The 72,089-nt window shown below is 36.6% G+C and overlaps 3 protein-coding genes and 3 non-coding genes across 8 annotated transcripts; 3 read left to right on the top strand and 3 right to left on the bottom strand.

Moving 5' to 3' along the window:
* The first annotated feature begins 17,196 nt into the window (after positions 1 to 17,196).
* On the top strand, positions 17,197 to 23,928 carry LOC110877159 (stage V sporulation protein K). Its single transcript, XM_022125326.2, has 7 exons — positions 17,197 to 17,623; positions 19,267 to 19,377; positions 19,513 to 19,611; positions 19,706 to 19,816; positions 20,396 to 20,696; positions 22,289 to 22,428; positions 23,166 to 23,928. Exons 1-7 carry the CDS (start codon positions 17,354 to 17,356, stop codon positions 23,700 to 23,702), a joined length of 1,569 nt encoding a protein of 522 aa, XP_021981018.1. The 5' UTR covers positions 17,197 to 17,353; the 3' UTR covers positions 23,703 to 23,928.
* Positions 23,929 to 24,107: 179 nt separating this feature from the next.
* TRNAS-GCU lies at positions 24,108 to 24,189 on the top strand. Its single transcript has one exon. It is a non-coding gene; the product is annotated as a tRNA-Ser (tRNA).
* A 1,669-nt stretch (positions 24,190 to 25,858) lies between these two features.
* Positions 25,859 to 25,940, bottom strand: TRNAS-GCU. Its single transcript has one exon. It is a non-coding gene; the product is annotated as a tRNA-Ser (tRNA).
* Positions 25,941 to 26,039: 99 nt separating this feature from the next.
* TRNAS-GCU lies at positions 26,040 to 26,121 on the bottom strand. Its single transcript has one exon. It is a non-coding gene; the product is annotated as a tRNA-Ser (tRNA).
* A 12,802-nt stretch (positions 26,122 to 38,923) lies between these two features.
* Positions 38,924 to 41,681, top strand: LOC110877160 (transcription repressor OFP8). The gene is made up of 2 exons (XM_022125327.2): positions 38,924 to 39,359; positions 41,234 to 41,681. Exons 1-2 carry the CDS (start codon positions 38,972 to 38,974, stop codon positions 41,572 to 41,574), a joined length of 729 nt encoding a protein of 242 aa, XP_021981019.1. The 5' UTR covers positions 38,924 to 38,971; the 3' UTR covers positions 41,575 to 41,681.
* Positions 41,682 to 44,177: 2,496 nt separating this feature from the next.
* On the bottom strand, positions 44,178 to 53,463 carry LOC110877161 (disease resistance protein RPV1). 3 transcript variants are annotated; one of them, XM_022125331.2, is made up of 8 exons: positions 53,243 to 53,463; positions 52,481 to 52,958; positions 52,307 to 52,395; positions 51,032 to 52,133; positions 50,649 to 50,939; positions 46,884 to 50,552; positions 46,660 to 46,800; positions 44,178 to 44,641 (listed from the first exon to the last, which is right to left on the bottom strand). In XM_022125331.2, the coding sequence occupies exons 2-6, from the start codon at positions 52,943 to 52,945 to the stop codon at positions 46,965 to 46,967; spliced, it is 5,535 nt and encodes a 1,844-aa protein (XP_021981023.1). In that variant the 5' UTR covers positions 52,946 to 52,958; positions 53,243 to 53,463; the 3' UTR covers positions 44,178 to 44,641; positions 46,660 to 46,800; positions 46,884 to 46,964. The 3 variants fall into 3 exon arrangements, with proteins under 3 accessions (XP_021981023.1, XP_021981020.1, XP_021981022.1); XM_022125328.2 differs by having other exon boundaries at positions 44,178 to 44,632; XM_022125330.2 differs by having other exon boundaries at positions 44,178 to 44,632; positions 53,288 to 53,463.
* Positions 53,464 to 72,089: the final 18,626 nt, after the last annotated feature.

The raw sequence follows: 72,089 nt of genomic DNA, 5'->3' as shown, positions 1-72,089 counted from the left end.
GAGTTCAAAATTTAAAATTTAAAATCTGAAAATCAAATCACTAATATCCAATCCCGTAAATCAAGCAAACTTATTAGGAAAAGTCTAACCTTTCAAATTTAAATTCAATTTACAGATTCGAAGGTTAAAATCAAACACATTAATGGCAAACTTTCATGATGTTCGTTACAATTTGAGACAGTTGACCACGTCCCAATAGTACATCTACATGATGTTTTCATGATGTCTTCTTTAACTCCACTATCGCATTCATCCTCTGACATTATCAATTTCAATCAGGACAACTTAGAAATTAAAGCTCTATTGCTAGATTATTAAAAAGAGTTAATTACTGTTTTCGTCCCTGTGGTTTGTCAAAAATCACTATTTCAGTCTATTAGTTTAAAAATTGCGATTTCAGTCCTTGTGGTTTCACTTTCGTAACCATTTCAGTCCCTGTACATACAGAATAAATGGATTGAAATGGTTACGAAAGTGAAACCACAGGGACTGAAATGGTCACGAAAGTGAAACCACACGGACTAAAATCGCAATTTTTAAACTAATGGACTGAAATAGTGATTTTTAACAAACCACAGGACGAAAACAGTAATTAACTCAAAATAGTTAATTACTGTTTTATATACATGAAATTAATTTGAAAAAAAAAATAGATTCTTACTTAAGTGTAAGAACAACTCAAACGGGTTCTTAGAGATATCAACTGGTTGGCTACCCTCCAACACTTGATTTGCTATAAATCTCTTTTACTGTTATAGAAAAAAATAAGGTTATAACCCGGAAATTTTCCGGGAACGAAAATTTAATTTATAACAAATAAAAGTATAAAAAAACACTTTAACATCTAAAGTATCCTCTTTTCCTTTTCTCCATCATAAATTTTTAATTGGTTTCTTAAACTTTTTCTTGTTGCAAAGAGACATAAAAACATAAAAAAGCAAGAATGTAAAGTAAACGTCTATATTTAGAGCATTTATATTGGAACCTCTATTCTATATTATATAGAGAAAATAATAGAGGAAACAACAAAAATACCATCACATTGGAATTTATATAATAGAAAAAAATTAAAGTAAAGTACACCTCTATATTTATAGGGTCACATACATTCAACCCTCAATATTATTATTCTGAGTGTGTAATATCTAATATGATTTTGAAAAGCTTTATTTATACCATAGCCTCACCAATTTTGAAAAGACCTATTTTAAAAAAAAAGACTCATTTCATCACAACCTGTTTTAATCGAGTTAACCACAGGTTATCCTCTAAATATCTTTTGGCATCTATACATAAAATAAATACAAACACACTAATCATAAGTCCGTCTTTAAACAATTTTTCAAAGTTTACCTACTTGAGCAATTAGAGATAAATATAAAGTAAATCACGCGTTAGGTAAAAACGGTTGAAATTGCGTTTTTTTTTTCAGTAAACCAAACTTTATTAATCAACAAAAGAGGCATACAAACAACAATTAAGCTTCGAAAAAAACACACTAAGATACATCCAAAATACTCTTACCCCATTACACATCCAATCACTTTAAAAAAATTATCTATACACATACACTAAACAAAGTCTAAACCAGAGAAAGTGGACCAGATTGAGAGATTGACGCCTATCGATCTGTTAATCATCCACCAGAAAGTAGCCTCCTTAATGTCTTGCACTATTTTAGTTTGAAAAGCATCGACCCCTTTGAAGATCTTATCATTTACCCTTAACCATAGCCTTCATACTGTCATGAGAAATACAATATATATAGGCATTTTTTTTCGTGGGCGTATCCAAACTAATTCTACATACACAAACCTTCCAATATATTGATTTAGCGAAGATACGTGAAGCGAACAAAAGACAGGAAGAGCAGCTTTTGTATTTTTTTATCATACCTGTAATCATTTTATAAATAATACTATACAAAATTACAGGAAGAGAAACTGTTATAGTTATTTTTTTATAATATCAATCATAATGCTATACACACCTTGTCGTAGCTTAAACACATTTCTTCAGATTATGGCCCAATTTGATCAGATTCTAAAAAACGAAGAAAGATTATCATGAGATACTGTAAAACTGGGGTTTAGGATGTAAACCATAAAAATAACAAATTAATTTAGATGATTAGCCTTGCAGAAAACCCAAATCGGGAAAGTTTACCTGAATCGTTAACGAAAAAAATCAGACTCAGATTGGGTTACTCAAGCGGATATTAATCACTGGAATAAGATCGGGTATCAAACATAAGAGCATACATGAGTTGATTAATAGAACAAAATGGTGATGAGAAGAATATACATCAGTGAATCGAATAGAGATCAATTTCCCATAGGATCCCATTTAAGATATATAGATATAGATAAAGAACGGTGCAAGATATACCTTTCCTTCAACTTCTCATAGGATCCCATTCAAGAGTTCCTTGTAGGAGAAGGAGTCTGAAAGAAGCTCATCACCTAAAATTACAAAACACAATTTGAATTAGATATGCAACTCGAGTACAAAAACAATAGTCGAAGAAGACTCGAAGCATCCCTAAAATTACAAATAATATAGTCAAAGCATCTCATAAAAAAACATCAAGATTTCAAAGCATTCAAAATTTAAAATCAAACACAATAATGGTTTACTTCAAAATTTAAATTTAAAATAATGATTGAGTTCAAAATTTAAAATTTAAAATCTGAAAATCAAATCACTAATATCCAATCCCGTAAATCAAGCAAACTTATTAGGAAAGTCTAACCTTTAAAATTTAAATTCAAATTTACATATTCGAAATTTAAAATCAAACACATTAATAGCAAACTTTCAAATTTAAATTTAAAATAATAATTGACTTCGAAATTTAAAATTTAAAATCAAACACAATAATGGTTTACTTCAAAATTTAAATTTAAAATAATGATTGACTTCAAAATTTAAAATTTAAAATCTGAAAATCAAATCACTAATATCCAATCCCGTAAATCAAGCAAACTTATTAGGAAAGTCTAACCTTGCCAAGCAAAACCAACCGACATAGAAACAAACTCATAAGAGAGGGAAAAAATATAAAACAAACAAAAGGAGGGGTTTCAAAAAACGTAAATGAATTTATTTATAGAAACACTACAAATTTTCCGGAAATTAATACAATACCAACTTTATTAGTAACTAAAAAATACAGCAAAAATTAAATGAGCATAAAGGATGAAACCAAACATTATACCGGATAAAAAATAGGAAAAAAAACAATAAAACTAAATTTTTTTATTAACATGTCCGACGAAGTTTAATAGTCCGGCAATGGCATAAAATTTAGGGTTAACCATGAAAAAATAAAAAAACAAAACAAAAAAATCATTAATACATATTAATACAATACAAAATTTATTAGTAAAAAAACAAAGATTTTCAAATTTCAAAAAATATCATAGTTTGATTTGCCAAAAAAAAAAAACAAAATAACTTAAAAATTATAGAGATTAGCATAAATGATGAAAACTATCATTATACCGGATCAAAAAATACCAAAAAAACGATAACATTAAACTTACCTCTTGTGTTCGAAGAAGATTCAGACTCCTACAATTGCATAAAAATTAGGGTTTATCATGAAAAACAAAAAATAAAATAAAAAAATCAGTAAGAGCATCACTCTTTCAAAGACATCAAGAATAGATCCATTAATAAGATTAGATTCGAAAAATTTAAATCATCATCAGCAACACAAAAATATAGAAAAATGATTAAAAAAAGTGCGATTAAGCATTTAAAATACATAACAATCTAATCTAGTTTACATACCTGCATAATAAGTGGAATGATCTACAAAAAAAGAAGAAGAACAAATTCTAAGAAACTTGAAAATTAATGTGATTGTCGAAAATTATGGAAACTAACACAAAATTTGGAAGTAATTAAAACTTTAATATAAGTTATCTTGATAAATTTGGAAATGCGTTACAATTTAGACAACTTTGATAAGTATCCATAATTGATATAAATTTCAAAAATTCAAATTTTGAAATAATCAGTCAAAACAATTTACCTAAATAATTAAATATTATTCAAACTTAAATTCAAAACCAATGAGGTTAATACATTCATAATATAATCAATATCTAAATGATTGTGAAAAAAAAATCAATCAATCACAAAAAATACAGAAAAATGATTAAAAAAGTGCGATTAAGCATTTGAAATATATAACAATCTAATCTAGTTTACATACCTGCAGAATAAGTGGAATGATCTACAAAAAAAGAAGAAGAACAAATTCTAAGAAACTTGAAAATTAATGTGATTGTCGATAATTATAGAAACTAACACAAAATTTGGAAGCAATTAAAACTTTAATATAAGTTATCTTGATAAATTTGGAAATACGTTACAATTTAGACAACTTTGATAAGTATCCATAATTGATATAAATTTCAAAAATTCAAATTTTGAAATAATCAGTCAAAACAATTTACCTAAATAGTTAAATATTATTCAAACTTAAATTCAAAACCAATGAGGTTAATATATTCATAATATAATCAATATCTAAATGATTGTGAAAAAAAATCAATCACAAAAAATAGAGAAAAATGATTAAAAAAGTGCGATTAAGCACTTAAAATACATAACAATCTAATCTAGTTTACATACCTACAGAATAAGTGGAATGATCTACAAAAAAAGAAGAAGAACAAATTCTGAGAAACTTGAAAATTAATGTGATTGTCGAAAATTATGGAAACTAACACAAAATTTGGAAGCAATTAAAACTTTAATATAAGTTATCTTGATAAATTTGGAAAACGTTACAATTTAGACAACTTTGATAAGTATCCATAATTGATATAAATTTCAAAAATTCAAATTTAGACACCAGATCTATGGAAAACGAACCTGCTTGCAATCGATTGGAAGAATGATCAGCTCTCTAAAGGACCTGTTGTCAACAAAGACATCACAATTTTAAGGATTTAAATAGAGAATGATGAATGAAACATTGCTTAAGCTTAAACAATAATCTGTACTATAACCTTTCTGGTATGCCAAATCATCACTCCCAATTGTTGAACTGTAATAGTGTCAGCAAACAACGTCACCTCTGACAATTGCTCAAAATCTACTTCAATACGTGAATTTAATCGGAAAACGTAAAGAAGAACATATGATAGAGAACATCAAACAGGAAGCGATATTATCAAACATGAATCGATATTTGAAGAATTGTTACCTATTTGTTGAATCGTTTGGAGAAGACAGTGATGGATCCCATCTTTCAAAAAGCACCAAGTCTTGAAAAATATCATAGAAGCACTCAAGAAATGAATATAGGTATTGATAAATGCATAAGTTAGAAATCACTGAAACCCTAAGAAGAGGCGGCGGCGGCTAGGTCTTCCAGACACCAACAACGCCGCAAAAAGAAAATTGAAAACACGGATACATACCTTATACGCCGCATAATAAGGACTGGTTGCTTCCACTCGCGATTGAAGATGAAGAAATCTAGGGTTCAGGAGATTGCAAATAACATATTAAAGATCGATAGATGATATCTAGGGTTTAATGAAGAAATAGATAGTGTTTAACAATGACAATGACAAAGAAAAATCAAAGAGGGAAAAGAAAAATAACAAACCTATGTTTTTTGAAGATCAATCGATGAAGAAGGAAGAAACGAATGCAAGAGATGAGTATTAGGGTTTTGGAGTGAAATGAAGCGTATTAAAGAAGCTAAGGAGGATGGTTTTGGCGGAAAAAGTAAAAAAAAGTGGTCTAATCAAATGCCACGTGGCAAGTAATGGCTTAAGCTAATGCCATGTGGCTTAAGATTGTTTTGCTTTATTAGAAGTAGTAGATGGGTCGATTTGGGTAATTTTACTTTCCCCTATAAAAGTCGGTCAAAGTGTTTTTCGAATGTTTTTTCTAGCAAATATATATTCCTTATGTTTTCTTTTTCTTTTATCCCTTTTCTTTTAAATGGTTATTTTCAAATATTGCCATCAGTTGGTAGTTTTGATAATAAACTATTTAGTTCAGATCCTTTTCTCTGTCTTTTTCTCAAATATTCAAATTCAACATACTTTTAAATATACAAGATTATATGAAGACTTTGAATTGTGTTTAATTTAATTGTTAAGATTTAGATAGGGTTATTAAGATGTTTTTATATTAGTTTTTATCAATTGAATAGTAGTTCTAAAAAGATAAAGAAATCACATCTATCAAATTTGATTGGCTAGCAAATGTTTTGATACTGATTATCTTAATTCTAGTTGAATCTTTGTCTTAACTAGCAATAAGACCCGCACGCATCGTGGCGCGGGTACATTGTAAACATCGAATTAATTAATTCAAATGTTATGCGATGCGTTAATAATATGAAAGTGTGTGTTTCGACGTATCCGATTGAGCTCAGTGTAACCTATATAAGCATTGCGATTAGATCAAAACGTAAAGTAAATCGAGTTTATATCATACAATCATAACTATTATATGTGATCCGACTCATAGATAGAAAACATAATGGGTATAAAGGAAAAACTGACACGTGTAATCAAAAGAGATTAATTAAAGCTTTTGAAAAAAAAAGAAACCATAATTTGACTCCACTCGGTTGGAAGCAAAATTTACGAAACATCCATAAAATAAGAACGACAACATATTATATTTGACCTAACTCGTTTCCCAAAAAAATAACGTCCAATCGTAGACTAACTTGAATTTATACCAAAACGTACATAAAAATATGCACGTAACAATGTTTTTTTAAACGAAAATGTATTATATTTGACCTGACTCGTTTCCAGAAACAGTTTACGTCTAAACGTAGATCTAATCGAATTTATACCGACACATACATAAATATATATGCCGTAAAAAAATAGTATTTTAAGTAAAGGACGTAAAGGGGTAAACTCAAAACAAACTATTAGTAAGAAACTTAATACGTTAAAAACATTTGTAAAACCGTGCTAAGTTGCACCAATGCCACACCACTGCTAGCGACCACAAACACTGCAAAAGCTCGTAAAAATAAAATAAATAAATAAAAAGAAAAGTAAAAACAAACGAAAAAAATATTGAACCCCGCACGCACGTTGTGGTGTGTTAACTCGCAAAATTTAAAACGAAATGTAAAGTGAAAAACTTGCGAAAGATGAAAAGTGTGTGGGACCAAAGTTGAAAATAAAAGTGTTTGCGTTAAATTGAATAAGATGAAAAACTTTGTGTTAAAAGTAAAAAATCAATGGTTTAAAATACAAAAGATGAAACACTTAGGTTAGAAGTGAAAAATCAGAAAAAAAAAAAACTTTTTGAAAATCCTCCAATGCATAGATTACAACACCATATAGCATCAACATGTTACTAAATTATAGTATGGAAATGTTAGTTGAATATATACAAAAAGTTTGCAAATCAAATATACTAACATTGAGACTGGCTTAATGAATATGATCATTTGATCCATTAAACAAAGACATATCTAATTGGTTTAATTTGCATCTGAACATAGTGCACTAAACTTAAACAACATATGTTTGATGGTATAAATTTGAATTACTTATGCCGCCGCAACACGCAAAGGATAAAATACTAGTTTATAATCTAATTAGTGACAATTTAACTTACCCACCATCTCATGATACATGATCTCATGAGACATGACCTCAAGATATATGAGCTGAAAAGCAGAAGTAAATTAAAATCCATATAAATGAAATATCATATCAGAATTACAATAAAAAAAGAGTTGCATGTGGTGGTGGAAAAATCTGCGCATGGATTAGTGTGAGTTGTTCATCCACACGCATGCCAAACTCTTTGTTAACCAAGTCAACCTCATTGTATTTGATATCTAGTAGTAGTAAATAAACATAATCAGGGTCTTCGACAAGGTGATCCAATTGTCATTTATGTTTGTGATCGTTATGGAGGCTTTATCAGGTATTACGAAGAAAACGATCTTGGTGGGTTTGATTCATGGGCTATGTGTAGGTAATCCTGGTCTAGTTTTATCACACTTTATGTATGCGGACGATGTAGTGTTTATTGGGGATTGGTCAATGCTAAATATATTAAATTAATAGAATACTACTAAGGGGTTTCTTTGTAGTGTCGAGCCTAAGAATTAATATGGTGAAATGTAGTCTTTTCGGCATCGGGGTTGAGGACTCGAAATATAATCCACGACTGCTTTTTGAGATGTAAAGTAGGGCTTCTTTTTATTTGTCTTGGTTTGAAGATAGGAGCTAATACGAACTTAAGCAAAATTGGAAGCCGGTTATTGAGACATTTAGAAGTCGGTTGTCGATTTGGAAGGCTAAGCACCTCTCTTGGGGGGGTGGGGGGTTAGCCTTAATTAAATCGGTTCGTAATTTGCTTCCGGCATACTATTTCTCACTATATATGGCGCCAGATCAAACGAGGTAGGTTTTTTCGGGTGGGTCTGACAAGAAGGCAAAAATGCATTGGGTGGGTTGGTAAAAAGTGATAACACCTGTCGAATTGGGGGGCTTGGGATTCCGGTCGTTGAAGGATGCTAACTAGGCCATGTTATCTAAATGGTGGTGGTGATTTAAAGGGGATAAGACAGGGTTATGGAGAAGGGTGGCGTGGGCTATCCATCACAACTCAAGGGATGGACCTATATTCCAACCAAAATATCAATTTTGGGGCCGTGGAAGTAGATTGCAAAGTCCGTTGCTGAAGTCCGGAGGGCAGGTATTGATATTATTAAGGCTAGTAAGGGGATTGTGGGATCAAGGTTAACAGTTTGTTTTGGTTGGATGTATGGCTCATTGATGAGCCATTGGCTTCAAAGTTTCCCGCACTATTTACCCTACAAAAGCACAAAATAGTGACGGTTTCGGTGCGGGTTGATGAGAGAGGAAATCAGTAGAGTTGGCACGGGAAAAGACCTACTCATTATGGAACTACAACTTCTTACGAGCTTGCTTGTGAATGTGAATTTGTCGGATAGAAAGGATCAATTTGAGTGAGTGTTGGATGGATCTGGGAGTTATACGGTCAAAAGTTTCATATGGGGGTTGCATTAGAAAGGCTTTGTTATGGCGTCGTATGTGATGATTGGAATTCATGGGTGCGGAGGAAAGTTGGGATCCTAGTTTAGAGGGCGGATTTGGACAGGTTGTCGATGAGGGTATCGCTGAATGTGAGGAACATAAACATTGGAACAGTTACATGTCCGGTGTGTGGAGACTTACCTGAGTCAGATCATATGTTCATATCATGCAGTTTTGCACAAATGGTTTGGCAGTTAATTTCTCAATGATGTAAGGTAACGCCTATCTCCGCCTTTCAAATTAAATATGCATGTGGGGGATCTACAAAGTTCAGTAAGGCCTTTCACATGGTGTGCCTTACTACACTTTGGTGCTTTTGGAAGTCGAGAAATGAGGTTGTGTTTAATCAAAACTGATGCTCGATACAAAAATCATAAGTGACATCAAGGCGCTTAGCTTCGTATGGGTAAAGTACTTGTCGAGACAAGCTGCATTGGATTGGGAAATATTGAAGGGGTTCAAATTGTATAGATTGGGGTGTCACACCCCAACCAATGGCGGAAACATCAGGATGAGACGAAGTGTGAAGATTGCTAGAGACATCATAACGCTATTTGTGACAATATTTTAATAATCCGATTTCATTTCATAAAGTAAATTGTCAACATTACAAGAAATTCAAATACAACAAGTTCAAAAGAAGTACATAACAACACAAGCAAAATTGATACAACATATTAAACCTAAACGTCTAAATGTGTATCTAGGCATCAACGCTACTTCTTTTCATAGCATCATCATCATCAACCTGTAACATGTTTAAAATATAATTCAATGCAAAAGCAAAGGCGAGTATACAAGTTTAAGCATAAGTATAAGTATAAGTTTAAAAGTTTAAAACGAATCCACATGGCAACTTACTCTATACGAGATCAACCTAGCGTGGCATGCAATATTTTTAGCCAACCTCTGTTTACGCAAGAAAGTTTAATTAATTCAACATGACCCAAGTTTAAGGGGGGCGGTGCGTTACTCCTATAGCGCTATACATGTCGAAGGGAGGCTCGTGAGAGCTAATGACTAAAACATATCACATAAGTATGGTCCACGTAAGCATCAAGTATCATACCATAGTATTCATGTATAAGGATTGTTTTGTGCATTGCATAAAGAATACGTTTAAGTGTAGTTTAATAGTAAAACATGTTACACCCCAAAAAGTGGTAAACATAAAAAAGGGGTTTGCGAGTATACTCACAAAGTTTGCATATGCTTTCCGATTATCCAATGTGACAAAGTTGACGAGGTTGGAAGGTTGAATGCGTAAGGGTTTAAGTTCAAGCATGTTTAGAGTCGAGATTCGGAATGAAAGTGACATGAAAATATTATACCAAAATATTCATCTTCCCACATAACACTTGTATGACACTTGGTAACCACAAGGGTTATAATGATTTTATGAGTTGAACACCCATAAGAATCATAACAAGGTTTAGGTCCTTAGATGATAACCTACTACTTTGACAAATGAATATGATTTCAACATCAAAGATTCGAGTGTACATAGATAGTATTTAGGTCGTATATTATACACATATTATTAAGTCCAAATGTTCAAGTATTCAAGTAAGAGGTAGAAGATTACATCTTCATTTAGGTACCTCAAGTTGGGTCATGGGTGTCATGGATGGGGTAGGAAGACAAGGCTTCCATTTAGGTACCCCTTTGATGTTCACCACTACACTTGATGTAAAAACAACCAAGGAGGGTCATGAACTAAGGTCATTACAAGTATGTAAAGTAAACTAACTAATAGAAATCATCAAATCATGTGAGGATTGTATGTTTGGACAACCCAAGTTGTTCCATAATCACTCATGTATCAAAGACTAAGTTTGACATGACTTGTGGGTTAAAAACCCTAAACAAAACACCAAGTTTATGAGGTTTAATCCTCTGATTTTTAAGTGTCTCAACCTTGTTTTTAAGCCTAATCAACCACTAAAGTGTTGTAAGCATTAGGACATAGGTTTGAGATGAGATAGACTCAAGTTTGGTAAGAAATAACAAGGATTTCATGAAAACAAAAACAATCAGTGGACTTTGGAGCCTTTTTGCTGGAGTTTCAGGGACTTATTTACTGTGAAAAACCCATGGAAACGTAGATAAGGTCAATACAAAGTAGTAGGAAAAAGAATCGAGTGAATCGGATAAGAATTGAGTGAGTTATGCTCATTTTCGTGAAGGGGTGTCAATCTGCTCGAACCTTTGCTTTCAGCTACGGTTTGGAGGATGTTTTGAGAGTTTTTAGTGTTGCAAAAGTGGTAGGGAGGCTGGTTATAAGTAGGGCCGTTCAAATTGCTCGCCGCTCGTCGCTCGCTCGACGCTCGTTCGGAAATTGCTCGAAAAATGCTCGTTCGATTTGACGCTCGATTGTAAACGAGCCGCTCTGCTCGGTTCGGTTTGTAAACGAGCCAAGCACGAGCAAAGGTCCGCTCGGCTCGGTTTGGCTCGAATTATTATTTTTAATTAGTATATATACATATACACTTACATATATAATAAACATGTATATACACACAAATATAAATTATACATATATATACACACACCTAAATATATACACACATTACGCATACATATATACTTAAATATAAATTAAATTTAGAGTTTTATATGTACCACTCTATTAGATTTTGGTCCACTATATACACACACCTAAATATATACACACATTACACATACATATATACATATTTACAACTACATCTATACGTAGTAGCCCAATCACGCCGATAAAAAATTAATATCAAATCTAAAAGTTAAACCATAAACCGTTAAAGGATAGTCTGCTCATCGCCTCAATGCTTCATGTCGTTACCTTAAGTCGATCGTCTTCTGCTCTCAATGTAATCGTTCGTGCAATATAATCATCGGCTCGTCGGTCACAACATTGTTATTAATAAGAAGAATATTATGCCATGAAATGTGCATCTTTTTAAAGACATAAAAACTTGCTACCCAACATTGTCACTATCAATCTCAGAAAATTTAAATTGGGCGACATGGTTGTCCAAATCGCTCGAACTTCGCTCGACGCTCGCTCGGAATTTTTACCGCTCGAAAAATGCTCGCTTGATTTGATGCTCGGTTCTAAATGAGCCGCTCCGCTCGGTTCGGTTTGTAAACGAGCCAAGCACGAGCAAAGGTCCGCTCGGTTCGGCTCGACTCGTGAACAGCCCTAGTTATAAGTGGTATTTATAGGGGGAAGGATTAGGGTTTCAATGGGTTGGGCTTTGGAAGTGTTTAGAAGGGGTTACACCTTGAAACTAGCCCACAAAACCCAACTATATGGGGCTGAATTTTGCTGAATTGGGGCTGCCATATTTCTTTATTTTTTTTTATTTTTTTAAAACATTATAATGAGTAATTTTGTTAATTAAGTTGTGTAATAATATGCAACAATGTTTCCCCTAACTTGTAACAAGGTGAAATATGAAATAAAACATGATTTAACTAGGTAAAAAGTGTAATGTACAAGTATGTAACATGTTTGTAAGTGACAAGTATATGTCACATATTAGATGATTAACCGTTGTATAAATAAGCATATTATTAGGGGTTTTTAGGTATCAACAATTTGAGGACAAGCATGGACATGCATCGTGAATAAGTATCGTATAAGTATGGATTACAAATAAGGATTCGATGTACAATGAATTCCAACGTATGAACATGTATGAATATGTAGATGGTGAATTTAAAGAAATACGAATTTTATTTATGATCCAAGTCTCGGATTTTATAACGAAAAGACGACTACAATAATACGATATTTCCAAAAATAGCATTACAAGGCGAGCTTTCTAATTATGGAAAGTATGAAAAAGCAGGGCGTTACATGTGTTTTGGTGTATCCTTTTGGTGGCTTGTTGTATTTGGGGTATACAACTAGTTCCCCACTAGCTTGTGCAGTTGTGAGTACTAAAAAAAAATACTTTTTGGCCTAAAAAAACAAAATGAAGAAGCAGATTATATTGAGAATAGTAAAAAATTAAAAATTTCATCGACTATGAAAATAGATACCTTCATAGTATTGTTTTCCCTAGGCCTTAGCAATTGGGCATTAGCATATGGCCCTTCTCAATTTTACAGCATATGTAGATTCGATTGGCCTTCAACAATCTTCAAATACTAAAATTCCACAAATTAAATAATTAGTTGCTATATTGCTACTTAAGGATGAGATTGGTACAGTACATGTATCCGTACTCATGCTAGTACCAAAATACTGGTATTGAACCTGAACAAAACTAGGTACGAAATATTATGGTATAGTATGTGTACGACTATCAGTATTGATATTTTGGTACTGTACTTGCTATGGTGCCTACCTTGTGTTTTAGTTATCTTTCAAGCATTCGTACAGGAACCAAATAAGTAAAATCGGTACGAGTACCAATACAATATGAATAACGAATAAGGTAAAATTGGTATACGAGTAGTAATATAATACATGTACCAAATAGGTAAAATTGATACGAATATCATAACACGAAAAATAATATGAATTCCAAAAGAAACTCTTAAAATTCTATATAAAATTCGGTAATAGTACTATTTTAACTTGCACCCGTACCATACTGATACCGAAGTACCGATTACCGAAATCAATAAAACTTTGTAATGATACGTGTATCGATAGTCAAAATCGGTATGGATACGAATACGAGTATTTGGGGAAAAAATCTCAATCCCAATATGCTACTAAAAATGAAAAATTATTCAAGCAAACTAAAAGCCTTTTTCAACCACAATGATTAAAATATTCAAATTTTCATAAAAAAAAATGATAACCAAACCTCCACGGACTGGGTGAGTAATAAAAGGTGAATATTGTATATATGTTGTACTAATCTTTTTTATTGGTATGTTGTATTGTATATACTTTGTATTAGACAAAGTATTATAGTACAAGGACTAGATGTGTAATATGGTGTTCTATATAAACACCCACCTCATGTAACCCCAATTACACAGTTACTATCTAATACAATTCTGAATACAATGTTTATCTTGGTATCAGAGCTTTACTCACAACCACCACCAATCTCCATTAGCGGGGCGGTTGGCCACCGTCGCTGCTCCGCCCAAACCTCTTATCTTTACATTTACAGCCTTTTTTCCTTTTTGATATTGTTTTCTTCCTTTTTCGTTATTGTTTGAAGCCAGATCTAGAGCCAAACAACCCATCCCCATCTCAAACAAAACAAGTAGCCGACACCGTACTTCGCCGTCAGCTACCTCGTTTACAAAAACCAGATCCAAGCCACCAACCATACAAGTTATAACACAACCGCAACCACTGGTTGCCACCACAAAACCCTAAATCTCAGTTGTTATTGTTGCCACCACATGCATCGCTTTCATATACAATCACAACCAGCATCACAACAACCCCTAACCCTAGCTGTCGTTCAACCCCAACTTGCTAGGGGTCATAGAAACAACCTGCAAATGGAACCCTAGCCGTCGTCACAATGCGACTATCATCAAACACCACAGCCACCAGCATACAACACTGGCCGACAATGGGTAACAAATCCCTAATTGTATCTCCAAGAGATTAAGCCTTCTACAAAGCTCCTCCTTGGCTTCAACTTCTTTCCAAGTGCAAATTTTTGAGAGAAAAACTTCAATTCAAGACCCAACTCCCTTCCAAATGAGTTGAAACCTCGTATTTAACATATTTTCTGGTTGGCACGATCATGCCACCTTTTGGCACGATCATGCATGGTCCGTGTAACTCTACGATAAATTGGGAAACGAGTAGTGGTTTATAAAAAGCCTCAGGTGCCATATCTTCAAATGGGAAAAATTCAAAATCAAGAATTGAAAACTTGTATTAATATCCCAAGATGAGTAGTGTTAACTGAGTAGTGTTAAAGTGACACACATACACAAAATTCAGAAGCATATACCAATATTAAGAGATAATCCAATTTGTATTGGTCTTAGGCTTTGAAAGAGCCATTTTCAACATCAGTCAACATGGCCAAATATCAGACTTAACAATGATGGTCCAACGAGTACACGACTTCAATTCATAAGATATGTTTGGAGTCACATTAAAAAGGTATAATTAAAAAAATTGTTGGAACAATCAGATCAAAATGTTAAATGAATAATTAGCTTTTAAAAGAACCGCACTCACTCTTGTCTTTTTTATTAAAATCAAACTACAAAAATTACAAAGCATTAAACCCTATTTATACTAGACATAACTTGATCACCAAGTTATCAAAACATAACCCAACTAGCTAGACCATGACACTATATTAAATAATAATAACTAGAATCTATGACCCTCGCTATGCAGTGGGACCGTTAAACCGAATAAAAAGTAAAGGTAAAAATGATGATCACGCACACACATTAAGACATGTTAACTCGCAAAAATATAGACCGAAAAAGTAAAAAAAAAAAATAGAATGGAAAAGCACACACGTTCGACAGAGTTGTTATACCGTAAAAATATACGTAAAAACGTTGAACCACCTGCGCTCGTTGTAGCGTATTAACTCGCAAAATTTAGAACGAATCATAAAACGATAAATTTGTAAAAGATGTAAAGTATAGGGACCAAAGTTGAAAGTGAAAAGTGTTGGGTTAAAAATAGGAAATACATGTAACAAATATGTAAAAGATGAAAACTATGGGGTTAAAAGTGTAAAAGATGAAAACTATAAGGGTTATGTAAATGATAAAAACCATTGGGGTAAAAAGTGTAAAGATAAAATAATAAAAGGGTAAAACATAAAAAAAATTAAAGAGTAAAAAAGGTCAAAAAAAAGTCAACAAAACTGAATGGCGTTTATGCTTTGAGGATTTTTTTCTTTTTTTTCGCAAATTAATATATAGGTAAAGGTAATATAAGTAAATTACAAAAATGGTCCTTATGGTTTGGTCCAAATTATGGCCTTGGTCCCTGGACTTTTTTTTTGCACTGGCAGTCCAAGTGGTTCGTATTTTGTTACATTGTCAGTTCAAACTACTAACTCAGTTAAAAATTAACGTGAAATCAGGGGTATAATCATTAATTCACATTTCCCACATCTTTTAATAATTACTTAATTGACACTCTTTCTGCTAGCGATGAGCACGGTACCTGTTCGGTACCGATACCAAAAAACGGGAAAAGTGGGTACCAGTACCGGTAGCGAATTCAACAGTTCGGTACCGGTATTTACAGGTGTTTTACCAGTAAATACCGGTACCGAAAAACGGGGAACGTGGGTACCGGTACCGGTACCCAGTACCAAATGCTCATCCCTACTTTCTCCTCCCACCTCATCCCACATTCATTGTTTCTCTATCTTCAAACCAGGGTCAAATCATTGCCGGTCTAACCTAATCTTCTACCGCGAAATCTAACCACCAATCACCACCACCTACCATCACTACACACCATCGCTTCCCCACCACCACCTAGAATCACTCTACCCATCGTTGATGACTTCCCTCCCGTCAATGGATCTGAGGTAACCTCCATCCTTGTGTTAATTTCAACCAACACCACACTACCACCACTTTCCTAAACCATCACCACCACGTTACAAAAAGATAAGTAGAACATTTGTTGGCAACAAATCCTTACTCTAGCTTAGTTTTTCCTAAATCACCACCAAGTCATCAACTGAATTCACATACAAAATCCTTACTCTAGCTTTACTTAAAAACTCAAATGTATTATTGAATCATGGCTTTATAGCCTAGTGCCATCTTGATGGTGAGACGAGGCTTTCAGATCAATAGGTCCTGGTTCGATTTCCACAAGGGTATTTTTTCCCATATTTATTGGGTTTTATCGTGAATTGATGTATAAATAAATATTATGACTAATGAAAATAGATATAATCGGGTGATTCTACATACTATAGTGATCCGTCAGTGATCCAAATCTTCCAGAAAAAAATTATTGAATCTCTCCAAACAAAATCTTGTAATGCACAAATCATGGTATAGGGTTGACATACAAATTTAAGCATTTAGTATATAATCTATTATTCCAAACAATTATTCACACACTAAACCAATCAAAATTCCCAAATAATATTCAATCATATTACACTAAACTCCTAATAATTACACATCCACATGCACCACCGACGCCCGTAATAATCGAGCCAGCTATCTCCCTCACCATTCACGTCACCTTAAATCATTTTATAATTATAATAATAATCCCCAAATCCCCATTACCCATACATGATTTCTTGAGGTTTAATCTCAACAAAATTAGGGTTTCATTTCCATCGGTAGTGTGAACTTATTTCATGAAGAAAAGATCGAATCTTGAAATCACACTACCGGAAGAAACCAAACCCAAGAAATCCACCCATTTAATCTCTTTTTCCCAATTCACATTGACCCCAAATTACCCTATTTCAAAACCAGAAATGCAGAGGGTTGTTGTTAAGGATCAACACAGTTTGAAACCTGTGAAAGCTGTGACGATTCATGCGTGTGCTCAGTCTGGAGATGTTGCCGGTGTGCAGAAGCGGGTTCGTGAGAATCCGGCACTTGTTAATGATCGGAACCCTGTTGTAAGCATTTGATCTTTTGTGATTTGTGATTGTTGTTGTTGTTAACTTGTTTGTGGTGATTTGGGGGTGAATTTTGTGGATTAGATATGATTGGGTACCACCTGTTTGATGAAATGCCTCACTGAGTTGGTAATTGTTGTTATTAACTTGTTTGTGGTGATTTGGGGGTGAATTTTGTGGATTAGATATGATTGGGTACCACCTGTTTGATGAAATGCCTCACTGAGTTAGTAATTAGTGTGATTGAGTTTTGGTGTTGTGACAAGATAATTGGTGTTTTATAAGAGGGATAATTTGATAATTTGTATGGTATGATGTTATAGTTGTCTATGTTTATATCTTACTAGGTTACTCTTTCACTTATTTTGTTTTTTTGGTTGCTCCCTTGCTAGGCGGTAGGGCTGCAAACGAACCGAACGAACACGAACAAGACCTTGTTCGTGTTTGTTCGTGTTCGTTTGTTAAGAAATATATGTGTTCGCGAACCATTCACGAACACTTATCGAACGAGATTTTATGTTCGTGTTCGTTTGTTAAGGAAATGAACTTGTTCGTGTTCGTTTGTGTTTGTTTGTTAATTTTAGGCAACGAACATTGACGAACACAAATGAGCACAAACTAATGTTCATGAACACAAATGGAAACAAACGAACACAAACAATCGTTCATGAACAGAACATATAATACACCGACACTTATTAGATATTTAATTTGTCAGAATTTTGAAGTATTTAATTAAATATAAAAACTAAAAACACTAATGAAGTATCGAACACGTTACCGAACGTTCACGAACATAAACAAACGAACACGACCTCTGTTCATGTTTGTTCATTTAACTAAACGAACGAAATTTCTTGTTCGTGTTCGTTTGTTAGTAAACGAACTTCCCGCCGAACAATTCACAAATTGTTCACCAGACGTTTGGTTTGTTTGCAGGCTTGCAGCCCTACTAGGCAGTTAATGCAGTCCAAAATCAAATGTAGGTCGAGGGCCCGATATTTGAAATATAGGTTATCGCGACATAATATAAGTAATTTTAGTATCATGCAGAATTTGTATATATACATATATAAAAATGTAAAACATATATAATATTGATAGTAATATCAAAAGTCAAAACTCAAAAGTGCCAGTATTTGAAACATGATCTAATCGTAAGCCATGAAATCTTCCTCTGAGTCTACATCAACCAAGGCATCCAAAATAACCGTCAATATCGGTCAATGTCGCCGATAATAGCGGAACCGACCGATATTTGACACCGATATTTTGTAGAGCGCCGATAACCGATATTAACTAGATAGCTCCGTTGTCTATAGCAAGGGCGTAGGATAGTGGGGGCGGGAGGGGGCGGCCGACCCCCCGAACTTTTCGTTCAGTAGTGTTATATATGTAGTTTTCGTATAGAAATTTTTGGGTATATACGTTTTCGACCCCCCGTTTTATAGAAATTTTTGGGCGTGTACGTTTTCGACCCTCCGGTCGGAAATCTCAAGCTTCGCCACTGGTCTATAGTGTCAGGATCCTAATATGTTGGGTCTTTTTTCTGCTTGTCGTTTAGTTTATGGTTTAAAAATTTTATATTGTGTACGTTAACTTGTTTAATTCGGTTTTCTGCCTTGTTAACTTTCTTGATGCAGATGGCAAATACGCCCCTTCATGTTGCCGCCAGTCATAACAGGGTTGAAGTGGTTAAGTTTCTTTTAAACTTCGCAGGGCCTGAAACTGTTGACTTGGAAGCAAAGAATATGGTGCGTAAAATCTTGATTCAGTTTTAATTAATTGTGTATATTATGTTTATCGTTATCATTTAATTGATTGGATCCGTTATATTATGTTTATCGGTTTTTTTTTTTTTTTTTTTTTTTTTACATTTGATTCTGCAGTATGGAGAAACTCCTTTGCACATGGCTGCTAAAAACGGTTGTAATGAAGCTGCAGCGCTTCTTCTCTCTCACGGGGCTTCGACCGAAGCCAAAGCAAATGTACGTGTTGTATCTTTTTATTTATTTTTCATAATGATTAGTTAATTACACCATGAACATGATAAAGATTTAATCTTTCATGTTTTATATGCAGAATGGAATGACTCCATTGCACCTTTCGGTTTGGCACTCGCTTAGAGCCGAAGATAACTCAACTGTGAAAACATTGCTCGAGCATAACGCTGACTGTAGTGCCAAAGATGATGTATTAATGACTGGCTTGACTTTTTCTTATGGGTGCTAAATGGGTCGTCTTCACGGGTTCAACCCGAACCCGAAAATTGTGTCATACATATGAACCCAAGCACGACCCGATTATTCACGGGTTGACCCGGACACGGCCCGTTCAACCCGATATTTTTTAGTTATTTTTTTTTTTGCAAATTATTATATTAAAATTAGAATTTTACTGAAATAACACAAATGTATATGATACAGTTACATTATACTTATAGAATCGCATGTCAATTTCTCTTTTTTAGTTATAATTGTTGCATAAAATACACACCCAATTTAATTCATGAGATAAAACTTATTGTAAAAAATATAATATAGATGGGTTACACGGTCTACGCGCCAACCCAATTGAGTTGACACGAACCCGACCCGTTTAGCTAAATGGGTTCGCGGGTTCAACCTGAAACTGACCCGAACATGTTTAGACTAAACCCAAACCCGCGAATTTCGTGTTAGGTTCGTGTCTTGTTTTAAGGTTTTGTCAGAAAATCCTATAATTAAACCAGTTATAATTTTTTGATCTGATTTTATCGTTTGACTGGTACAGGAAGGTATGACTCCGTTGAATCATCTATCAGAAACCGGAAACGAGAAGTTGCGGGCCCTACTCAACTCTTACTTAGAAGAGCAGAGAAAACGTAAAGCCATTGAAGCATGCAGTGAAACAAAGGCTAAAATGGATGAACTTGAAAAAGAGTTATCGAATTTAGTGGGCCTACATGAGCTTAAGTTGCAGCTTAGAAAATGGGCTAAAGGGATGCTTTTAGATGAAAGACGAAGGGCCCTCGGTTTAAAAGTCGGAACCCGAAGACCTCCTCACATGGCCTTTCTTGGCAATCCGGGAACAGGTGATTAGGGCCTTTTGTATTTCTTTCGGTGGTAATGGCTAAAATGAGTAGTTTTTGTTCAGATCAAAACAGGTCAAGTCAACTTTGTTTATATAAAATGCCATTTTCGTCCCTGAGTTTTGGCTAGTTTTGCGTCTTTCGTCCAAAGGTTTGTTTTACCGCATCTGGATCCAAAAGGTTTGGAATCTTGCTGTTTTCATCCAGCTCGTTAACTCCATCCATTTTTCTCCGTTAAGTCATGGGTATTTCTGTCTTTTTTGCTAACTTAAAGGGCAATTCGGTCTTTTTCACTTTATGTAAAAAGACCCTTGAAAAAGGCCGAATTGCCCTTTAAGTTAACAAAAAAGACAGAAATACCCCTGATTTAGTCCGGATGAAAATGGCAAGATTTCAAACCTTTTGGATCCAGATACACGGAAAAAACAAACCTTTGGGCTTTGGATGAAAGTTGCAAAACTGGCCAAACCTCAAGGACGAAAATGACATTTTACTCTATTATAAATCCATAAAGTACACGTATGGTCCCTGTGGTTTACCCATAGTCACCTAATTCGCGGTTCGCTCCGGTTCGAGTACGCGGTTCGGGTTCGCAATTCGCTAGATGGCACGAATTCGGTACGGAGGGGGGTAGGTTCATTTCGGTACGATCCGATACGCTATTCCGGTACGGTGTACCATTTATAATGTTAAGTTTATATTTTCTGTGTATAAACTTATAGTTTGAAGACCAAATGTAAACTAGTGAATATAGAGGGGGTTAAACGTTAAAATAAACAAACTAGTTTTACACTTTATATGTAAAAGTTTAGAGTTTTAAGGACTAAATTTAAAGTAGTAAAACATAGAGGGGTTAAATGTTAAAAAGTTTCTAAACTTATTAACCTAAAGCTAAAACGCCGCAGCCACTATTCTCCTTCTTCATCGTTTCCAGCCAATATTGCAGCACCAGTTGAAGCTCTGAGACACGAATTGGAACGACGAATCAAACCCTAAATTCGCGAATTGATAAGGAACTGGGTCGTATACGAATTCCGTATGGTACGAAACGTACCAATTCGAAATTCGTGCTATTTTAGGCGAATTCTGTGACTATGGGTTTACCAAAAATTTGAATTTGGTCCCTAGCTTTCCAAAAGTACCAGATGGTCCCTGTAGTTTGCTCTTTGTAACACATTTAGTCCCTAGCTTTTAACAAAAGTACACATATGGTCCCTATTTTTACACTTTGTAATGCATTTAGTCCCTAACTTGGACATGCTAAATCTTTAGATTTGTTGGTTGAGGACTAAATGCGTTACAAATTGCAAACCACAGGGACCATCCTTGTACTTTTGGAAAACTAGGGACCATATCCAAAATTTTGGTAAACACAGGGACCATCCGTGTACTTTACTCATTATATCTACTTGATTGAAGTGCTAAATATGATTATAAAAACTATATTTGTTACGGTAGTGCAAAAGATAAACAAAATTCTTATCCTAGTGGATAGTTTTCGGTTAGGGTAGTCAGTAGTGCATGCTCTCATTACTGGATAATTCTAATTTCATAATGTTTTTACATCATATATGATTTATGTATGTATTCTATAGGTAAAACTATGGTAGCTCGGATTCTTGGGAAGTTACTTTTTATGGTTGGAATTTTACCAACCAATAAAGTAACGGAGGTACAAAGAACGGATTTAGTTGGAGAATTCGTTGGGCATACCGGACCCAAGACTAGGAGAGTGGTATGTATCTCCATCTCTCATTCCTACTCTAATTTATTATGTTGTGCCCCGGGTGAAAAGATCTGTACTTTCCGGCAAGGGCGTTTTGGTCTTTTAACACCAAATATTGTTAAAAACGTAGTTTGACTAGGCTCAAGTCGTGCTCGATTAACTTATTAGAGCTCGAGCTCAGCTCGGTTCGAGCTTTGTTTTCAAAGCTCGACCTCAACTCGTTGGTAGTTTCTCAAGCTCGACTCGGGCTTGGCTCGTTTATTATCAGTTCAATAATATATTAAATAAAATTGATATAAATAATAGACTTGTTTAGGCTCGCAAGCTCGATAAGTGAAGCTCGGGCTCGTTTACCAAACAAACTTATTTTTAGGTTTTAGGTCAGCTCATAAACAAGTTAAAATAAGCTCGGCTTGGCTCGTTTACTAGACAACTTTAAATAAGGGGTAAATGAGCTTTATTTTAGGCTCAAACTCTGCTCGGGCTCGATAAGGCTCGGCTTGTTTCTAGCTTTTTCTCGAGCCGATCTCGAGCAGCTCATGAACCGCTCGGCTCGTTTTGCGCCCCTACTTAAAACGATCCCTTGAACCCCGTATTCTGAAAAACTTACTTTGTAACAATTTCTGGTGTGAAAGACCAAATTACCCCTAGCGGGTAGTATGGATCTTTTCGCACTTTTCCCAACCACTGAAATGATCCGTTGAACCGCGTATTCCACAAGACTAATCTTTAACATTGCAATGCAGCTAAAGGAGGCTGAAGGTGGGATATTATTTGTAGACGAAGCATATCGATTAATACCCATGCAAAAATCAGACGATAAAGATTACGGTTTGGAAGCACTTGAAGAGATTATGTCCGTAATGGACAACGGTAAAGTAGTTGTCATTTTCGCAGGCTATAGCGAACCAATGAAGCGCGTAATTTCTTCCAATGAAGGTTTTTGTAGAAGAGTGACGAAATTTTTCACCTTTGATGACTTTAGTACCGAAGATTTAGCCAATATTCTTCATTTAAAAATGAATAAACAAATAGAGGCCAGTACATTATACGGGTTTAAATTGCACCCTTCGTGTACAGTCAAAACCGTTGCGGATTTGATAGAGCGTGAAACAACGGAGAAACAACGTAAGGAGATGAATGGTGGTTTAGTGGATCCTTTGTTGGTTAACGCTCGAGAGAATTTGGATTTAAGGCTGAGTTTTGATTGTTTGGATACCGATGAATTGTTGACGATTACTTTAGAAGATTTACAAGGCGGGATCAGGTCGTTTTCAAAATGATGAAGATAAAAGGCGGGTTCTTTTGATCCTTTCTTGTTATGCGATGTATGTTGTTATTTTTTCGATATTTATGTGCTTATAGTTTATTGAAATTAATGGAGTGTTAGACTTGGTTAACAATTTGATTGTATTTTTCATGTAAATTTTCATTGAATTATTAAAATGGTGTATCCAACATTACAGTAATGTGACTGTTATTGTTTTGATGAAAGATGATGTTCATGTTTTTATGTTTTTAAGCAGTTTCTTTTGATTTTCTTGTTGTTTAGCGGTGTTTGGATGTGGGTTTGAAGTGATTATGTAATGTCAAAAAATAAAAATCAGTGTGTTTGGATGTTTATGCAAATATAATAATAAAAAAAGATAACATATAAATGAAGAGAATATTCATATCTGTCATCAAAAGACGCTTTGGCCGAGTGGTTAAGGCGTGTGCCTGCTAAGTACATGGGGTTTCCCCGCGAGAGTTCGAATCTCTCAGGCGTCGATCTTTTTTTAATATTTTGAGTAAATTACGATTTTGGTCCCTGTGATTATATCACTTTTACCCTTTTAGCCTAGAAAAAAAAGATGTTGGGGCTCAGATGTTAAAAATTCTTTTTTGGACTAAAAGGGTAAAAGTGATATAACCACATGGCCTAAAATCATAATTTACTCTAATATTTTTCATTTTTACACTTTTGGATATTTTCTTTTATCTTTTTATTAAAATCTGGAATCAACCCATATTTATATATATATAAAAAAAAACAGTGCCCCCCCTTGACAAATTCCTCAATTCCCTTGTAAAAATCAGGAGAGTTCATTTTATTCATATTTATAAGTTATAACGGGTTTAGCATAAAAAAGTTTAGGTCAAGTTCTCGTCAAACCCGCAGACACGTTTAGTGAAACGGGTCGTGTTAGTGTCAGCCAAGTGGGTTGACCCCTTTATCCTATTTTTTAAAACTCTTTTTAGCTTTTTTATAGTGTGTTTTAGAAAATAACTTATCTGGGAATTTTTAATGCCAATTTAAGTTCAAAAAAAATTGCATAGTTTTTTTAAACATAATTACTTATAAAAATAAAAAATCATATGTAAATTTTGGAATTTTAAAGTATTAATAAGTAAACATAGATAAATAAAGTTTTTTTTTTTGGATTAAAAACGGTTTGTGTTCGTGTCGACCCGCGAATAAAAAATTTCATGGTTGGATTCATGTATGTGACATGATTTTCAGGTCCGTGTCGGGTTCAACCCATTTAGCACCCCGGTTGACATTCTTCATTGGCTCTATGTTTTCCCTGCTTTTCAAAGTAAGACTTGAAAAGTTAAATGACGTGTAAATCTAATGCATAAAACCTCCTTAGTAATTTTATTGGATTAATTATATTACTTCTAATTGTCTATAAAATCTAACTACTTGATGGAAAAATAATGTTTTAAGGTCAAACCAACATGACCAAGTGCATCTAAGTTGACCAATATACACTTGATGGAAAAATAGTGTTTTAAGGTCGAACCCAACTCGCCAGCCCCATTTGTCTTGTGTATTTGGCAGTGCATTCAGCGTTCCGTCGAGCAATATTTTCCTTCTTGAGTTGTCCAGTCCTCGGCTCTAAGCAAGTGCTGAATCTTTGGTAATGCAATTAAGAACAGGCTGAAATTCGGTTGTGTTTTCTTCTTGTACGAAAGATAAATGGTAAAAAGATGTTCACCCAAGTACGTCAAATGTGTTGAAAGTGGCCAAATGTTTGTGATTCGGTTTTCTTCTTTTGTTGAAGAGATCATATCAGATCCTTAGAATTAAAGGGCCAAGACCAGGGGCGGATCTAGGCCACTTTTGTGGGTTGAATGAGAAAAATTAGTGAGAAACTCGTATGAGTTGGAAAAAAATAGTGAGAATTAGTGAGAATTTACCAAAAGAAACCAAGTAAAAAAAGTTTTTAAGTCTGCCACTGGCCCAAGACATTTAAAATGCTATAAGAAACATCTACGTAGATTCATTGCATACTAAAACCGTGACTTCTAACTATTGATTTATTTAGAAACCCTCTACCAAAATCATGAGGTCAGATTGCAAAAACCCAGTCACACATGTTAGTTTTTTCATTAAGGCATTTCATCAAACAAGTTGTGTGCAGCTGATAGAGTGCGAAAAAAAATTTAAAAAATACGACGCCTGAGAGATTCGAACTCTCGCGGGGAGACCCCATGTACTTAGCAGGCACACGCCTTAACCACTCGGCCAAAGCGTCATTTGATGTTAATAAATCTCAGTCATATGTATTAAGCCATTTCATCAAACATGTTCTGAGCAGTTTAGTTGAGCTAAAAAATTGTTTTGTTAAAAACCTCGACGCCTGAGAAATTCGAACTCTCGCGGGGAAACCCCATGTACTTAGCAGGCACACGCCTTAACCACTCGGCCAAAGCGTCTTTGTTGAAAACTTTGAATGCTCAAATTACTTAACATATATTTATGTAACTAGTTTTTCTTTTTTATTGTCATCATAATTTATATTATATATTTAACTAGTGATTCAAATATAAAGTTTTGATTCCTGAGCATAATTATTCTCTTTTGCTATATTAATAGTTTAGTATTCATTTCGCATGCCATACATGTGTTTATGTATAGACATGAAGTGATGGATCCAGTATTTTTATTTAGGGGTGTCAAAACAAATCAGGTTAGTACGAGTTATGTAAAAAAAATTAAAGTGCAACAAAACGAGTAATCACGTTAGGACAAATTATAGTCATCATCAGTTGCATTTTGTAATATGTTATTTTGACTTTCCCTTTAATTCATATCATAAACCCATGTTTCAAGTTTCACCTATCTTTTTGTTGATAGATGATGACATGATATACACTTATCATGTCGCAAAATAAGAAGTGTATAAAAACACAATGGATCGCAAAATATTACATAATATCGAATAAAATATAACACAGTGCCGAAAATATAACACAATGTCGAAGCAAAAAGACACAATGAGTTACAAAAAGGACACAATGATAAATAAGAAGACACAATGATGTAAACAAAAAGTCTAAAATCTACAAGCAAAACATCTAAAATATTACAACGTAGAGTTCGATGAGACGGTTCCAATGCCGCTTGAATGAGGTCAATCGGAGTCCATTTGATACTCTTCTTACGATTTTTTTTATTTTTATAAAACTTTGTATTTGATCATAACCTCATAAACTAAGGGGCTGTTTGGCAACTTTTGAATGGTTAAGTTTTGAACCAGTAAGATGTCTAAACCATTAAGGGGCTGTTTGTTGACCTCTTAATGAGGCTCTTAATGGTTCAGACATCTTACTAGTTCTGCACTTAATAGTTCAGACTATTTGTTTCGCGAGCAGATGTCTTAATGGTTCAGGCATTTGTCTCTGAATGGTTAAGCAATATACTGATTCTGAATGGTTAAGACCTCCATCTGAATTGGTCAAACATTTGTCTCTACACGGTTAAACATTATACTGACTCTTAATGGTTTAGACCTCTTACTGGTTCAATAAAGTGTTTGAACCATTAAGAGCCAGTATAATACTTAACCGTTCAGAGGCAAATGTCTAAACCATTCAGACGTCAACTCGCGAAACAAACAGTCTGAACCATTAGGTGTTAAACCAGTAAAATGTCTGAATCATTAAGAACCCCATTAAGAGCTAAACAAACAACCCCTAAATATTTAAAATTTATTAATATATGTGATGGCTATAATAAGGGTTTAATGTACGTTTTGGAAGGTAGTTTAAGGGTGTCCGGGGCGTATTCGGGAAGGTGATTCGGTGAGGGGTTTCCCCGATCAGGAACACCGCCGCCATCACCGCGGGGTCCCGATTCGGGGTGGGTTTTGGGCGTGGGTTCACCGATTGAAGAAGGAGAGATGGTGGGGCCGCTTAACTTTCCAACCAATCAATTGTTTTGTTTTTTTTTTTTTGAATAAAAAAACAAGGGTAGTTAAGAGGGGAGTGGCGCCATCAAATTGGGGTGTTAGGGGAGTTTAAGAGGGGAGTTGACGTGGCACACGGGGATTGGTTTGGCGTAAGAGAGGGGACTCACCTATTAGGTGAGCACCCCCTTCACCCTAAGAGAGGATGTATCACGGGATGTGGAGTGGTGGGTTGTATGTACGACAGTGGACATAAACAGTCTTCTGATACAGCCTCCCTCCATCCTGCTTCCTTTTTTTCCTTCAATTATGTTACCACAACTTTTTCTACATGTATCCAAAATTCTAAGCAATACTTTACTCTATTTTCTTTTGTACATGATACTAAATTGTAAAAAAACCTACGTTTAGAAAAATATTTGTTTTTATTTTGCAGAAGTACTCCTAAATAGCAAATTCGTTTTTTTGAAATTTGAACTTGTTTTGAATTCGGGTAAAAACAAGTGAATTATCTTTTTCTTAACTTATATTTTTTCTTTTAGTTTCTCATTGATTGAACACATAGTTTGATTTTTCTATATTAATTTGTGATGTTTAGTGTTTGGAAAAAAAATCTAAATACATTTTTTTTACATTTAGTTATTAATTTGATTAAAAATTTGTGATGTTTAATGTTCGAAAAAAATCCAAGTACATAGTTTTGTCTAAGTATTTTTTTATTACATTTAGGTGTTATTTTTGTTGAAATTTGAGTTGTATTTAAATGAAAGTATTGTTTGGTGTCTTAAATACCAGAATATAGCTTATTTTGAATACAAATTAGTTTTAATAAAAATTATACCAAAATGTATAAGAAGTTAAACACTATTTAGAATTTTTAAAGAGCTATGTACTAAAACATCAAATTCAGAATATAGTTTATTTTGAATACAAATTAGTATCAATAAAATTAATATCAAAATATATAGAAAAGTTAAAGAAAACTACATATTTAGAATTTCTGAGAAGCTATATATACTAAAATTATTACCAATGGGGTGGTGGTCCATTGACAAAGGTAAAGTCTTTAAACACATTGGAAAGGGAGAGGTCTTGGGTTCAAGTCCCATAGACGTTAGAAATAAAATAAATTTGCCATTCAAAATAATTATACTAAAATTATTAAAGATACGTCAAATTATACTAAAATAAAATAAATTTGCCATTAAAAAAAAATTATACTAAAATTATTAAAGATACGTCAAATTATAGAGTAGGAGTTTGGTGGAAAGTGTGTTTTTCCTAGAAAGTCTAGGAAGCAATAAGAACGCGACATGTGGCATTGAAGGATTTTATCTAAAAGGGCATTTATGTACTTTCACAATCTATTTTTATTTTAGGAAATTATCTTCAATAACTAACTATCCATAAATTTCGGAATTTTTTGTTTTCGATTTCTGATTTCACTTAATATCAATCATTCCTTCGTTTTCTTGCTGGAATCTATCAGCATGTTCTTGGTACTGTGTTTTAACAGCAAGCAGATTCATACAGATGTGTTTTATTATTCAGATTCATACAGTTGTGTTTTAACAGCAAGCAGATTCATACAGTTGTGTTTTAGCATCCAGATTCATACAACTGTGTTTTAACAGCTAGCAGATTCATACAGTTGTGTTTTAGCATTCAGATTCAAACAATTGTGTTTTAACAGCAAGTAGATGCATACCGTTGTGTTTTAACAGCAAGCAGATTCATACAGTTGTGTTTTAGCATTCAGATTCATATAGGTGTGTCTTAACAGCAAGCAGATTCATACCGTTGTGGTTTAACAGCAAGCAAATTCATACAATTGTGTTTTAGCATTCAGATTCATACCGTTGTGTTTTAACAGCAAGCAGATTCATACAATTGTGTTTTAGCATTCAGATTCATACAGCTGTGTTTTAACAGCAAGCAGATTCATACAAATGTGTTTTATCATTCAGATTCATACAACTGTGTTTTAACAGCAATTCAGATTCATACAGCTGTGTTTTAACAGCAAGCAGATTCATACAAATGTGTTTTACAAGCAGATTACGACCGTGTTTTCTCTTCCGGCGTTGCTTCCGGCGACTGTGTTTTCTCTTCCGGCGACTTCAAGTCTGCTCCCATCCATCTTGTTCAAATCCCTCTTTTTTTTTGAATCTCTTCCCTGCAAACATAGAACACTTCAATGTAGAACACAATTGAACCCTAATCGCCAACTAAAACACAGAACACAATGTCCGTTTGATCTTACGTATATAGAAGATGGAAAATCTCTTATCTTCATCCATGATTATAGGTATTTTTGGTATGATTTTTGATTGATTTCGTTGTGGGTTTAGAGAGAGAAAGTGAGAGAGAGGGAAATTCGCATGTAATAAGGAAATGTGACTTGTTGACGGTTATTTTTTATTGATTTTAAACACTGTTATGACGAATTGCCCCTTATCATTTAAAACAATCTATTAAATATAGTTAAATATTACAAGATTGCCATTGATTTAATCTCAACCCTTAAACACACCAATCTGATGGACCAGATCGCTTCCTAGACTTTCTAGGAAAAACACACTTTCCGTAGGAACCCTACTCTCAAATTATATGTTATACCAAAAAATTGCTTGTATGAAAGGGGAATTCAAAATTCAAATGCAAAATAATGAACGCTATTTGAGATGGTGAACCCACTACTTTTACAAGGGTTGTTTGACAACATCTGAATAGTTAAGTGTTGAACCAATAAGATTTAACTGTTCAAAGGCAAACAGTTTGAACCATTAAGTGCGGAACCATAAGAGGCCTGAACCATTAAAAGCCTTATTAAGAGGTAAACAAACAACCACGACTCACTTTTACAAGAATTTCTAAATAAGGATGCTATTCGATTATTTAACAAATTTTTAATCATTGTTTATTTATAAATACTCATCGTATATGATTTTTGTTTATTAGTAAGATTTAGTAAACACAAACCGATGATAAAAAGAAAAAAATTGTGTTCTTGTTTTTTTAAAGAGGCATAGACATGTCATAAAAAAACTCATTCGTTTAAGAGTCACCCAAAGTCATGGGACTCGAAGGTGGAGTTTTTCAGCTAAAACCTTTCTTTCACTCTCCTCCTCACGGTCCTTCGTTTCTCTCTCATTATGTCTCATTATGCTCTAACAAAAGTAGTCATTGGAGGTCCGTGCATAAATACCTTGGCGTAGGTATTAGATAACTCTTATCTTTAAGGTGTCCTTGTATGTAAATTGTATTTATTCTTAGGTCCTTGTTTAGGCCTATATATTTTGTTTCCTATTCTTCTGTATTCATTCAATTCATAAATTATACATGGTATCAGCCATTCAATATTGTGGTTGAGTTCTCCTGCTCTTCCCCTTCCGTCCTCTTCGTCTTCTACCTTTCTCCACCCATCCATCTTCCTATCCTCTTCTCCATGGCTTCATCCTCCAACGAATCCAACCCGATAACCAATCTTCCTCCCGTATCAGCCCTGAAACTATCATCATCGAACTATCTGTACTGGCGCACCCAGTTACTGCCTTTATTAGCCTATCAGAAGGTCATACCTCATATCGATGGAACCTCATCAGCCCCGAATCCAACCATCACGACCAATGACAAAACCACGACCAATCCAGACTATGTTGATTGGCTTCAACTCGAACAAAAGGCCATCATTGCTCTCACCACCTCTCTCACTGAAGAGGCTCTTGCGGTTGTTGTTGGGCTCACGTCTGCCCGTGAGATGTGGCTAGCCCTTGAAGCAGCGTTCTGCAACGCTTCAGTCGAACGGGTTCAAAACCTTCGTGACAGCTTGCGTCTCACACAGAAAGGAGACAAGTCTGTTTCTGAATTTGGACGCTCCTTCAAGGCCATATGTGATCAATTACATGCTATCGGTCATCCGATTGATCCCGTGGATCAAATACACTGGTTTCTTTGCGGCCTAGGACCTGCGTTTGAGACTTTTTCGACAACAATTCGCGCTTCACGCCCGGCTCCTACCTTTGCTGATCTTCTGACCCGTGCAGAGAGCCACGAGCTCTTTGTTCGTGCTCTTCATGGTCCATCTAACCCTTCTGTTGCTTTTGCAGCCCAAGTTCCTGTTCATCCTCGGCCCAACAGACCACGCGGTTCAAATAATAACTCCAACCAATCCAATACTCGAGTGGGGCGTTATCAAAATAATTCATCTAGGGGTGCTTATCGTCATGCTGCCCCGAACATCAGGAACCGACGACCGCCCACATGCCAACTGTGTCGTACCCCTGGACACTTTGCCACTCAGTGTTCCAAGTTGCAGTCATTTGCAACGTCTACTAATCCATCTGATGAGCAGATTGCGCAAGCATTCCATGCTCAGTGTTCCCTTAATAACAACATCCCGGACTGGACTTGTGATACTGGTGCATCTGACCATATGCTTTCGAACACACAAGGGGTAACTAATCCTTCTCCCACCCAAGGTAATAAACGCGTTTTTTTTGGTAATGGTCAATCTCTACCAGTCTCGCATACGGGTAATCTTAAATTACTTGGATCGCTTAATCTCAAAAACGTTCTAGTTGTTCCTCATATAACTAGAAACCTTCTCTCAATAAGTAAACTAACAGAGGATAATCCTGTTGATGTTCTGTTCTCACATCCTTATTTTTATATCCAGGATCGACTAAGCAAGCAGGTCCTAGCCCGGGGTTGCCGTGAAGATGGTCTTTATGTTCTTCACAACACTCATGAAGCTCTTGTCTCCTCTTCCTCTTGTCCCAAAGCGTCTTTTGAACTATGGCATTCCCGTCTTGGGCATGTCAATTTTGAAACTATTACTATGTTAAAAAAAAGTGGCTACTTGTCGTTTACCTCCTTATTACCTAAACCGGGAACTTGCTCTCCTTGTGAGCTTGCTAAGTCTAAACGACTACCTTTTGATAATAACAATAAACGTGCCACTAAACCACTCGAGTTAATACATTGTGATTTATGGGGGCCTTCACCGGTAAAATCGGTTGGCAATTTTTCATATTATGTGGCCTTTATAGACGACTTCTCTAGGTTTACCTGGATGTATCCTCTTCGCACCAAAGCCGAATTTTTTGATGCATTGTCCATATTTGTCCCGTTTGTGCAAACACAATTCTCAACAAAAATCAAAATCTTCCAAAGTGACGGTGGAACGGAATTCACCAATCACAAGGTTCGCGTGTTATTTGAAAACAATGGTACCTTTCATCGCATGTCGTGCCCTTACACGCCACAACAAAATGGGCGGGTGGAACGTAAACATCGACACATTGTCGAAACGGGGTTGGCCATGCTTTTCAATGCCAAAATTCCCTCCACTTATTGGGTTGAAGCATTTTCATCGGCAACTTTTATTATTAATCGATTACCTACACCCGTTCTTGATGGAAAATCACCATTCGAACTGTTATACAATCAACCACCCAACTATGCTTCCTTTCGTACATTCGGTTGTCGTGTATACCCGTACCTCCGAGATTATGCTCCTAATAAACTTGCACCAAGAAGCATAGCGTGCATTTTTATAGGTTATAGCTCCAAATATAAAGGTTATCGATGCTTGGATCCTTGCACTAGTCGCATATATGTTACGCGACACGCCCGTTTTGATGAAACATACTACCCCTTTGCTAATAATTCGACTGGGAGCCCTATTGACAAATTAGAATTATCTACCTTTTTGGATATTTCTACCAGCATCAATACTCCCAAATGCTCTACAAATTTTATCCCACCAATTGTTACTCCAATATCATCCACCTCACCTCACGGCCCCATCCCTATTTTTCCACCAACACCAGCACCAATTATTCCTCCACTTGATCCACCACCACCACCTTCCCCTTCCATATCATCAACAAGTGGCTCTACTGACCCGTCACCAGCCACTACACCAGTCCACACTCCTCCAGCGACCCCTCGGTCACCTACCCCGTCAACAATATCTCATGTTCCAAGCCCTATACCTACACCACCTCCTCTCCCTACTCATCCGATGATAACTCGTGCCAAAGCGGGGATCTTTAAACCCCGTCATCGAGCCGACCTTGCTCATGTGGAGACTCTTCCACTTCACAGGGCTCTTTTTGCATCATCTGACCCTAAGACATATCGTACTGCATCCAAGGATGCCAAATGGGTTCAAGCTATGCAGCATGAACTTAAAGCTCTATATCAAAACCAAACGTGGACGCTTGTTCCACGTCCACCAAATTGTAATATAGTTGGGTCTAAATGGTTATTTCGTACGAAATTTCATTCTGATGGCTCAATCGAACGTTACAAAGCCAGACTCGTAGCTCAAGGTTATAGTCAAATTCCCGGCCTTGACTTTTCTCATACTTTTAGTCCCGTTGTTAAGGCCACCACGATTCGCACTGTCTTAGCGCTATCTGTTATCAATCAATGGAAACTACATCAATTAGATGTAAACAATGCCTTCTTGCATGGTAATCTAACTGAATGTGTATTTATGGAGCAACCCCCGGGCTTTCACGATCCTCAATTCCCTAATCATGTGTGTAAATTGAATAAAGCTATTTATGGCTTGAAGCAAGCACCAAGGGCTTGGTTTCAACGACTAAGCTCTTTCTTAACCAAAAATGGGTTCTTGTGTAGTCGTGCCGATCCATCACTCTTCATTTTCAAGAATGGGTCATGTGTCATGTACCTTCTTGCTTATGTTGATGATATCATTTTGACCGGTAATCAACCCAGTGCCCTCACCTCCTTTATTTCTTGTCTTCATAAAGAATTTGCAATCAAAGACCTGGGAGAACTCAACTACTTTCTTGGATTGGAGGTTACCTACACAGAAAATGGCATCTTTTTAAACCAATCTAAATACACATTAGACATTTTAACACGTGCAAAGATGTTGGATGCTAAACCAGCTCCAACACCTTTAAGCACACATGTTTCCTTTGTGTCTGCAGGTGACTTATTTCAGGATGCTACCCACTATCGGTCCCTTGTAGGAGCCCTCCAGTATTTGACGATCACCCGACCTGACATTTCCTATGCTGTTAATCAAGTCAGTCAATTTCTACATGCTCCTACTACTTATCACTATCAGGAGGTCAAACGAATCCTTCGGTACTTGAAAGGAACGCTTGCATTTGGTCTGCACTACAGTCGACCCACTCACTCGTCGTTAATTGGATACTCTGATGCTGACTGGGCTAGATGCTTGGAGACTCGTCGATCAACCTATGGTTACTCCATATTCTTAGGAGGCAATCTTATCTCATGGAGCGCTAAAAAGCAGCCTACTGTCGCCCGGTCCAGTTGTGAATCGGAATATAGGGCCATGGCCAACACTGCGGCTGAAATTGTTTGGATAACTCATCTCCTTCGTGAACTTCACTCACTTCCTGCTGATCGTCCAACTATCTTATGTGACAATCAAAGTGCCCTATTCTTGACTCAAAATCCGGTCGCCCACAAAAGGGCGAAGCACATTGACCTTGATTATCACTTCCTGCGGGAATTGGTGGCCTCCGGAAAGTTAGTGACCAAGTTTGTTCCCACCAAGCTTCAAGTGGCAGACATATTTACTAAGAGTCTTCCGAAACCGCAATTCGTCAATTTTCGTCAGCTACTTCGTATTGGTCCACCACCGTTTCGCTTGAGGGGGGATATTAGATAACTCTTATCTTTAAGGTGTCCTTGTATGTAAATTGTATTTATTCTTAGGTCCTTGTTTAGGCCTATATATTTTGTTTCCTATTCTTCTGTATTCATTCAATTCATAAATTATACAGTAGGAAACCAACATTGTTTTTTGTCTCTCATCCACTTCGGTCTTCTCTTCTCAATGTTGGTGTCAGTAAGAGCCGACAAAACCCATTGTAGATGCTCTAATAATTCCTAAAGTATACTTGTGTGGTTTTTAATACAAACATTAGTCGATGAATTTAAGGTAACCATTACCAAATCGGAAGTATAAGTGTTCGTACTCTCATGCTTTTTACGCTATTCATTTATATTTTTGTCATATTCTATTATTAATAAAAATAATATCGTTAATTATTAACAACAACAATAATATCCCTAAATATTCACTCTGAATCACTTTATACATATATTAGTTATAGAGTTTTATAAAACTAACTTATGGTTTAACTTCCAAATTATCATATAATCATTTTACATAATAATTAACATTTTTTTTTAAAAATTTATCACTACAAAGAAGAGTATTATCAATAATAAATTGTTCCTGTAATACTCGCATAAAATAAAAAAAATATACAATAAAATATAATCTAATTCTCAATCATGTGTACGTAAAGTTGTATGAGCAATTATTCAAGTTGTGCTTTAAAGTGATTTTGTATGATTTTTAAATCACAAATATGTGTCTTAAAACACAATCTAAAGATTTTTTTATTGATATTGTGTATTATTTATATTAAAATTTTAATGTATTTTTTTAATAATTACCATATGTCTTATTAATTATGTTAGATTCATGCAAAATGACCAAGATATATCCATAACAAAAAGACCCATGAAAATCACAAGATGATTTTTAAATATTAGCTGAATAAATAACTGACAATTCGACCCCTTTCTATCTGGATGTACAAGTGTTGATGCACTATATACAGCTTGGTTAAAGTACGTTCTTTTTACAAAATTGTTAAAATAAAATATGGACAAATAATTCAGATGGAAGAATCAACAAAGCAAGTTCAACAAACGTTTTAATACAGCATAAATGAATAAAATAAACATTATTATTCTTTTTATTAGTATGTAATTATTATGACCCCTTTTAATTCAGGGATAATGCAATAATGCATACAGTTTCATCGAAGTATTTAGAAGTTTTAGTTGAAACTATTTATATAATTAAACAACGTTAGAGGTGACATAGATCATTTTATTGATTCCTATAAGTTTTCCTATTGAAATATTATAAAATACCAATATATCCTAGAATTTTTTTTGTATCAACTACAAAATAGAAAACAACAACAAAAGTGCATGAATATACTCATCTATAATTTTAGAATCTATTAATACTTTGTGATTTCTATAATAGATTCATAGGCATTTATGTCATTGTATAACCCTAAGTGTGAAAAAAACATATAGTTTATAACTTTCATACAAGTTTCGTTTATACGTTTAAAATAAAAAAATGTAATATTTAAGTGACACTTAGAGTTGTTTCAATACCCTATTATCTTTAATTAAATATTTAAAAAGCATATAAATACATTTATGTTTTAAAATCTGCATATTGGATGGTTTTGGACTTTTGGTAAGGGTATAATCATGTTAGGTTAACAGGTTAGCGAGTCCAAAGATTTCGAGTTGATTGGTTGACATGTTAAGATTTCGAGTTGATTGGTTGACATGTTAAATTAGTGAATATGAACAAGACTCATAGATGTATTTGTTGGAAAGACATCATGCATCAACCTTAACCTAGACACATTAAAGTCGTGATGTGTTTTATATAGACCTGTTTAATGTTTAGTTACAAATATGAGTAATCCCTAGTAACCTTTAACATTTTAACAACTAGCTCCAAATCAAATGAATATTTTTTCAAATTGGTATCCTTTTTATTGTTTTTGTTTTATTTTACGTATCATTTCCAATCAATAAATTTGAGTTGAGTGTATATATTTTGGTTGAGATTTGAAGAATTAAATGAACAGGTTGGGAGTATAGATAAACGAATAGTTAGAGAAAAATGAGTGTACTTATATAAAGCCATAGTTTGAGAACATTTAAAAATCGAAGTAAAAAACTTAAATGCTAACTCTTTTTAAGCAACCCTTGTAATATCCAATTAGGAATTAAAAAAAAAAAAATCCTTAAACTTAAAAATGTTAACATACCAACCCATTTATTAAACGGGTCATGTACGAGTTAAACATGTTATTAATTTGGTTCCATCATATCGACCCATTTAGTAAATGAGTTACATCAGCCTGCTCAAAACATGATTATCTGTTCTAATATTTCGAGTCATACTAGAAATTGTCGTAACTGGATTTTAGTAAAAATATCTGTTCTCATTGCCAAACCTACCCTCAACGATGGGCGACGACAACCATCTATAGTGAAGTCGACATAGATATATAAAATCATTTTAAGAACCCTAAATTTGTGTGTGTGATTTTGATTATCGTCTAAGGTAAATTTTACTCAAAGAAATCATATAATTCGAAGAAACCTTAAACCAAATCAATTTTTATGTGTAACTCGTGTCACTTTCTGTACTTGTGTCTTAGTTATAAATGTGATAAAATGATCATGTCTATTAAGTTCCTAGAGATATTTGAAGTATAAAACATTCAAACATTGTTACATATGTTATCTTTTCAAGTTGTTATATCTGTCATTCCATTCCATATCATATACAAATACAGGGTCGGCCCTAAGAATTCGTGTACCCTGTTCAAGCTCGAAAAAACGTGCCCTTAGGTTTTAACGAAATTGGGTATTTGGCTCACTAAAGGTCTAAACCTAATGCCAATGCGTTAGTAACTAATCTAAACCATAAGAATAGTTTTGTAAGTGGGTCTATGTTGGTGTTTGAATGAATATACCCTATTAAATTTTTTTACATATACATATCCGGTTTTTTTAAATAACGTGCCATTCGAAATATCGGGCCCTGAACGGTGGTCCTCCCCACCAACCCTTAGAGTCGCCCATGTACAAACATACTGATATGATATGATATACAAACATATAACTCTCGCATACGGATGCATACCATAAGATTCGCTGCACTATATGAACATATACCATCGAATGAAATCACATCAATATTATCGGGTTGATTATTAAATCAATTGGAATACTTGTCAATGAGATAGCGGTGGAGTGGTTGGGGAAAGACTTGGTGTTTCTTGTGACCCAGGTTTGACTTTCACTCTCTCCATTATTTTCTGCGGCATCCAGGTGAAGGGCGAATACGGGTGGCGCCGGTTCGTCTTGGATGAGAGGCGAGGTTTTACCGATTATTCCTCTGTCGTGCGTTCGGGCGGGTGGAGGTGGGGTTTCCGCGCATCTGGGAGAGCCAATGGGGCTGACGGCGGTCGAGTAGTCGACCTTGGCCACAACGCCCGGTGTCACAGTGGTTGACACATCGTTCCTTGCCGTTAAAAAAAAATCAATTGGATTAATTTTAGAAATATAAGGATGATAACCAGTAAACCATAAAAATCTAATCTAGTGAAGATTTTATAAAACCATATAACTTATATAATATCCATAAGTCTTTTTTAATTTGTTAAAAAAACATTTTCTTCTTCAATATTTAAACTATACAACTCCAACCCATACCCCCCTCTTCCCCACTTTCACACACTCCAAAAATGGAAACTCCCATCAAATCAAAACTCTCCAAAATTATCCAATCAACCTTCAACTCCTGCCGCCCCAAAAACACTAACGACGTCTCCGACCACCGCTCATTCGCCGGAAAAACCCAAAACAACCGCCGTCTCATTGAACTTTTCTCACCAAAACCTCAACCACTTTCTTCATGTAAACCAAAACCCCATCTTTCCCGGCTTAAATCTCCGGCGACACCTCTGTTTCCGGCGAACACAGTTTGCCGGATTCCACAAGAGAAAATTTCAAAAAGAGACCGGAGAAAGAAGCTCCAGTGCCGGAGAAGAAGAAATAATCCAACGTTTTCGTCGATTACGGATAATTATTATTATAATTGGTGGAGTAGTGAAGAAGATGATCAAAGTGACGGTAATGTTACAAAATTAAAGTTTTTTTTTTTTTTTTTTTTTTTTTTTAACAAAATTCAAATAAATTAGCAAAAGTAGGAAATTACACAATAGCAGTAGCTAAACAAATGTTAGTGGTTTGTTACATGGTGAGATCGGTACCGTAACTTTTTTTTTTTTTTATTTTACCGAAAAGTACCTATACTAGAAATGAGTAAAATTATAAATTGAATATCATCGATTATGGTTGTATGGTAACGGCAGTGTAAAAATACTGAAAAACAACTATAAGACCAAGGGGTATGAGGCCGGCTTAGGCCCCGCGAAGCCCGACGTCGGTCCCCCACACCGCCCCCCTCGGCCCATCATGTTAAAACCGGCTGCACGAAGACGTTGAAGACAGGCTGCTTTCTTCCCCTCTCTCTCTCATCTTTGTCTCTCCTCTCTCTCTATCTCTCTCTAAAATCAAATAAAGTTTTATATTTTTTAATTGTTGTGGAGCCCCATCCTCCACCCTTAGGTCCATCCTCTGCAAGCCCCTCCTACGTGACGCTGACGTAGCGGTCCATCCTTATGGGGATAAGCCTCCCCATACCCACTAGTCTAAAAATGAATACAAATACTAGTACTGATTTTGTCTGATCACTATCTGTTTAATACGGTACAATACTTTGCTCGGTAAAAATATGTTATCCCTAGTTTGTTAGTGTGATCCGTAGCTGACTCACCATTATTTTAAATATATTATATTTTTTCTAGTGTCTCTTATGTATTAAGGCCGTAGCTGACTCCATTCTACAAAAAAGAGCTAACAAATACTTTATTTATTTATTTAATTGTATGTTTTCTCTAGTAAAACCACTCTGTTTTTCTGGTGATCAGTCCCTTCCGATTCGTTTGAATCCCTTTGAAAAAACTAAAGGAATCGAAATCGATACTACAGGTACCGATTTTATTCATTGGTATGAGTTTTGTATGATATAGGTACCGGTACTCAGGTAAATATGCTCATCCCTAGTTTGTTAGTGTGATCCCTAGATGACTCACCATTATTCTAGAATATTTTGCATATTTGTTTAGTGTCTCTTGTATATCTGGGATACTACTTTAGCTTTGCTATTAGTAGGATTTGCTGAGTAAAATCAACAAGTTCCAAAATTGAAAACCTTAAAAATCAATACTGGTACATGTATCAATTTTGTTCGTTCAGTTTTGAGTTCCATACAATACAATGCCGGTACTAAGTAAAGGTGTACAAAAAAACCGGTTTTAGGACAAAAACAGAAAAAAAAACCCATTTTCAACCCGAATCAAACCGCCAGTTTGTAGACTGATTAATATTCTTTATCTTTGAAACCGGTTTAAAAACCGAATTTGGTTTAAAAAACCCGGTTTACACTGTTTTTTTTTTTTTGCCCAAACCGGTTTTTAACTGAATCGAATCGATTAGTACCAGTTCGTGTTCAACCATGTAAAACCGAGTTTTAAAAACCGTTTTTCCCCTCACAAGAAAACCGGTTCGATTAATAACTCGACCGGTTAAAAAAAGAATAACTATTTGTACACCTCTAGTAAATCAGAGGTGCAGCTTTCAAGGGGCCGGAAGGGGCGCCCGACCCCCGAACTTTTCGCTCAGTAATGTTATGTATGTACATTTTGTATAGAATTTTTTTAGGTCTATACGTTTTCGACTCCCCGGTTTTATAAAAAGAAAATTAGTTATATAGAATTTTTAGCTACGGTGACTTCGCCACTAAAGTAAATTATGCTCATCCTAGTTTGTTAGTGTGATCCCTAGGTGACTAACCGTTATTCTATGAATATTCCTTTTGTCTAGTCTCCTATATACTGGGACATATTTAATTGATTCTCCATCGATCTTGTGTTTGTTCACAGGTAAGACCACTTTGTTTTCCCGGCGATCGGTTTCGTCCGACTCGTTTGAATCGGTACGGAAAACTAGAGGGAAAAGAGGTGGCTGTAGGGACTTGAAGGCGACGGATGTGGTGGCGATGGATGGGTTTGCGGTGGCGAAAGATTCGAGTGATCCGTATGAAGATTTTCGGGCTTCAATGGTGGATATGATTGTGGAGAAGGAGATATTTTCAGTGGAGGAGCTTGAGAATTTGGTGGAGTGTTTTTTATCGTTGAATTCGGAAGAACATCATAAGGTGATTTTTGAGGTTTTTGCGGAGATTTGGGAGGCTTTGATTACTGATTTGGAAAAGAGAGAATGAGTGTGTGAATTGTCATACTTGTTCTTGAGTTGTAAATTTTATAATGATGTAACACAAAAAAATTGTTTGATAAAGTTATGTTTAAAGGGTTATGAGTTTATTGTGCATTCAACTATTCAAGGTAGAGGTGCACAAACCCGTAATTTTAATAACCGGTTTGGTTAACTGGTTGTATTGGTTAAGTTCACTTTTTGACTTTAACCGGTTATTTTTTAACTGGTCCGGTTAATTTCTTTAACCGGTTTGGTTAATAAACCAGTTATTTTCGGTCCGGTTAATACCCTTAGTGGTCCTCAAATGGAACCCACAATCAGAACTCAAAATGGAACTCCAAAGTCGATTCATATACCCAAAAATTTCTATGAAACTGGGGGGTCGAAAACGTATATACCCAAAATTTTCTATACGAAAACTACACTCTCCACTGCTGAGCGAAAAGTTCGGGGGTCGGTCAACCCCTCCCGACCATTAAAAGCTTCGCCCATACTCAAGTAGAAACTATCATAACAACATACGGTTCTATTTGACATGGTGTTTTACTTCCATTTTAGAAGAAATCACCTACAAATCTTTTAGATGCTACAAGCAAGTAATCAGGATCATCTTTACATGGTGTTTCACTTCCATTTTTCGCTTGCATGTGTAGGGGTGTTCAAAAAAATCATAGCTCGCAGCTCGCTTGAAACTCGCTGGAAAAAAGTTCGAAAAGAGCTCGGCTCGAAATTGGCTCGGTTGTAAACGAGCCAGCTCGATAAGGTTTACATTCTTCATTTTTTGTCCCACATCGCTCAGAAGACAAATATTAAGAGAGTGTCTCTCCTATAAAAGAAGATAAAAAAAATGTACAAAGTGAGTTAACTATTTATATTTGCATATTTAGCCATTTGGTTAAATGTAATTGCAATTATAGCCCTTAGTCTATGAAAAGATTCATTTTTAGGGCTTTTTAAGTAGTAATTTTTGCGGTTCTTTGTTATTTCTAGCTAGATCGAACTGAGCCAAGCTAGATCGAATTTTAATCGAGTCGATCTCGAGCTTCAAATCCCAGCTCGATTTGAAATTCGAGCTCGAGCTGGCTAGCTCGAAATGAGTTCGAGCCGAACTCGGCTCGACTTAGCTGTTTTACAGCCCCATGCATGTGTAGGGATGGCAAAAATACCCGAGCCCGACGGGTATACCCGAAACCCGACACAAATGGGACGGGTATACCCGATACCCGACGGGTATTGGGCCGGGTATGGGTTTAGTTTTAAAAATTTTTGCGGGTATGGGTCGGGTATGGGATTAGGTGATACCCGACCCGATTACCCGAAACCACATACCCGTTTATCCGAACTATATACCCGATCATATACCCGAAGTTTTTAATCTATATTTTTATTTTCCATTAACCCTTATCTATTAGTGATTTATTTTAGTATGTTCATAATTTGAAAAAATAAATTTTCTTTTAGCATATGTATTTGATGATAGTAGTATTTGTATTTTAAATGTTGTAAAGTATATACATATAAGTGTATAAATATTATAAAGTTATTATTAATTTATGCTAAAACTTATATGTATGTAATGTATATTTTAATTTATAATAGTTGTTGCATAAATAAAATTATATAATAATTATAATAGTAAAATATGTATTTGGAAATCCCAATGTATATTTTTTAACAAACTAATGGGTATACCCGATACCCGCGGGTATACCCGGTACCCGACGGGTAATTACCCGACACATACCCGACGGGTATTGGGTCGGGTATGGGAAACGATTTTACAACCGGGTATGGGTATGGGATTACCAATACCCGACCCGAACCCGACCCATGCAGCATGTGTAACATTTTCTATTTGGCTGGAAAAGTGGAAAGCTAATTAAATTAAATAGAAAACTTAATGTGTAGTTTTCGGCCCATCTAAAGTAATCCATCGAGCCCATTTAAATAATTACATTTCCGCAATTATTTTGTAATATCACTAATTCATCAAAGCCCATTTAAGTTTTTCACATAAAAAGTCTCTAAAATTATCTCCAAATAAATGAATCCTCTAAAATGTTTCTTATTACAACTTGTATAAAAACGGTTAACTTTCTAAAAAAGATGACCATTTCTTAGGGGACTTCTGAATGGTTAATTGCTGAATCAATAATAGGTTTGAAACATTAAGTGCTGAATCAGTAAGAGGTCTGGACTATTAAGAGCCAATATAATGCTTAGCCGTTTAGAGGCAAATGTCAGACAAATTCAGATTAGAGGTCTTAAACATTCAGACTTAGTATAATGCTTAACCATTCAGAGGCAAATGTCGGAATCATTCAGACATCTGCTCACGAAACAAACAGTCTGAACCATTAAGTGCTGAACCAGTAAGAGGTCTGAACCATTAAGAGCCTCATTAAGAGGTAAACAAACAGACCCTTAGTCAAAACAGATGTAATACTAACCAGCAACAGATGGCTAACCACACCACGTGACCAACTAATTGGGTTGAACCTGGACCTGTGCTTTAATGTATTCCATGATCTTCACCTGTTTTACTTTTTGTAGCATTGGCCATCGGAAACGTTTTTATCACAAATTAGTTAAAAAAAATTAACTAGAAGATGAAATACGACACCAAATAACATATAAAAACTGTAAAATCAAATAACTACAATATATCTAAACTAAAACTAAATTCATAACATGTCATAAATGATAAATCAGAACTGTATTTTCCCAAACCAAAGCCTTTACACCCAAACAATTAAGAAGATGAAAAATACAAATTGCGCAAGACAAGATACAGACTTGTAACGAAATGCAGACCATCAAAGCGATCAATGATCAAATACAAATGAAACACAATCGACGCTCAAGAACAAACTGGAAATATCACTTTGATGAAAACCTTTATACAAAGTGACCATATAAGCGACTGAGTATGTATGTGGTTGATGTGAGCGGCTGAATGACAAATGATATGAACTAAAACCAATCAGTTAGTTTTCTCCAGAGAAGACTCCAATTCCACTTCCAGTCCCTCAAACACTCCTCGATCACAATACGATCACAATAACCTGAAAATACTAATAATGTACTAAGTAACGATGAATAAACGATTTTACCAACTTGAATCGATGCATTTTAACATAACATGATAAAAAGTTTCACAGAAGTAGTATCCCACAACCCCAAAATGAACCACTTTTAATAGTTAAAATAATGGAAAAATTACAAGTTTTGTCCTTTATCTTTATACCACTTTTCAGGCGGTGTCCTTTTTAACGAATGTTGACAGACGGTGTCCTTTACTAGGTATTTTGTTGCAAGTTTAGTCCTTTACACCCAACCCAGTTAAAAAACCCTGTTAATTATTGGGTGTAAAGGACTAAACTTGCAACAAAATACCTAAGGCTGACAAATCGTGTCTTAACAAGTTTAACAGGTTTCTGACGGCGCGCACAACATAAGTTTCAAACATGATTACGACTCGTTTAACTACTTTCTACCTCATGTTTATAAAACAGTTTTATGTTTTATGTACAAAGATGAATGAATGATAGATCCTAACATTGTAATTTTAATTATTTTAAAGATTAAAAAAATCAAAGGGTGTAATTTTCAGTCAAACAGGTCTAATCGTGTCTTAACAGGTACCCAATTGCCAGCCCTAAAAATACCTAGGTAAAGGACTAAACTTGCAACAATATACCTAGTAAAGGACACCGCCTGTTAACATTCGTTAAAAAGGACACCGCCTGTTAACATTCATTAAAAAGGACACCGCCTGAAAAGTGGTATAAAGATAAAGGACAAAACTTGTAATTTTTCCTAAAATAATCTATGAACGTATGCTCAACAGGAATTAGTATATATCTAGGCTTAAATAAAAACCAGTTGTCACAAAACAACAAGTAATCGATGTACAAATGTTTAATAAATAACACTTGAATTTGAAAAAAAAAAAAAAAAAAACAGAATTCACTTGCTAAAAACTTTTTCCGAAAAACAATCCTTTTTCACCTAACTTTCTTATCTAGTAAGATGTATCAAAATATCAACTACTTAGAATGAGATCAACCTAGACTCTTGTGAATTGTTTTATAGATGTAAATAACTCGAGTTTAACACGCATACAGACACACAGAGACAAAGACGCCCGACTGACCATGCTTGCTTTTGTGTTCTAAATAACTTTAAAAAAAATCGAGTAGGATGCCAGAATGGTACCTGAGGTTTGGTCACTTTTGCCACTTCAGTGCAAAACTCAAACCTTTTGAATTCAGGTCCATGTGGTTTCAATTTTGTTGTCATTTTCACCAAAAGCAAAATCTAGTCAGATTTTTTAGTTAACATCCAGTTTTTTTTTGTTTCCCCCCCTTTTAATGAAGGACAAAATGGTCAAATTTTTTAATTTGTTAATAAACCGTTAAAAGACCATTTTGCCCTTCGTTAAAAGGGAGAAAAAAAGGCAAAAAAAACTGGATGTTAACTGAAAAAATCTGACCAGATTTTGATTTTAGATGAAAATGGCAACAAAATTGAAACCACAGGACCCAGAATCAAAAAGTTTGAGTTTTGGACTAAAGTGGCAAAAGTGATCAAACCTCAAAGACCATTTTGGCAGTTTACTCAAAAAAACCCCACAACAGCTTATGAAAAATTCCCATTATAAATGCCTGAAATTATCTCACAATTAAAATTCAGAAATCCACTCTACTTTTATTTTTAGGTTTGGGTCGGCTTGTCTACAAGTTTAAATAAGTTAGGCTCGACTCGGCTCGTTTACACTAAGGCTCGAGAAGGCTTGACGAGCCTAACGAGCTTCACATGCGAGGCTCGGGCTCGATAAACAAACGAGCTTTATTTTAGGCTCAAGCTCGGCTCGGCTCGTTTCAAGCTTTTTCTCGAGCCGATCTCGAGTAGCTCGCAAGCCGCTCAGCTCGTTTGCACCCCTACACATAAACAATACACATTTTTGTATGGTACCAGAAATTAAAAAAAAAAAAAACACATTCTAAGATCACAAGCTTAAAATTACATTTAAAATTACAAAAACAAAAGAAGTTATACGTGGTTTCTTGCATTGACTGTTTAAACTTACCAAAACTCAATGAAGTCACCTGAGCTCGATCGATTGCTTTAACACAGAATAATACTTGTGCTTCAACATCAGTTTCTTGAAAGAACATCCTTCGCGCGCTAGAACTTGTTGATTTATGCTCGACTATGTACAGTTTAACGCCTACATGAAATGGCTACTTTCCATCAATATTACTCTATGACTAACTCGAAAAATCAAATCAAAGTAAATGATAAATAGAATACCTGTCAGAATACGTCTTTTTAATCAACTACCCGAAATCACAACTTCAGTACCAGAGGAGACACATGTTGTGAGTGCGTATCTTATTCGCAGCTATATATGTAGGAAGAGGCCGTGTATTTTGAGAGTTTTTTCAAGGATGTAAAACCATGCCACTCAAGCCGATCCTTAGACCATACAATGCACAGATCTTTCAACTGGAAAATGCTCGACGGAAGATAATTCACGCCTGTACCTACTATATTTAACTCTTTCAAACTTTTTAGACGTCCAAGTTCCTCAGGCAATCCCTTAAGTAGAATACAGTAGGGAAGATGTAAATATTTCAAACATTTCATGTTGCAGAGGTTATCCGGAATATCTCGTAAAGATTGCATATCGGATAGGTGCAGCTTCTCTAAACACTGTAATCTGTCAATATCCTCGGGTAACTTCTCGAGAAGGAAACAAGATTTAAGTTCAAAAGATTTCAGATGTTTCAACATACAAATGCTATCTGGAAGATGCTTAATATCTTGGATTGATAAAGTTAGCTCCTCCAAACTTTCTAACCTCTTGAGATGTTGAGTCAGCCAAAGGTTAGACTCACTTAAGTTAGAACCACTGAGTTTAAGGAATTTAAGCTTGGTGCATTGAACAGGCATACAAAGTTCTACAAAGTCTTCACATCTGCTAAGATCTAATGCCTCGAGATCTGGAGTCAGCCCAAGGTTAAGCTTACTCAACTTAGAACCACTGAGGTTGAGGTATTTGAGCTTTGGACTTTTAACGGGCATGTGGAGTTCTACAAAGTGGTTGCACTTTACAAGTCGTAACTCCTCGAGATATGGAGCCATCTTAAGGTTAATGTTACTCAACATAGAACCACTAAGATCGAGGTATTTGAGCTTTGGGCATTCAATAGGCATGTTCAGTTCTACAAAGTCATTGCACCCTCTAAGATTTAACCTTTCGAGATGTGGAGTCAGCCCAAGGTTAAGGTTACTCACCTTAGAACTACCAAGGTCGAGGTATTTGAGCTTTGGACATTCAACAGGCATGTGCAACTTTGCGAAGTCATTACACCCTCTAAGATCTAACCACTCTAGATGTAGAGTCGGCCCAAGGTTAAGGTTATTCACTTTAGAACCACTGAGATCAAGGTATTTGAGCTTTGGGCATTTAATAGGCATGTGCAGTTTTACAAAGTCATTACACCCTCTAAGACTTAACCTCTCGAGATGTGGAGTCAACCTAATGTCAAGATTTATCAGCATAGAACCATTGAGGTCCAAGTATTTAAGCTTTAGACATTCAACAGGCACATGTAGTTCTATAAATTCATCACACCCTCTAAGATCTAACCTCTCGAGATGTGGAGCCAGCCCAAGGTTAAGGTTAGTCACCTTAGAACCACTGAGGTCAAGGTGTTTGAGATTTGGACATTTAATAGGCATGTGTAGGTTTACAAAGTCACTACACCCTCTAAGATCTAACCTCTCAAGATGTGGAGTCAACCCAAGGTTAAGGTTACTCACCTTAGAACCACTGAGGTCGAGGTATTTGAGTTGTGGACATTCAACGGGCATGTGAAGTTCTATAAAGTCATTACATCCTCTCATATCTAACCTCACAAGGTGTGGAGTTAGAGCAAGGCTAAGGTTACTCACCTTAGAAACACCAAGGTTGATGTATTTGAGCTGTGAACATTCAACATGTATGTGAAGTTCTACAAAGTCATTACATCCTTTAAGATCTAACCTCTCAAGCTGTGGAGTCAACCCAAGGCTAAGGTTACTCACCTTAGACCCACTGAGGTTGAGGTATTTGAGCTTTGGACATTCATCAGACATGCAAAAGTTTACTAAGTCATTACACCCTTTTAGATCTAACCTCTCGAGATGAGGAGTCAATCCAAGGTCAAGGTTTCTCAACATACAACCATTGATGTCGAGGTATTTGAGCTTTGAACATTCGACAGGCATGTGAAGTTCTACAAAGTCATTACATCCTCTAAGATCTAACCTCTCAAGATTTGGAGTCAACCCAAGGTTAAGGTTACTCACCTTAGAACCATTGAGGTCAAGGTATTTGAGTTGTGGACATTCAACAGGCATGTGGAGTTCTATAAAGTCAGTACAAGCTCCAAGATCTAACCTCTCGAGATATGGAGTCAACCCAAGGTTAAGGTTAGTCATCTTAGAACCACCGAGGTCGAGGTATTTGAGTTTTGGACATTCAATTGGCATGTGAAGTTCTACGAAGTCACTACATCTTCTAAGATCTAAGATCTCAAGATGTAGAGCAGGCCCAAGGTTAAGGTGACTCACCTTAGAACCACCAAGGTCGAGGTATTTGAGCTGTGAACATTCAACAGGCATGTGGAGCTCTACAAAGTCCCCACATCCCCTAAGATCTAACCTCTCAAGACGGGGAATCCGCCTAAGGTTAAGATTACTTACCTTAGAACCACTGAGGTCGAGGTATACAAGTTGTAGACATTCAACTGGCATATGTAGGTCTACAAAGTCAGTACATCCTTTAAGATCTAACCTCTCTAGATGCGGAATTCGCCCAAGGTTAAGAGTACTCACTTTAGAACCACTGAGCTCGAGGTATTTGAGTTGTCGACATTCAATAGGCATGTGGAGTTCTACGAAGTGATCACAGCCTTTAAGATCTAACCTCTCGAGATGTGTAATAAGCCCAAGGCTAAGGTTCCTCATCTTAGAACCACCAAGGTCGAGGTATTTGAGTTGTGGACATTCAACAGGTGCATGGAGTTCTACAAAGTTATTGCAACCTTTAAGATCTAACCACTCAAGATGTGGAGTATGCCTAAGGTTAAGGTTCCTCATCTTGGAACCACAAAGGTCGAGGTATTTGAGCTTTGGACATTGAACAGGAAAGTGGAGTTCTACAAAGTCATTACACCCACTAACATCTAGCCTTTCGAGATGTGGGGTTAGCCCAACATTAAAGTTACTCACCATAGAACCACCGAGGTCGAGGTATTTGAGTTTTGGACATTCCGTAGGAATGTGAAGTTCTACAAATTCATTACATCCTCTAAGATCTAACCTCTCAAGATTTGGAGTAATCTCAAGGTTAAGGTTACTCACCTTAGAACCACTGAGGTCAAGGTATTTGAGGGTTAGACATACATCAGGTATTTGCAGTTCTACGAAGTGATCACAACCTTTAAGATCTAACATCTCAAGATCTGGAGTCATCCCAAGGTTAAGTTTACTCACCTTAGAACCACCGAGGTCAAGGTATTTGAGGTTTGAAGATATGATAGGAATGTGTAGCTCTATGAAGTGATCACAACCTTTAAGATCTAACCTCTCAAGACGTGGAGTCATCCCAAGGTTAAAGTTACTCACCTTAGAACCACTAAGGTCCAGGTGTTTGAGCTGTGGACATTCAATAGACATGTGGAGTTCTACAAATTCATTACATCCTCTAAGATCTAATATCTTGAGATGTGGAGTCAGCCTAAGGCTAAGGTTACTCACCTTAGAACCACCGAGGTCAAGGTATTCGAGCCTTACACATTCAACAGGCACGTGCAGTTCCACAAAGTCAGCACATCCTCTGAGATCTAACCTCTCAAGACGTGGAGCACACGTAAGATCAAAGGTTCTCAACTTTGAAAAAGTGAGGTCCAAGAATCTGAGCTTCTCTAGAACCTATTATAAGAAAAAAATACGATGAATATATTAGTGTAATGAAAAAGATAGGATTATAATGCGTGATGCAAAACAAACAATGAAGCATTATTCTACCTTTGCTACTCCCGTTTCCCAAAGTTGAGTGATATTGCTACGAGGCATTTCAAGGTTAACAAGTTTATTTGCTTGAAATGTTTTTGGTAAACACCAAAATGGGTATTCATGCCAATGTAGAGATTGTAAAGCATCTGGTAAGTATTGGTAAACTTCGTCAATTTCATATATTTGATATCTGTTAACCACGTAAAGGAGCCTAAGTTTACGCATCGTTCGAAGACCTTTCATAATTATATCCGGATGGAGAACTGAATCCTGCAGTTTCAAACATTTTGTTCCGTCTGTGCCCTGTAAATAAAAATAAAAGGCTGACATGAAACTTTTGTCATAACAAATAAAAATATGTTGATTTTACACCTTAAAATATACTTGAACCTTACCAACTCATTAACCAATATATCTTCAATTTCTTCTTTAATCCATAATCGGCTATGTCTTCTAGGCTCATTAGGATGCAAACGACGAACAATATTCATGCCCATTTCTTTTATATGGTGTTGCAGGACCAAACGACCAACATCAGAAATAGTCATCAATGATTTCATTTGAAGAACCCTAAGAGCAATCCGAGCACGAAACCCACAGCTTTCAAGTATTCTGATTGCTTTCTCCTTCGTTTCACCTTCCAGAATGCAAGCAATATCCAAAAAGATTTCCTTGTAATCAGCCTCTAGACCATCATAGCTTAGTTCCAGGCTTTTCACTATTTCCAACAACGGAATTGTTTTTAGTCTTTCTAAGGTATCTACCCATTCATGCTCACTTCTACCACGAAGAAATGAACCCAAAACTTTGATTGTTAAGGGAAGACCGGAAGCATATTGTACAACTTTTCCCGATAGCTCTTCATACCCTTGATTTGGAATCTCTCTCCCAAATGCACACCTACTAAAAAGGCAAATTGCTTCTTCATCTGATAACAGATTGACATCATGAATAAAGTTCACTTGGTGTGCCTTCAACACTTGCTCATCTCTTGTTGTGATGATGATTCTACTTCCCGACTTAAACCAATTATGGTCACCTGCTAACGCCTCAAGCTGATTGATGTCATCCACATCATCAAGAACAATAAGTACCTTTCTACTACCCATCATTTTTTTCATCATAATTTTCCCTTCATAAACACTTGTTACATCAATGCTTTTATCACCTAACACATCTTTAAGGATCTGTTTTTGCAATTCCATTAAACCAGACAAAGAGCCTTTTGAAACTTCTCTGACATTCTCAACAAAGCTTTTACCTTCGAACCAAATGGACATATGACTAAAAACAGCTCTAGCCAAAGTCGTCTTTCCACCACCTCCTATTCCCTTGATCCCTATCATTCGCACATCATCAGAATCAAGTTCTAAAGATGAAACTACACTCTTTACCCGGGCCTCCATGCCTACCAAGTTCTCATCAAAGCTAAAATGGATGAAACGTAGCTTTAGTGAGATCTCTTCAACAAGTTTTCGGATGAACATAGCTTCATGCCTGCGTATTAAAGAAGATTCAATTATCTTACTTAAAATTCCACTTGAATAGTTAATTTTAGATCTATAACTAGAATAATTCATGAGGTAAATAACATAGTGATACTCAAACATAAGATGACATGGATGTCCATATTCTTCACGAATTAGCAAGAAACAAAAGTGAGGAAATACCCATCAACAGTGTTCTTCAACTCCATCCCAGCCAGGCCGGCTGCTTCTTTCAGAGCATTTCTCCATCTTTCAACATCCCCTTCCTTTTCCTGTATCCCAAAAGGCAAAACTTTCTTAGTATCTACACAAATCGTTCGCAGAAGTAAAAAAAAAACACAGTGATAAAGATGTTACCAGCTCTAAGAGCCTTGTGAACCGATCAAGGAATAACAAGATCCGGTACCAGAAGCCCCAACGGCCCTTTTCATGTTTAGCAAAGGCTTTTCCAACCGCCCCAGTTTGGTTGCGAACTTCGGTGGGTTCCACATCATAGAAGATCGGATAAGCACTCTGCTGGACCATCTTCTCCTGGTTCTCGATGATATGTACGAGCTCGTCTAAGCACCATGATGAAGATGCATAGTTCTTGGAGAAAACAATTATGTGAAATCTAGAATCTTCAATGCATCTGATGAGCTCATCACTGATCCTCTCCCCTTTCTCGATTCTTTCATCATCTTTGTAAGTTCTAATGCCTTTATTGACAAGAGCATGATAGAGATGATCAACAAAGGTCTTACGTGTGTCTTCACCCCGGAAGCTCAAAAAGACATCATACTTGAAGCTCTTTTGAATGGATGAAGCTGAAGTAGATGCCATCGATCAATTTATGCTTGAAGAATTGAAGAAAATGAAATCTTTATCAGGGAAGTTATATGAACTGATAAAAATTTATAATCTAAGACAATTGTTTGGAAAACCTTATGATGGGGTTAGGAACAAAAGATTCCTGTTCGATTAAAATACAAAGATGTATACCTACCTAACCCTTGTTGATTACGCGTTTTCACCATTATAATTATCCACTTGATCAATTATCATTATTTTACTAAAAGTGAATAAAATACAAGTTTTTCGGTGGGCTATTTGATTATTAAAAGAGGGGTTAAGTTTTACCTTAACGCTATGCTAGAGAGCAGATCGGAGGAGGTGAATACGCACCGTAACTGGTAGCTGTGAGGAGGTGAACACCAAGATGCAGACATGTAGTGTGTATCGGAGGTGCCGGGGATCAGCCGGAAAATCTCGAAGGGTGCGGTACGGCGAGTCGGTCGTCGGCTGTTTGGTGGGTGCCGATTGGGGCTGAGAGGGTGTTTGGGGTTCCTTATTTTGAGGGTAAAAGGACTTTTGAAGGGCAAAAGTCAGGAATTCCTTTTGAAAGTGTTTGGCTTTTCTTTGTTTGTGAGAGGGATTTGCCAAAAGTCAGGAATTCCTGGCTTATTTTGGCCAAAAGGACTTTTCAAAAGTTGAAAATAAGCTAAGCCAAACATGCCCTGAGTGGGCCCTTTCTCCTTGTTCCCGCTTCCTTCTTTCATTTTAAGGCATGCTTGGCTAAGTTTTGAATAACTTTTTGAAAAGTAGTTTTTAAGTCTTTTTGTTAAAGGGATAAAAATTATTTTTTAAAAAAGTATTTGGATTAATTTATATGGTGAGAAAAATCAATAAATCATAATGTTTTGAAAAGTCAGAATATTTTGGTTTTTTTAAAATAATTTTTCCACCTTAGCCAAAAAGCTATTTTAAAAAGTCATTTTCTTTTATCCAAACATTATTTTGACTTATTGGCTTTTTGAAAAAAACCAATAAGAGGGTGTTTAAGGTTGAGTTTTGAAGGAGATTTTTAGATTATTGAGTTTTGAAATTGTAAATAATTAGTTTTGAGTGTTTGGGTAAAAAAATTAAAAAAAAAAAATGATTATTTGCGTTTAGAAAGTTACAAAACGCAGTTTTCCAAAAGCAGCTCTCCCCTACTGCAACAAAACGCAATTTTCCAAAAACTGATTATTTGCATTTAGAAAAGGATTTTCACTTGTTTAGTTTTTTAAATATATATTTTCCAAACACCCAAATAATTGATTATCTGATTATTGTGATATCAAGCAACATAATTAAATCCAAACACTATCTTTCAACATCACGTTTTGTTACAGTAAATTATCTGATTCTGATTATTCAAAACGCATAATCTATTTTCAAAACTCAACCCCAAACGCCCCCTATGTCAATAAGTTGTTTTAAAAAGCTTAGCCAAACATGCCTTAAAAGGTCGTATTATCTTATCTCTGTCCCTTTAATTTGACACCCTTTTATATGGGTCGTATATAGTTATACGATTCATATATGGTACGAGGTATTACGATATCTTTCAGTAATGATAGAAAATGATGTATGTGATGATACATCAACCCTATACGACTCGTGTAGGGCTTTGCGAGTCGTATAGGACTCTGAAAAATGTTGGTTGCATTCTACCTTTATAAACGACGAGGAGGAAGATGAGAATCCATTCTTTGTTATTTCTTTCTTTCGACAAACAATCAAACGATTCAAACAATTAGCGATGTCTTGGTTCAAGCTGAATTATGTTTTTGGCGAATCGTCAGACAACACGAACACGTTTATTCTGGAAAGCAGTGCAGTACAGTATTTATTAACTTGTTTTGTTTATAAAATACTTACCACGCTGTTGTTTTAAGAAGGGTATGTGAACCTTGATTCTTATGAGGGGAGAGTAAATGATAATCACACAGAGGAGGTCGTGTCCGATTTTCATTCTTATCACAAGAAACCATTGTTGTCAGACCTGAACGAGGTAAACAATTATTTACTTATTTGAATTAGGTGTTAAATTTACCGTCATCTTTTATCCTTTGTTTTTTTTTTCAGTTTGATGTGTCTAGTGGTGAATACGATTACGGGTGTCTGGGTTACGAGGATGGGTATGAGGCCTCGTACGGACAACAAAACTATGGCAACAACTTCTTCGTTGGTGAGGCCTCGTACGGACAAGACGTTGGTGAGCCTTCTTACGCCCGAAAGACATTAGTTGACGGGCAACCCGCTTACACGCAAGTTTCGTACGAAACTAATCAAGTATGAATGTTATATATTTTTATTAAAATATTAGTATAAAAGTTATATATTTTCTTAAAATATTTAAATTCACTTGTTATATATTCTGTTAAAATGTATTATAAATGTTATGTATATTTTTTTCTTGAAATATATAAATTCACTTGTTATTATATACTTTATTAAAAAATTATTTATTAAAATATTATTATAAATGTTATATATATTTTTCATTTATGTTGTTTAGGATTTTACGACCCGCGATGAGTTGGAATTTTGGTAAAACAAATGGGGTTTTAATAACGGTTACATTATTGGTACTAGACGGTCTAAGAGACATAGGATATGGCTCCAAAAGAGCCGTAGCGCGTGAGCATAAGAGTATGGGTATAGTTACAAAAATCGGGAGCAAAAAATGTGAATGCCCTTTTTTGGTGATAGGGTTTCTCGACGTAACCCATGGCACTTGGCAGATATATATGCTAAAAAGAATCATTACCCGAAATGTAACCACGACCCTGCCCAAAATCTGGAGGGTTACGCATATGCCAGAAGACTAACTCCTAATGAGTTCAGATTGGTGTAGGAGCTGACAACGTAAGATATGGAACCTTATTGTCACACCCCCAAATTTCCACCTAGGGCGTGTCCCTATTGGAGGTGTAACGATTCAACAAAGAGCCACCAATCACATCAAACACAAGTTATAATGTATTGAAATACCCAGTTGGAATAAATGTAACGCTTGAAAAGTTAAACCAAAACCAAAGTATTGAGCGGAAGCATAAAAGTATAAATGTATAAATGTGTCGAAACCCAATCAATATAAATGTTTATCATGACCATAACCACTCCAGCAGCATCAGACAACAAGTTCCCAAGTTCCTTCTGTAATTACCTACAAGCATGTAAACAAGTGTGTCAGACTACGCTGGTGAGTTCAAGGTTTGTGTTTGTTTGCCAAGTTGTGTTACCGATCATGTTAGTAAAACAGTTTACAAAATGATATGTTGCTTGTTGTTATGATGTTTGACGTTTTGATGTTTTGATGTTGTTATTACTCGAGTACCGAATGGCCAGATGATATGTGATTGCCAACCCCAATGCCTCTATCAAAGCATTGGTCATGTTTTAAGGTAATTAGTTCACGCCCGTTCCCCTTGAACGTCGTGAGGGTGCCAAACCTAATAGCGCTATCAACTAATAACCCCCGTTGCCCTACAAGCAACGTGCCGGTAGATGTAGTGGTCTTACAGTGATAGAAAAACAGAGTACAATAACCAACATCCCGTTACCCATGCATTCCTCATCGGAACGTTACCCGTTAACCCTTCACTGGGATCCATGCTTGAGAAAAGAGCAATGAACTCACCTTAGGTTTGCTCGGTATGTTATATTTTACTATTCCTTCCAAATTAGTCAACCAGATCCTAGTGTGGTTACCATAATAGTCAGTTTGGTGTACATAGGTTACAAATAAATAGAACACATATGATTACTCAAGTTATACGATTCAACAATTCTCATGCATGTTTCACAACGGTGTTAGCAGTTACATGTACTACTCGCAACCACCAAGTCAAATATATTACACAGTTTGCATTCATCACAGGGTCAGTGTAGAACACGTATCATGCATATCACGTAATAACCATTAACTTATGTATCGGCTATTTACACAAATCGAATCATGTTTCTCACTCACAGGTACATTATCAACATGTAACAGGTAAAGTTTGGAAAAAGAGTGGTCCGACAACTTGTAGTTTGTTAATACATTCTAACAGTCCCCATCCCCATATGGTTACACTGTTCAATGTCATCTGAATACTAAATTGCATTGTCGGCCACATATTACTAATTCACTTTCAAATCATGAGGTCCAATTAAAATCAAGCATCATCAATTCATTAAAGGGGTGTCGGCCTAGTGTTAAATAAAGGTGTATGCTTTCTAAAGTAGTGGCCAAACCACAAGTTATTTACCCGATTTATATAACAGTGGCCCATGTTGCTGAAATCATGATTGCATGTGCTTAAGTTGGTTTGACTAAGATTTCATGTGCTAATATTTGTGAGGTCCAATTGTGATCAAGCTTTGTGATATTGTTAGTCAAAAGCATGTGCAGTTTAATACATTTAAAAGTTCAGTCATTATCATGCAATTTCATGCAACAGTTCGTTGAGGTGTTAACAAGTAACTCGACAAAACTTAGGCTTCTTTTGTCGATATGTCGGTTGACGAAACACTTCAATGTTTTGTCGACAGTTGAGCTGACAGACTCTAGTGTTTCGTCGACGTTCAAGGTGGCAAAAGCTCCTAGGGTTTCGTCACAACCCTAACCAACCAGTCGTCGTTTCTCTCATTCAACCATATGCGATCGGTTTCATCAGTTCACAGACAAAATTAGCAATAGATTCAACAATAATCATGCACACAGAAATCTCTAAACATGCCACCAGGAACCGTAATCATCATTATTAACAAATCATCAGTTTCTCTAAGATCCGTTTTAAAGTTATCATGTTAATATATTCATGAGTCTCCCATAAAATATCCGACTAACTACTGATTATATTTCTAAATTATACACAACAAATACAACAGTCTATCGGCAAGTGATTACTATGAAACTCACATCATTCACGCATAACAAATAACATCATTCATGAAACTCACATCAGTGGACTTAAGTACTAACCGGTTGACGGGATATTCATGAGAGTGAAGGAAAGCTTCGAGAGAAGATAATAGCGTTGCCGTCGATCACAGATGAGAAGAAGGGTTTAGGGTTTTACTTCTTGTTTAGGTATATCTCTTTCATCTATTCACGCCAACAATATATACTCCAAATTTGGAGGCGGTTTGATGATTTCCTGGGCCGAGAGATAAAGGGTTTTGGGCTGGATCTTGGCTGCTAATCCACGTAAAGGAGGAGTGAAGGTATGTTGTGCATGTTATCCTACTTATTTATTTAGATGTATTGTTGGTCTACATAGTGATGCCACCTCGATTGTATAGTTAGTTCATAGATAAAACAAAGGCTCATTACTTGATAAAATATAACAGTTGCTATAGTACTATATATATATATATATATATATATATATATATATATATATATTTCAACTTATCCTAGAATATATGTAATATATAAATACATGTTAACCAACTATGGTTCAACGGTTCGGATCAGTTCAGCGCGGTAGGGATTTGGTTTCGAGTAATATGTTAGCACACTCTAAAAATTAGATAAATATATAACCAATTCGTCACACAAGTTCTCTCAAATATAAAAGTAATATACGTACACGATATTAATGATGAGAGCTAAAATGAACGGTTTTACCTCGAGATTACGGGTTGTCACATTCTCCCCATGTTACAGGAATTTCGTCCTCGAAATTTAAACTAAGTCATACGATGCGCTTTCATTTTTAGATTCCCCAATAATCTATTGTCATATGCATTTACACCCAGTTTTACGAAAGTTCACTAAACGAACATACAAATCACATAGCACATAAAGTCATGTAGCATGCAAGTTCAGGTAGTTCTCATAACACAAAGATTCACGTAGCCATACTCACTTCACATTGCATAGAATTCTTGGACTTAAACGAGATGTCCAAGTGAATATCTAAGTTAACAGGGTTTGTGTTTACACTGTGAAGGCCGGGTGTCACATCATCCCCTAGTTGAAAGAATTTTCGTCCCGAAAATTGTTATAAAACGATGGCTTGGAGTGAGTTCCAATGAAACCGAAGGATTCGACCAGCTAATATGTTGTCTATAAGAAATTTCCAGTAGTGGTGCATAGCGGCATGGCACAAAAGGGAAGTTCGTTGCATCGAGGTCGCGCGAGTGTATCATTTGTCCAACACTGAGTTTGGTGGGTAAAGATTAGTGTTGCAAAACGACAAACGCGTGTAACTGTGACTGCTTCACTTCTAGCGGCGATGACAAGTGAAAGTGATAAGGTTCGTCTACAGGGATGCGTGGGTATAGTTCTCCTAATCTCGTGTTCGTTCGGAAGTTCCATCTAGCGATGCCATCACATGGTTATTATACCAAGCTGTGATAGTATTTAGCAAACCTAAGGGATTTCTGTTTATTATACTAAGCATACGATCTTAACATCCAGTATCAAAACAACTATCTTATAATTCACGAACCAAACTTAAGATCACCATTTACTTTCGCATATATTCTAACCGGTTCCTCACAAGACCAGTTACACCAATTCCATACGCATGACACATTAGATCAGTCATCATATCTCATAAGATCATCTTATAAATTCCTCATGGCTGTGGGTGGTTTCAAAGCACATATACAACAAAATCATGCAAGGGTTATCGGAACATGATATGCATATAAAGCAAGTTCAAGAAATCATATTATTAACCCCGACAACTAACCCTATTCAATCAATGCACAAGGATTCAGATATTATCACACGATTAATCAATCATATACGAAAATCACACCTTCAATATCACATATGAACAATACCATACAACGATGAATATTGCAGGAAAGAATCAAGAATTACTAACCAAAACCAGTCACACAATAACAATTTATAATTACTGAGTTCCATGCCCTAAAACATCATGGTTCTCATTCATCAAGCGACATACTCACATGATAACAGAACACAAATCACGCATACACCATGTATAACACAATTAAATACACATATCATGCGTCAATCAATAATAGTTAACTATGATGGAACACTAACCCGACAAACGACACACGGCGACCCGTTAACACGCAAGAAAGGGTTGCGACTAGGCTGGCTTTTCTTGATGTTGTCGTCGACCTCAGGGGGGGGGGGTTCGAGAGAGATGAGGCTACCGTCCAAGATTGAGAAAGATAGGGTTTGTTTTGGTAAATTAGGGATTATTAAATATCAATACATAATTAATATACGTATACAAAAAGGTTTAATGTTGGGCCAAGCTAATGAAAAGGGTGATGGGTGGGCCGAAGGATAATGGATAGCATGCATAAATAACCTGGGCTGGATCATTAATGTGTGGTGGCCCAAATACTCAAAAAAAGACAAGTGCGGTGGCCCAAATATATTAACATGTAACGTTTAACAAAAGTTACGTATAACAAAGGTTCATACTTAATAAGGTTAACACACGTTTAGGTTTAAGTTCAAACTAATCTGAAATTGCATAAGGTCAATCTGAAATTCCGCCTAACGGTGTGGAAGTAAACCAACTCACTCTTCAGGAGGCAAGTCAGAAAATTCATGGATAAGTGGAAGACACTCGATCTTCCTTTCTTAAAGCGGCAAATCGGTGACAAGAGTTAGTATGGCATGGTAGCCCTTCCGTAGACACTTCCGGGCTTTCATGACTGTGACAATGCCAACAACGGCACCACTACGATGATCTTAAACTGATAAGGATTCCCCACTGGGGAGAGGGAACGCACGATTTTCTTTTTGCAGAGAATTTTCCGCTTGATACCTAGATAACCAAGTCCATGTCAACGACCATGTCAAAACTTACAAGAGTATTGCATCAACCAATAGAGGCATTGCATCAACCCATAGGCACCGGATAGTACAAAGGCCAGCGAGAGGTTTACCATATTTAAGGTAACTGTCGTAGAGTCAAAGATGTGACTCTTGTGGTGCAAGGGTAAAAAGAGGTAAGGTGACGACTCAGTACAAGAAATATCCTTTAAACGATAAAATAAGAAACCCATTCAAATTGAACCATATAAGTCACTACATCGAATATTCGCAAAAGTTTTAATCACCATGATTGTTTATACGAAAACAACTGAAAGAAAAATAACTAGATAAACGATTGGAAGACGAGTCAGTCGTCCACGTCACCATCCCCGAGGTCACTACCATCATCATCGTCTCCGTCATTATCCGAGACCTCCTCTGGCTCTTCTTCCTCCTCTTCCGGCTCTTCATCAGACCCTTCCGCCTCTGGTTCGGGAGGTGTCGGGACTGGGGCTGGCTCGGGTTCAGGTGCGAAGCGGGCTTCCTCCAACTGATGGACCCTCCAATCCATCATACCTATCCTTTCGGCATGCGAGTTAAGCCTTTCATGATCCACTCGAGCGTCTCTCAGTATCAGACCTTGTACCTCACGCCCTTTTAGGGCTTCTGCCTTCAAGTCAGTAGTTCTCCTAGTAAGTTCCTGTATCTGCTTCTCTTGAGCTTCCACTCGCCCTCCTAGGGTATCAACCTTTCTTAGTAATTTCTGATTTTGCTCCATTAAGACTTGGTTTTGTCCTATTAGAATCTGGTTATAATCTCGGAGGGCCTTACTCACAGCCGACTCGGCCTGAGCGCTGAGGGAGTTAACTGGTAGTGCATGCGTAGGTCGGGAGGACGACTCCCCGCCCTGTGCGAGTCTCTTCCTATAAGCAGCACGCGTCTCCACCTGACGCGTGGGTGAGTGAGTAGCAGCGGGTGCCTTCCCTGGCGCCCGGGATTGGTCGAAAGATGCGGACGGTGTAGACATGCCTGTCGAGTTGATGACGTAACGCAAGTTAAACGAAAGAATGCACACTCACAACGTTCCAAAAGAGGGTATTAACGCAGAAAGGAAAAAAATGACAGAAAGAGTAAGCACACAAGGTTTCAATCAATAGTTGCTACGTCCGTTTCCTCGTCCACTCATGTTTCTATATATATGGAAATGAACTAATTTAGGGGTCGAAAACGAGGAAAGTGTTCAGGTTTATCACGTTAAGAACGATTAACTACCATGTTCATACCCAAACAGGGAAGAACCCTTCTTACACTCGTTAAGCCTCATTGGGATTTGCATGCACCACGCGTTATTATTATGTGTGCACCCATGATAATAAGGCGGTTTGCATGCTCCTCTCATTGCTTCTTAACTTATGTTTGAAGTTTCCCCCACCCCAATCAACAAAAAAATGAGCACTACCAACAAGATTAGAATTTACTAGATGCAAGTGTTATGTTACACTATCAATGTGTCATGATGCCTACCATGTCGTATCGTGCATGCTATAAATGTAGTTACGTTTACTAGGCATATAAAGCATAAGCTAAGGAGGAACGAACCTTGCCGTCTGAAGCGGGGTGTCATGGTCATCGTTTGGGTCAATTCGGTTATAGTCTGGTTTTATGAAAACGTTTTAAAACCGAGTTCTCTATAACCAGTGGCTCTGATACCAAACTGTCACACCCCCAAATTTCCACCTAGGGCGTGTCCCTATTGGAGGTGTAACGATTCAACAAAGAGCCACCAATCACATCAAACACAAGTTATAATGTATTGAAATACCCAGTTGGAATAAATGTAACGCTTGAAAAGTTAAACCAAAACCAAAGTATTGAGCGGAAGCATAAAAGTATAAATGTATAAATGTGTCGAAACCCAATCAATATAAATGTTTATCATGACCATAACCACTCCAGCAGCATCAGACAGCAAGTTCCCAAGTTCCTTCTGTAATTACCTACAAGCATGTAAACAAGTGTGTCAGACTACGCTGGTGAGTTCAAGGTTTGTGTTTGTTTGCCAAGTTGTGTTACCGATCATGTTAGTAAAACAGTTTACAAAATGATATGTTGCTTGTTGTTATGATGTTTGACGTTTTGATGTTTTGATGTTGTTATTACTCGAGTACCGAATGGCCAGATGATATGTGATTGCCAACCCCAATGCCTCTATCAAAGCATTGGTCATGTTTTAAGGTAATTAGTTCACGCCCGTTCCCCTTGAACGTCGTGAGGGTGCCAAACCTAATAGCGCTATCAACTAATAACCCCCGTTGCCCTACAAGCAACGTGCCGGTAGATGTAGTGGTCTTACAGTGATAGAAAAACAGAGTACAATAACCAACATCCCGTTACCCATGCATTCCTCATCGGAACGTTACCCGTTAACCCTTCACTGGGATCCATGCTTGAGAAAAGAGCAATGAACTCACCTTAGGTTTGCTCGGTATGTTATATTTTACTATTCCTTCCAAATTAGTCAACCAGATCCTAGTGTGGTTACCATAATAGTCAGTTTGGTGTACATAGGTTACAAATAAATAGAACACATATGATTACTCAAGTTATACGATTCAACAATTCTCATGCATGTTTCACAACGGTGTTAGCAGTTACATGTACTACTCGCAACCACCAAGTCAAATATATTACACAGTTTGCATTCATCACAGGGTCAGTGTAGAACACGTATCATGCATATCACGTAATAACCATTAACTTATGTATCGGCTATTTACACAAATCGAATCATGTTTCTCACTCACAGGTACATTATCAACATGTAACAGGTAAAGTTTGGAAAAAGAGTGGTCCGACAACTTGTAGTTTGTTAATACATTCTAACAGTCCCCATCCCCATATGGTTACACTGTTCAATGTCATCTGAATACTAAATTGCATTGTCGGCCACATATTACTAATTCACTTTCAAATCATGAGGTCCAATTAAAATCAAGCATCATCAATTCATTAAAGGGGTGTCGGCCTAGTGTTAAATAAAGGTGTATGCTTTCTAAAGTAGTGGCCAAACCACAAGTTATTTACCCGATTTATATAACAGTGGCCCATGTTGCTGAAATCATGATTGCATGTGCTTAAGTTGGTTTGACTAAGATTTCATGTGCTAATATTTGTGAGGTCCAATTGTGATCAAGCTTTGTGATATTGTCAGTCAAAAGCATGTGCAGTTTAATACATTTAAAAGTTCAGTCATTATCATGCAATTTCATGCAACAGTTCGTTGAGGTGTTAACAAGTAACTCGACAAAACTTAGGCTTCTTTTGTCGATATGTCGGTTGACGAAACACTTCAATGTTTTGTCGACAGTTGAGCTGACAGACTCTAGTGTTTCGTCGACGTTCAAGGTGGCAAAAGCTCCTAGGGTTTCGTCACAACCCTAACCAACCAGTCGTCGTTTCTCTCATTCAACCATATGCGATCGGTTTCATCAGTTCACAGACAAAATTAGCAATAGATTCAACAATAATCATGCACACAGAAATCTCTAAACATGCCACCAGGAACTGTAATCATCATTATTAACAAATCATCAGTTTCTCTAAGATCCGTTTTAAAGTTATCATGTTAATATATTCATGAGTCTCCCATAAAATATCCGACTAACTACTGATTATATTTCTAAATTATACACAACAAATACAACAGTCTATCGGCAAGTGATTACTATGAAACTCACATCATTCAGGCATAACAAATAACATCATTCATGAAACTCACATCAGTGGACTTAAGTACTAACCGGTTGACGGGATATTCATGAGAGTGAAGGAAAGCTTCGAGAGAAGATAATAGCGTTGCCGTCGATCACAGATGAGAAGAAGGGTTTAGGGTTTTACTTCTTGTTTAGGTATATCTCTTTCATCTATTCACGCCAACAATATATACTCCAAATTTGGAGGCGGTTTGATGATTTCCTGGGCCGAGAGATAAAGGGTTTTGGGCTGGATCTTGGCTGCTAATCCACGTAAAGGAGGAGTGAAGGTATGTTGTGCATGTTATCCTACTTATTTATTTAGATGTATTGTTGGTCTACATAGTGATGCCACCTCGATTGTATAGTTAGTTCATAGATAAAACAAAGGCTCATTACTTGATAAAATATAACAGTTGCTATAGTACTATATATATATATATATATATATATATTTCAACTTATCCTAGAATATATGTAATATTTAAATACATGTTAACCAACTATGGTTCAACGGTTCGGATCAGTTCAGCGCGGTAGGGATTTGGTTTCGAGTAATATGTTAGCACACTCTAAAAATTAGATAAATATATAACCAATTCGTCACACAAGTTCTCTCAAATATAAAAGTAATATACGTACACGATATTAATGATGAGAGCTAAAATGAACGGTTTTACCTCGAGATTACGGGTTGTCACACTTATAAAATCTTGCAAGCCATAATCAAACGGAACCCTAAAAATAAGTCTGTTCCGAAAGACATACACAACGCTCGCCAAAAGATTATGGCCTAAAGTTAAGAAAACGTCTCACATGTAGAGACTGGAACAAATCATCTAGGAAAAGCACTTCACCTATCACACGCAAGAGGATCCCTCCACCAACGTTATTGAGAATATCTTTTTTGTCATAAGTTGCCATTTGAAAGTTGGTAGGCATTCTCACACGTGTTGATTATTGACGCGACCTATAAAACTAACATGTACAATCTTCCATTTTTGCAAGTTGTAGGCATTACGTTGACAAACCAGACCTTTTGTGCCGCGCATGCGTTTCTTTCAAATGAGCAGGAAGTAACGTACATATGGGTCCCGGAGAGGATCAACTCTATGTTGCACAAGTGTATAGAGTCACGTGTAACTCTGACGGACAAAAACCAAGCCCTTATAAACGCGTGTCACAAAATTTTCCTAAACGTACACAAAATCTTTGTAGATTCCACATTTTACAGAATATCATTAAATACTGCAAAAAATCCTTTATAGAACTGGAATGGGAGGATTTTACTCGTTCATGGTTGACATTGTGTGATTCTCTGAACGAGCCAATATACGACTATAATGTCTCCAACCTTCATAGAGTCCTTACTAGAGTCGAACGTATACGTAAGTTTTGTTGTGAATTGTAACATCCCGAGTCTTTTGGTTAAATGTCCCGAATAAAACCATAATCGAAACCCCGAACACGTACGACGAGAACCAGCACGAAAAACGAGAAAACCAAGTTTTGGTCATCGTCGCGTGATGCGATGAGATCCTTAAGGATCGTCGCCTAGCACGGCGGGTCCAGATTCCCCGGATGCCACACATTGCCACGTGGCATACCTATAGGGGTGACTCATGCCACCTATACCCTAATCTACCCTGTCGCGCTACGCGACGATGATGGTGAAGATTGGTCGCGTGACGCGAGTAGATTGAAATCCAGCTATAAATAGAGCGAGAATTGGACATTCAAACTGTTCACTTCTTTTCTTTTTCTCTCGAAGTATTGTTATAATACCCAATACCCCTATAAATCTCAAAACTTTGCTCCGTATAAAGAGTACTAAACCCTGATCACTGAAACGATACCCTGTCTGATTGATCCGAAACCAATCAACGGAGGCCAAAGTGCTGCCTGAATAAGGCTATACTTTGTTAACTACGTTGAGGTTTTGATCTCATGATTGTTGTTAAAGTTTTGATTCAGTTTTTACACTTATGCGTATTGTACTCTGTTAAATTAGATGCTTAGTTATCAGAAGGCTTAAAACCAGGACTATAGACTTACAAGAAGCTTAATTATCTGAAGACTCAAGAACTACAAGCTAACATGGTGAGTTCCTCTGAATCGTTTCTAAAACAGGATGTGTTGTTCTATCTGATTGGTAATAACTATGGAATCGACTATTTATAGCATCTATGATATTTGGCAATAATTGATAGGATGATTAAGGGCTGACTGTATGTATCTAATTTAGCCAGTAGAGTTTGTATACATAGCCGGTTATGTGAACATACTGTGCTTACTTTGTTCTTACCTGTTTGCCATGATTATATCTGATTGATGTTATAGTCTATAAAAATATTTTTTTGAATAAAATCATTTATGTTCATGACCTCACCAGTGTTGAGTCCCAAATATTTTTCGGTCACACATCCTAGGTGCCATGTGATTGCAGGAATTGCAGACATTGGGACTAGCATACAAGAAATAGAGGTCTAGAGGTCTGCTGAAGGTTTAGTTCTCTAGTATAGTTAAACTGATATGATTGTGTAATATGAGAGATGCATAATACTCTTTAATAAAAGTTCAGAAGCTTCCGTTGTGAATTCTCTAATTACTATGTGTTCTGTATACCCGACACGTAATACTCCCCAGAGCTTATCCTGGGATGTGGGTGTTACATAAATTTACACATTCATTCAAATATATACAAAATTTGACTATGTTTTATATTTTCAGATGTTTTTGTTTACATGTATGATAATTGGTTAAAGACATCCCAAGATAAATTTGTATCCGCATGGACCAATCGAACGGTCAACTTTTGCCAAACAACGATAAATAGAGCCGAGAGCGCGCATACTGAATTAAAAAGACAACTTAATTCAATTTAATGCAATCTGGAAAGTCTGGTGGATAAGGTCGCTGGTATGTTATTAAAACAACGTAAACAAATAAAGAATGTTTGGAAGAAAGACACCAAGTGAATGAACCACCACCTAAAGAATCCTATGTTTCGTAAAGTTTCCATCCATGCTCTTGACCTACTAGAAAATGAGGTTCGTCGGAAGCTATCAATGTTGCTGACATTTGGTTCAACATGTGGCTGCAGCTCTATACAGATTGTGGGTTGCTATGTTCCTGTTGTTTAGAAAAAATTGAAAATGCATGTACTTATAAGCTTATTTTACGATTTATCATATTTTTTAATATGCGAGCAACGGTGTAATTATTTTTTGGTTTGCAGGTGGCATTATTACGTTGGATTCGGTAGACATATTATGGAGAAACCTGACCTTGCTCCATCAAATTTTGATAACGAAGACATTAATCTGGAAAAAGAATTCGATGATGTGAAAAAAATGTGTTCAGAACTCCCGCAAGTGATGAAAAACATGATGTCGAAGATCATGGCGATGTTCAACCCACTGATGAGCGAAAGAAAACACCTATCCTACAAGAATACCCTCGTGAGTGTCCAACATTGAAGATCCAACCACAAAGAGGGAAGAGGCAATAGACATAGCTCATTTGGGTGTTCTGAACAAAGCAGGTGCGACCCTCCCCGACACAGATCTTACATACTGTCGCAAGACTCTCTAATACCAAGTACTGTTGCAAAGTCTCAAAAGTGAATAATGCGCGCAGACGTTCAACAACTTCCCCAAAAAAAGAGCCATGCGTGGACCATGAGTTTCCGTTAATCCATGGGGATGAATTGGTTGAAGATTTTCTCTGTTATTAATATCAAATTCCAATTCTGTTTCACTCCTACATTTCAAGAATAAAAGATGTCAAACCAGATAGTCATTCTTTATAACAACTCTCCCAAAATCCTTAAACATGTCCTATATGTCCTGAAACATACCCCGTCTATGAGGAACGGACCTAAAATACCTTTATTTTTACAAAACTCAAATAAAAAAATATTTTATGTCGCTCACAGGGCGCGACAGACTTCTTTGGGAACTGTCGCGGGGCGCGACAGCTTGACACCAGGTGACATCATGGTCTGCCACATGTCCCCCTACGTGTGAAGTCTAGCCGTTGATTTATCAGGGCTAGAGCCTATCCTATGTCGCTCGTGGGCCATGAAGGCCAAAGCAAATTGGGTCGCGAGCCGTGACCCGCTGTTCGATCTGCACTATAAATAGGGGCCTTTGTTTTCAGTTCACAAATCGTTCAGAATTTTCTTTCTCTGTCGAATCTCTAATAAGCTAATATCATCGGGAATAATACCCCCCTAAAAAGCGAAGCCCTGCCTCGTAAGTATTATAACCCCCGGTTACGTATTAGTTACTCTGCTCGATTGATCTAGAGCTCCGTAACGCACGTCAAGGCTCTGCCTGACTCAGTCGTTGGAGTTCTGTCTTGGGGTTATGGCTAATGTAAATTGGGTAATCTTACTAACACGTGTGCGTTGTTTATTTTAATAGCTTATAATCAGGAAGTCACCAGAAAGTAGTAGTATGATCTAAAATAGCAAAGTGAGTTATTCCCCTTTTTGTAAACTGTTTTTACAAAACCTCAATTATTTTAAAATATATTTAGCAGTGATTGAGTCTATGTGTTCTACAATTATTGTCGGTATGTTGGGGTTTTGTATACATAACTTGTTACTACACTGTGAGTACTAGCATGACCACAACTCATGATTGATAGTACCGTGGGTGGTAATTGAATAGATAAAAACATTGTAATCGCTCTAAATACTGTAAAGATATAAAATCCTGTTTTGATTAAACTGGGATTCACTCGTCAGTATTTCTTGCTAATAAAACTTTTTAAAACGCGTTTCAGGTAACAAAATGTGAAAGCGAAATAGAAGTCAGCTGGAGAGCACTGAAGGCTTGGAAAATTGGCTATAAAAGTTACCTAAACAAGAAAGAAGTTTTATTTCAATAAAATAGGGTTTATCCCTTGATGAAACAGTGGTTAACCTGGAGAGGTTAATTCACTGGTCTCGTCAAGTAGGGTTAATCCCTTCTTTCCGAGGATCGGTGGCTTGACCGTCAGCTGGGCTGTCTCCTGCACAAGGAAAACACACCGTGACTCGTAACAAGGAGAAAGGGGTGGGGGGTGCTCCTTGTTACCACTCTCCGGCGTGAGAATCAGTAATTTGCTTGGGAAGCAAAGTGTAATAGTAGTAGTAGTGAGAGAGTTGTGAAGAGATACCTCAAACCTGGTTTGGGGTTAGTATTTGTAGTCGAGGAGTGAAAGAGGAGTTGAATGGACGGAATGACGACATGCTGCCCTTATGCAGGTGTGTCAGGCTTGTCGGTTGTGGAGGTGAAGCCATGTCCTACTGCAGTGTCAGTCTGTCGCTTACGTATGGCCTGACAGGCGACTATCATTGGTGCCACTTGCTCTGTGGTGTCAGTCCCACTTGCCTCGTGGGCAGGATGCGGTGCCACGCCGCATCGCTGCCTGCGGTAACTACTGTTGTCTCCGCATTCTCACCTTGGCTAAGATTTATGGGATGCGGTGCCAAGCCGCATCGCCACTTGTGGTGACTGTTGCTGTTGTCCAGATCCCTTGTACTGATGAAAACGTTCGTAGGATACGGTGCGTGGCCGCATCGCTAGGTGTACACCCATTTTCATACACCAGGTAAGGAGATATTCATAGGATGCGGTGCCAGGCCGCATTGCTTATGCCTTTCTTTACTTTCTCATCACTTGACAGATTGGATTCGACATCTGTGTTTGCGCATGTCCGCACGGACGCAGATAAGTTCTTGCTGGTGGGGCTTTTGATAAGGGTAATGGTCACTCGCGGTCGTGCTGACGCGAGATCTGGGACCATACCCCTTCAAGTCCCCCCAGTCTAGTGTTGCTCCCTTATGCAAGTTTCATGTGGGAGGAGTACTGGACTATGGTGTCTAGAAGGTAGCTCGTAGTATGGAGAAGATTCTAGGCCATGTAGATGGCTCCTGCTTCTAGTAAATCAAACCGGGGGTCCGGTAGAGTCATGTGACGTCTCTTCCGTACCGGTGAGCAAGTTTCGTCTGATGCGAAATTCTCAGCCTAGGGTTTTGATCTGGTAGTATGGTCTACCATTTCTTGATGTCATCAAGGTTGGGTGCCACCTGTTGGTGTGTCGAACCAACATCTGATATGGTGAATGAAGAAGAGAGGGCTTCGAACCAACCTTTGAGATCATGGCTCAAGACGTCGGTAGGCTTCGAACCAACCTTTGTGACGGTGATGGAAGATGTCTGCACCCGCAAATTTAGTTGTAACCTCTGCGGTAGCTGATGCAATGCTGTGAGTAGCTTTGCTCAAGCTCTATGTTCAGCAATTGGACATGTAATGATGATCCCTTTTTTGTGGGGTGTTCATGTTCTTCCAATTAGCTCTCAAGTAACCGCACGTCCTTTGCGGTTACCTCGTTGCTTTGCATTGTTGCAAAGCTGGGTACTTGCGTCGTTGGCCATGTATGGTCGAACAATGTGAATTTGGATAATGGTCAAATAAACATGGTCATGGGCATGGCTGTGCCCACCATTGTTTATTCTATCCAGCTCATAAGTAGTTAAACAAAGTCATAAGCAGACTTGTTACCACTGTTCCTTAGCTTGTTGTTCAACGAGATCCTCTTATGTGATTAGGAGTCTCGTCCGCACTTGTTCTGTAGCCACTTTTCTTCACGCTTCAATGGGAAGCAGTTCAGTTTTCCTGGAAGTACCTTTGTTCATATGTGTGATGACTTAGTTGTGGCTCTTCCGTAGCTACCGATCGCGGAGTTGGAGGTGCAACCGCAGTGATTCATGAGTGTCTGCGGCTTGTTAACAAAAGACTCGCTTCAAAAGAGTGTTTTGCTTGGATGCAGCTCTTGAAGGATCAGGAGTCAAGGTTGCTGATGTGCGGTTGCGCATCATACTTATCCTTTTCCCTAACGAGAAGCTGTTTGCGCACCCTCTATGGTTGTGAACCGGACACGAGGGATTTGAAGCTTGAAGAACTTCAAGGTGATGCGGTTTTGTTGTTCCTGGGAAGCGGTTTTCGCAGTACAAAGAACGACGCTGGTTCTGAGTATCTAACACACCTGTGCAGGCTCGTGTGTGTCATCTCCGCATATTCCACGTGTGCTCGTGGGTTCATGCGGATATTGATTTATCCCCTTTACATAGTGTAAATATATTTTTCTTCTAATTTTTGAGGGGATGTAAAAAAATGACATGCAGTATAGGTTATGACACGGTATACCAGAGAAACCGCATGCCGCTTATATTTGGATAACGTTTTCGCTTTTGTGTTGCATACGTGGCTGAACGCACGTGTGAGTTGGTGAAAGTTGGTAGGATTTCCTGCATGTGCTGAAACGAAAGGACGTTTGCACTGCCCATGGTGATAAATGCACTGTAGCAGGAGTGTAAACATCTCCTTTGTCAGGCGCGTGGCCGGCGACGCGCGCGTGATAACCGTCAGCAGAACCGTTGCTGAACACGTGGCATTGCATAATTCGCCCTTTTTGAACGTGATGCTTCGGTTACTGTATCGCATTAATTGCGATGGGTATATAAGGGGAAACCATTTGTGGTTTCCCCTCACTTGTTCAAAATTTCAAAAATTTTCCGGCTAGAGAAAGAGTGCTTCCTTCGTCTTCTGCGATAAACATGTCTGAAATTCCGGTGAGGTTTCTGAGTTTCTCGTGAACTCATTCTGTT

This window comes from Helianthus annuus, chromosome 9 (assembly GCF_002127325.2).
Source record: "Helianthus annuus cultivar XRQ/B chromosome 9, HanXRQr2.0-SUNRISE, whole genome shotgun sequence".
Taxonomy (NCBI): domain Eukaryota; kingdom Viridiplantae; phylum Streptophyta; class Magnoliopsida; order Asterales; family Asteraceae; genus Helianthus; species Helianthus annuus.
Note: the sequence above shows the minus strand (reverse complement) of the source record. Positions and strands in the feature narration are given on the sequence as shown.

Bases quoted from the DNA above. Each gene is read 5' to 3' on its own strand.
- LOC110877159 (XM_022125326.2), top strand. From the start codon at position 17,354: ATGAAGAAAAGATCGAATCTTGAAATCACACTACCGGAAGAAACCAAA. The intron at 19,817-20,395 runs GTATTAATGACT...TGACTGGTACAG, and splicing joins ACTGTAGTGCCAAAGATGAT to GAAGGTATGACTCCGTTGAA. The intron at 22,429-23,165 runs GTATGTATCTCC...ATTGCAATGCAG, and splicing joins GACCCAAGACTAGGAGAGTG to CTAAAGGAGGCTGAAGGTGG.
- LOC110877160 (XM_022125327.2), top strand. From the start codon at position 38,972: ATGGAAACTCCCATCAAATCAAAACTCTCCAAAATTATCCAATCAACC. The intron at 39,360-41,233 runs GTAATGTTACAA...GTTTGTTCACAG, and splicing joins AGAAGATGATCAAAGTGACG to GTAAGACCACTTTGTTTTCC.
- LOC110877161 (XM_022125331.2), bottom strand. From the start codon at position 52,945: ATGGCATCTACTTCAGCTTCATCCATTCAAAAGAGCTTCAAGTATGAT. The intron at 52,396-52,480 runs GTAACATCTTTA...TTTGGGATACAG, and splicing joins TCACAAGGCTCTTAGAGCTG to GAAAAGGAAGGGGATGTTGA. The intron at 52,134-52,306 runs GTATTTCCTCAC...TTTAATACGCAG, and splicing joins TTGAAGAACACTGTTGATGG to GCATGAAGCTATGTTCATCC.